Source organism: Siphateles boraxobius, unplaced genomic scaffold (assembly GCF_051911475.1).
Source record: "Siphateles boraxobius isolate OS27281-9 unplaced genomic scaffold, OSU_SipBor_1 11, whole genome shotgun sequence".
In the NCBI taxonomy this organism is placed as follows: domain Eukaryota; kingdom Metazoa; phylum Chordata; class Actinopteri; order Cypriniformes; family Leuciscidae; genus Siphateles; species Siphateles boraxobius.
Genome location: NW_027508711.1, coordinates 9,587,137 through 9,638,713, shown reverse-complemented (window position 1 = coordinate 9,638,713; position 51,577 = coordinate 9,587,137). Strand labels below are relative to the sequence as shown.

Here is a 51,577-nt window from a genome sequence, read left to right as displayed (position 1 = left end):
TAAATATTTTCATTACTACTGCAGTGGAGGCTGCTTGCTATGTTTAAATTATTATTAAACTGCAAGCACAAACTATACAAAAGCTGCACCATTCCGGTGCACCCAATGTCCGAATTCACCCCTTCAAGTGAACTATATTAGTGGACCAATGAATGTACAACAGTGAATGAGGGTATAGGGGGTGAATTTGAACACAGCCTTGGAGATTTTCCAGGTAGCCTCTCAATAATATGCGCGGATAATTTGAGCAGCCGAGAGAGAGAGAGAGAGAGAGAGAGAGAGAGAGAGAGAGAGAGAGAGAGAGAGAGAGAGAGAGACTCTCAATTGCATGTAATATGAAGTCATGTAAATCGCATGTTTAAAATGTAAAAACTTAGTTCAAAATAGTTTTAAATGGAGTGCACCATGTCAGACTGTAGGAAACTGTTTAAAATGGCATTTAAACACCTAGTGCTGTCAGTTTTTGGAAACTTTTGACCCCGATATATAATGATCTTTTTCCAAAGACCCACTTCCTAAAATATAAATGCAGCTATTTATTTGTTTATTAAATTGTAATTGTAAAGAGTAAAACATTATAAATATATTACATAATAAATAAATGTTGTTTCCAAATATTTAATTATTTGCTTTTATACGATAACTGCACGAAACTAAAATAAATGATATGCTGCACAGTATAGGCTAGGTTTTTATTTATTGCTGTTATAATATGGCCGTCACTAATCTCATAATTTCAGATCAGACATTAAGACTGTATTTCTATGGACCCTCTAGTTCTCTCTTGTGGTCACTGGGGGTCATTTTAGAGATATTCTTTTCCAATATCACTTGTTGATAATGTTGAAAATGTTGCAAAAATTTAAATAGGTGGATGCTTGAAGAAGCAGAAAATAAAAACTCTTTACAATTCCTATTTATTTTGTGTTTGTTACATTTGTAATGTCAAACATTATCACCTACCCACTTCACTCACCGTAATTTCTTTTTGTTTTTGATGTATCAGTATCCGAAATGTAATTTAGTTTAGTGGATTACAATTTTTTTAAACAAAAATACTTATACACATAATTGAATTAGAGGTCTTGCTATGTTGATATAGATATAGAACAAAAGGCTGTTGGTAATCACATTGTATCTTTTCATTTAAAACTTCATTTAATTTTAATTGTAATTCATTACACCTTCTCATTTTATGCTCATCTGTGAGAGTTGAATGTTAGTCCTAATGTTCACGTAAGGTCAGGAAAGATCCACACACAACAGTCAGCTGATATCAAGTATTCTGTTTTTGTGTTTCCTCAGATTTTATACTCAGTTCTTTATTCATCAAAAATCGTACAGATGTTGACCATGAAAACTGCAATGGCTACGATCATGATGATCAAGTCATGACGAAAGTAGAGCAATGCTCCCAGCTTCTCACCACACCATGTCCGTCCGGCTGGAATCATAGAGGACTTTTTCTTCTGCGGTTTTTATCGCATCATTCCTGCCGTCAATAGTTTGTCTTTCTTTCCTCGTGTAGTGGGTAAAAAAAGTGCTGTGGACTTGTTACATTGGTGTAGCACCAGTATACCAGCCTGCCGTCCTGGTCAACAAACCGTCTTGCATGGCTGGAAACGGAGGGATGGAGGAAGTGGAGGATTTAAGGGCTCAGAAGGAGGAAGAGGGGAGGGAAGAGAGGAAAGGACACGGCTGGCTCCTCTCAATGCTGGATCCTACGGATAGACTGGATCTGAGGGGTCTGAGCATGGCAGCCGTACTCCCTGTAGTGCCTGTACTCGCCTCCGTGGCAGTCGCACTCCATAATGTACTGGTAACCACGGTAACCAGGATACTGGTAGCATACAAAGCTAGAGAAATAGGAACACAGCATGTTACCATGGAGCATTTGAGGTCTCAAACGTTGACGAATGCAGTGACGCAAGCCCGAACCGAAACACTCGCGCTCCTTTCTCACATGCAGATCAAAAGCAACATAACAACAAAAATAATCAGACGATCAAAATCCATTGGAGCAATCGTACTCACGCGCCACTCATGACTTGGATGGAGCCGATCTCGTTGCTGCACCATCCCATAGCCTGCAGAGATGGGTAGTCACCGCACACCTCCCACTGCTTTCCACTCATGTTCTCACACTCGAAAAGCATCATACGGGAATCCTTGTGCATCTGTTTCAGAATGAAGAACCAGACTTACAACTTGAACGCACTTGTGAGCAAAATTCTGATTTGACAAAATGGGTTCACTTTCGGTCCATGACTTGGAATTTGAATTAAACTGGCAGTGGCCACGTCTCACAGGATGTTGAATTGGGATGAATGAAATTGCTAATGGAAATTGAATTTACTGCAGTGCAACTTAAAGAAATTTCACGCATCACACAACTGTGTAATACTTAAAATAAACAAGGTATTGCATTCTGGGAAATGTTCTTCCACCATGCTCCATAAAATGACCATGAAAATAAAAGTTGAAATAAATAATCATTGGCTTTTCAAACATTGATTTTTAATAAAATTGTGTATGTTATTGTTTGTGGCTTTTTTAATACATACTTCAGATTTATATTTCTAATATTCTTGATTATACGCCTTTTGTGCACGATAACATATATGTTAATTGTAAATAATTAAAATAATAATAAATGTATAAATAAAGGTGACTTTTCAAACATTCATTATTAATATATTTTACTTTTTTAATATAAATATATATATTTATAAATACAAATATTTTGGACTTATTTTTCTAATATTTTTGATCATGCACATTACATGTATATAGGTAATTCATATTGAAAAATGAAATGTAATTTTAATTATGCTTTCTGGAACCTGTGTTCTAGCTCAATTCAAATTCAATTTTTCTCAATTCAATTCTGAATGGCGCATAGTCTGATTTTTATTATCAGTATCTCTCTCATAATGCCTGCTTTTGCCGTCCTGATTTTGCATTCCTGTCCGAAAATGTAGTCCCATCCCTACCCCTAAACCGAACCCTACCCATAAGTTATCCCTAAAATCCGAGGGAAATGATAGGTTAATAACACTGATGTAGAAGAACCTAATTCTGGTTTTAAGTCTAAACTTGACATAAACTGTAAACCTGTCCCTCAAATCTGATAGGTTGATTAGAATGTTGTTCTAAAGATGGTGATCCAGAAACATGTTGCACTTGGTGAGATCAGGTTCTGCCCTGCTTTTTTAATGCCATCTTTCTACACTCACTATGACAAACAAATTTGAGAAATAGTGATGATGGAAAAGTCTATTGGTCGGTGTATTTCGTGTGTTCTGGTGCTGATGGTCTCACTCACAGCAGAACAGATGGGGCGGAAGGACATCAGCCTCTCAATGCGATAGGCATTGCTTCCACTCCAGGCCTCCCAGCATGGGTAATCTCCCTTCTCCAGGATGAACTGCTGGCCATTGAAGGTAGAGTGCTCGAAACCTATCCAGCTAGAGTCACAATAGGCAGTTAGGAGAAGGGGTTGAGAGGAAGAGAGATTTACTTCGGTAATCAAAGAAGTGTGCTTTTACTCACGCGCCACACTCCACTTTCAGGGAGCGGACGGTCTCCATTCCGAACTCCATGATGTTCTGGCAGCAAGCGGTGAATTCGCAACGCCTGCCCTGGAAATGCTCCTGGTCATAAACGGTAATCTGGGAAAGAAAGAAACAGTATCTTTAGTTCAACATGTTGAATATCATTTAATTAATGGGATAGTTCACCTAAACATGAAATCAGGTACTCTCTCTAAGGTTGTTCTAAACCTGTATGAGTTTATTTCTTCTGTTGAACACAAAGAAACATATTTTAAAGAATACTAGTAATCAAACAGTTGATGGACCCTATTGACATCCATAGTAGGAAAAAAATACTATGGAAGTCAATGGCTACTGTCAACTGTCTGGTTACCAACATTCTTTAAAATATCTTCTTTTGTGTTCAACAGAAGAATGAAACTCATTCCGGTTTGGAAAAACATGAGGGAGAGAAATTAATGACAACATTTTTATTTTTGGGTGACCTATCCCTTTAAATATCCACTTAGTTTAGAAACATTGCCCCAAATTGCCTTTTACTTAAATATTAATTAAGATAATTTTAAATTAATTAATTTAAAATAAAATAAATCACACGGGCCTACCTTCCATGGTCCCATGGGCATTGACATAGGGTTTGTCAGAGCCATTGTTTCAGATATATCAGCGCTGACTGACCTGCATGCAAGGAATCAGACAGTGACTCATGTCAGAAGTTCACAACACTGCTGAACATGTATACCCAAACACACAAAAAAATGCTTTTTTCCCCTAACGGCCAGAGCATTTTTTCAATTGGTTTCAATGGGAGAGCTTGACGAGGAGCTGAACGCTTGCCGTTTTTTCCCCGGATGCCAGAATTGAAAAAAAATGTCCAACTTTGGTTAAAACGCACATCACTGTCACTTTTCAACCAGCCGTCCAATCACAATGAAGGATGGGCAGGACAAAAACCCCCACAAAAAAACACACATTCTGCTTGTTCAACGATAACAACAAGCACATCTGTTCATCCAATACAAAAGCCAGTCAGAGCAAGTAGACCTAAGTTACATTTCAGCTTGATAAAAACGCTCTGGTGGACACACTGCCAACTTGTTTTTACTGTGAGAAAAAAAGTACAAGTGCTTGTTATAGATAATGACATGTAAAGTATTCTTAGTATGACAAGCTTGAACACTGTTGGACCAATTAAACAGAGTGGCTTATATTACTGTCTAATGGACGTCAGGTCTGCTAATGAAAACATCTTGTTCAAATCCCTGGTTGACATCTCATAAATATCTCCCCTATCAAAATGATAATTTAGCATGTCTGATTGCATCAGTGGATCATTGTTTGATCAGTCATTCTGCATAATGAATGCTCACTATGGTGTTCCAAGCTGGTTTAATCACTATCTGGTTTGGAGTTGGCAGAATTACAGGGTTTACCAGACTTACCCAACAGAATGAGCTGTGTGCGTTGAGGGGAATCCAGCACGCGGTCTCTTGCTCAGGCATCTGTGGGGCTATTTATACAGACACCGCTTCAATGGGGCTCCCTGATTCACAGACCCTGGCTGCGGTCAGCACTTTGCTTTGGAAAGACTTTTGTTTCTGTCCTGAGCTGTTGTCCTTTCTTTTGAAGGGATCTCCACCAATGAGGGGCCATGGAGACGTGTGGCAGCCGTATGGCCTGTACTCTCATGTTACTCTACCTGATGATCACTTCATTTTTACACTGCTTGAGGAAGCAATGCATGCTAATATTTCATTTTAGGTCACATTTATGTGAATTACCTATAAGGTTATATGATATGGTTATATTATAACTTGAGATTTTCTTTTCAGGCCCTTCAAATTTGCATGAAGGACAGTAGGCCTCTAAGTTCCAACGAAATTTCATTAGAAATGTTTGCAAATGATTTCTCAAAGTTAAAGTTTTGGAATGAGGAAAATATGCTGTCAGTGTATAAACTGAATGAATGTTAATACATATTTCTAAAGTAATTTGAGTCTTGAGATAACTTTAATTATGTGCTTTCAGGAATAAACAATTCACAACTAATGAAAAAATATAAATTTTAAGCAATATGTTTGAAATTGAGATTTTTTAGTTGACGAACTCAAATAATATAAGTGTGATTGACCTAGTGAAATTAAGTTGAAAAAACGTAATGTTTTTGGTGTTACCAATTGAAGTATTTTTTTTTCAAGTTGATCCAACTGTTCGCTTTTTACAGTGTATTTAGGATTGCACGGACTCTATAAGGAAAATATTATATTCAAAACAGCATAGGAATTCATAGAAATGTATTTTTTTATATGTGGTTTGTACAGCATAAAAGGTTTGAATTTGGTGATGCCTGAGGAAAAAATGATCTCAAAACAATAAAACAATAATGATTATTTATATATTTACAGTGTTTAGTCTCTAGTTTATCTGAGCGCAAACCTTAAGCCATAGTTTACAAAAGGCCTACATGTGTTTTTGGGACTTGGACAAATTAGGGAGGCGATGTCTGAGTAATGCAATGAGTAACACGGATGAGTTTCTGTCCTATAAATAGCAAAACATGGCATTTAAAATGCAAATATGAATCAGTGTGTTTTCCAAAGTAATGAAGCGGACTTTAAATCTAGACAAATGCACCATTACATCCTTAAAAATGAAGGTTCCAAAAGTGTTTTTGCCAACAATGCCAAAGAAGAAATATTTTGGTTGCCCAAAGAACCTTTGAGAGGTCAGTTCTTAAAGCAACTTTTATTTTTCTTAGTGTGAAGAACATTTTAATAATCTAAAGAGCCTTTTTACACTTAAAAAAACCCCAAACATTTTGTACAATGGAAAGATTCTGTGGATGTTAAAGGTTCTTTATGGAACCATTGCAGTTTTTATATTTAAATATCTAAAAACTATTGTTGCTTTGCAACTTATATGAAATAGGAGCAAAAGTATAAACCAGTGGACTACGTTTACATTGATAGATGAATATGTAGACTTAAACATTTCAGTCTATGAGATTTGAAATTAATTGAACAGCATCAACATTCATTGTAAATGAATAACAGCAAGTAACAGCCTTAAACTAATTTTGAAGTAAAGAAACTGAAAGTGTATTTGCTAAACTCGCAAGCTCAACTCAGGTCTCTTTGCAAAACAATGTCTGCACACAGACCACAGTCAGCACATTGTTTAGCCCACAAAATGTTCAGAGTGGAGGTGTGTGTGTGTGTGTGTGTGTGTGTGTGTGTTTCGAATGTGTATGAGGTGTGTATCTGTTAAGCCTATGTGCCCATGTGTGTAGTTCTGGTTGTGTGTAAAAATGTCTGCATGTGTGTGTGTGTGTGTGTGTGTGTGTGTGTGTATTTCTGCTGATCAGGCCAGCCACACAACGATGACAAAGAGACGAGCCAGCTCAGCAGGCCTGGGAAATGAAATGAGTGTGTTCACTCTCTCTGTCATATTAATTAACTCTCCTCTGTGTCAACATTATTGTAACAAACATGCTACTGATGAAATGTATTTTTTAAGTTATAACGGTGTGTTTCTGTCTTAGTTTTGTATATAGCACAACAATGATAGCTGTAATATAATACCAATAATCGCAATATATTGCTTAAAAAGAGAGTTATTTAAAAGGCTAGTCACAGATGGCAGGAACACATTTAATATGGAGGACATTAGGATATATATAAATTGGTGAAACCTTTTCAAGTCAACCAAAACCATGAAATTACAAGCACTTGTAGTTTATTTGCTAAATTGCTTAATTTATTTTTCTTCGTGGTGTTTGACCAGAAGTCAGTGTCTCGTTCACGGTATCAATACAATTTTGGTTATCATGTAGGCTAGTTTTACAATTGTGAGTCACAGGCCATTTTTGTTGTACTGTCTTGTGGCGTCCTCTTGTGGACTGTGATCATTAAGCTCAACAAAGTTCACTTTTAAAAATAAAGTTCATTATCTATGGTTCAACGAAGAGCCTTTAACATCCAGAGCCATTCCATTGCACACAAAGTTCTTTATAGGGATAAAATATTCTTCAGATTATTAAAATGTTGGTTATTTTAAGAGCAGTTCACCAGTGTTCCAATTGTGTCATAGCTCTTGCGGTTTCCCCCACAGAACATTACTTTTAATATAAAATTATGAAAACTATCCTTTTAACACATTCAGGGCCCCCGAGCTGAGTAGCTTCTTATGCAATCCCATAAGAAGCTACTCCAAATTAGATTTGTCCCAGTCCCGGTCCCTTGATGCTTATGTGAAGTCCGGGACCCCCCCAGCCCCCCTCAATTCGAACACTGCAGTTCACTGAAAGGATCTTTAAAGAACCGAAAATGGCTGTTCAATGGCATCATTTACTCACCCTCAAGTTGTTCCAAACCTGAATGAATTTCTTTCTTCTGCTGAACACAAAAAAATATAGTTTGAAGAATGTCAGTAACCAAATAAAAATTGATGGACCCCATTGAATTCCATAGTATTTTTTTCTATAGCCTACTATGGAAGTCAATGGGGCCCACTTTTTGGTTACCCATTCTTTTGTGTTCAGCAGAAGAAAGAAATTTATACAGGTTTGGAAAAACATGAGGGTGAGTAAATATAATAACGAAAATATAATAATGAATGCAATATTCCCTTTAAAAGAAGTGACATTTAGATTAAAAATAAACAAAAAGCCCATAGGCCTATTTACTAATCGCGTTAAAGTTTAATTTTTCTTTAAAAATAATATAATGGATAATATGCTTTACAACCTCTCACATTTACTGGGGTTTTATTTATTTGATTCGATTTGATTTGTTTATCTGAGATGCACGTTCACACAATTCACGAGTCAATTTGGGCCGTACCACACAACAAACAGGGAGATACAAAACAGCTATCCGGCGCACACGGTATGCTAGAATGAACACAATCAGTACAGGCTCGAGGACTGAATTTATCTAACATAATGTCCTCAGGAATACAATTTTATGCACTCAAAACAGTCATTTATACAAGTCAAATTAATATTATCTGTTGCTGGTGCGCCACTGAACGGCAGGCGACCCCCTCCCGCGTGCAAGTGGTACAGCTCAGCCTGAGCGCGAGAGAGATTCGGGGCGAGAGCGGAGAACGGTAGGATTTAAATACCTCTAAGCGGGCGACCTGCTCAGCCCTTCGGGTGTGGGAGGGTGACTGTTTTGTGTCTTTGCTAGACCGGGGGAGCAGGGGGTGGAGGAGGAGGAACGGATAATGAGCTATTCTTGTACCAGCACAGGCAACAGCCAGGACCCATCGAGCTCTAAGAAGTCCGGCGGCGTTAATCCCGGTAGTTGCAGCAGCAGCAGCGGAGACACCGGCAACGGCAACAACCGCCACAGCATCCGCGGCAGACAAGCGCACTCCAACCCTGATTTAACCGAGGCCATGAAAGTCAAGAAAGGCTGCAACACGACAGACGTCGGAGTCCCCGTAACCACAGAAGAGGAATTGCTCGGGAACAAAACGATCAGCCCGGAGGATGTGCTGGGATTGCAGAAGATCACTGAAAGTAAGTGAGCGAGTGGATCGGAACACACTCGGTATATATCGCCAAACATCGTACATTGTCGGGAAGACATTGAATAGGTTGCGCTTTGTATCAACGCAGGGTTTCAGTAGACTTGAGGAATCACATGCAGATCCTCTTGTTTATGAACACTTCACTATGCTGTAATCGCCATATTGTTGCAATTGTGGATCACTGGTTTCTTTAATAAAACAGAATGATTAAATAACTTGCTTGAGAAACAGATTGAGGGAAGCATTTGATTTAATACAAACCAGCAACATATTGGTGTCTAAATATTGCGTTGCAGTGCATCAGTGTAGCTCAATCTAAAGGCCTTTATAAGGGTTAACGTTACTGGTAATACTGCTGAAATTGAACTTATCAGCTAATGGATGACTTTGGAAATTGAAATAAATAAATGGCATGGGCAATGCCATTCCCCAAGGATCAACTATAATTAACCTCCTCTTGCTGTCCTAAGCATGATTAGGTAACAGGTGGCCAATAAGCCCTTCATTACTCTTTTTAAAGGCCCGTGCAATGGCTTATACAACATCCACATCCCATGAACTCTTCATGAAGAGCATGTAATCTTAACCTCTTAGAAATGGCTCCTAAAATTTGCAATCTAATCAATCAATTAATTATATTCATGCTCAATTCTAACCAGTTTGAGAATTCAGGTCTTGTAATTGATTTCTGAAATTTTCGGACCTCAATCTGTTCAGGCTCTTCCTCCTGTCTTTTGGTGCACCTCTGTGTTAGTTCACCCAAAAATGAAAATTGCCCCATACTTTACTTACCCTCAAGCCATCCTGGATGTATATGACTTTTATTCTTTCAGCCAAATACAGTCTGAGTTATATTAAAAATATATATATATATATCCTGGCTTTTCCAAGCTTTATAATGGGAGTGAATGGTAACTGAGATTTTGTAGCCCCCAAAAAATGCATCCATCCATCATAAAAGTAATCCATACAAATCCAGTGGGTTAATAAAGGCCTTATGAAGTGATGTGCCTTTGTTACATCCTTGGAGCCTATTGGATTAGTTTTATGATGGATGGATGGATGGATGCACTTTTTTGGGCTTCAAAATTTCAGTTACCATTCACTCCCATTATAAAGCTTGGAGGAGCCAGGATATAACTCCGATTGTCTTTGGCTGAAAGAAGAAAATATACACCAGGATGGCTTGGAGGGTGAGCTATAACTTTAACTGTATCTTATAGTCAAGTGCTTTAAAGACTCTTTAAACCATGCACTAAAGTTGTTTTTGTGTTCATGTTTATGATGTATAAATCTACAATAAAACGACAAGTATAGTATCGGCGGAAAAATAACAGAACCGAACAGAAAACGTTGAGATGCCATGGTTACGTCCTCCAAACACTGACTAACTTGTAATGTAACTTTATTTGGTTATGAGGATGTTATTTGAAAACAACAAATGTGTGGCATAACCTATGTAAAGTAAACCGAATACATACTTTTAAGAGCCCCTTCTCTGGACTGGATTGGTTTGAACTTGCAGCTGCTGTTTCACTTTCAGCCGTTTCTGGTGTCACCTCTGTCTCATTTTGTCCTGACCTTTCTTTTTCCTGTTTACATATGTACATCGTCTTTGCTAAATAAATTGTTGGCTACTTCCACGTCCTTCCATTGGCAGCCATTTTTTCTCAAAGTATCATTATTCCCCATGTATGAAGGACCTTTTTGAACATGCTTGTCAACCAACACCTCGGGATTGTTGCAAGCATTTATAATTTGTTTAGGAAATATATTTTAGGTGTTTTAATAAGAATTTAGTATTCCAGTTAAGTTCGAATGAAGATGATATAAATTAACTGATAATGACTAGATGCTAAATATTTAAAATTACTTTGAATAATAAAAAAAATCAAGCATTAAAAAAAAAATAGATTTTTACTTTCCCTGTCAATAGTTTTGCCATGCAAAATGATAAATTAACTATATGTTTAGTTACTATAGTGCTGGGTTAACGTCAAATACAATTTATTATCAGGCATTTCATTGACAATAATTATGTAACCCATAACAGCTATTAATAATTATTTATTTATTTATAATTAGACAACAATAATTATAATTCATAAACTCTTGCTCGAAAATTATACTATACCATGATAACCCTGATAACCAGACAATGGTAAAGTGACAAATGTAAATAAGCAGGGTCTGGGCTTTATTCCACCTTTGTAGAAAGTTTGTAATGTGCCCTATAAATGCAGTACAGGTTTTTTTTTCTAGTCACTCAAACAGCATGTTTATTTGCTCAAAGCAGTTACATAATTTCACCTGTTTGCAGTATTCGACTTCATAAGCCTCTCTGAACATCTGAAAAACTCTGCCCACTCAAAGCAACGAACCTGTGCTTTTTCTCACAGAACACAAGTCATATTTTTCTTTCCATAGATTGCTCTGACTCAAGCAATTCAAACCTCAGCTCTGATTACTGGAATTTTATTGCACAAAAATCTTTTTGATCAGTCAACATGCAAAATGGTTTCACTGTTGTCATTTTTGTTGTTATTCACTCATGCTTTAAAGACATTTTTTTAGACATGACCTTTTTTTCCAATTACAATTACTTTCTATTAATCTATTGCTAAGCCATTAACATGACAGATCTTCTCAGAGCAATTGACAGAGGGTTGGAAAAAATGTGTTTGCACCTGATTATTCTCAGAGTGACCAATATTAACACCTTCAGATAATGCATTGCTTGCTCAGTAATTGTCGAGGCATATGATGAGATTCTTACCATGGAAACCATGGTGTATGTAGGTTGAGGGTGGAGCAGGAGACCCTTATCACCTCGATAAGAGCGAGGTTCCTGGAGACCTGAAGCTTTCAAGAAGCAGTTATATGTAGAAATGTTTTCACAAATCTACCATAAGAGTAATATCATTCAAAATGATTAAAATATATTTCTTTGCATGTATGATGTAGTTATAATATTTATAATGTAGGCTTGATCTCGTAACATTGTCCTAAAGTTTAGTCCAAATTCATCAGGTTCAAACTTTTGATTATTCCAACACCTGTTGTATGTTTATTTGCTTTAACACTTGGCCTTCTATCCATTTGCATTTGATGATGCTTTTGTCTAGGGTTGGAATAATGTCGTCTCCAAATTGCCTTATATTAAGCAACATTTCCTGTCACTGCAGAGGATTTGACATATGAAAATTACTATTTCTACAGTCAGCACAAGGAAAGGGAAGTATTTGAAGGTCACAGGATGTTTGATGAGCTCATTGTTTTAACATTTTTGTAAATGTCATTCCTGAGCATGACGGTCTCAAATTTACAATATGTCGGTATCAGTCCAATAACTTTATTTCCTTTTAGGCCATTAGAAGCAAGTAGCCTGTTCTATGGATTTTTTTTTTTTTTTTTTAGCAGTTAGCTTTGCTCATGGTAATTAGTCCCGGGTAACTTATTCATATTTTGACTAATTTAGGCACTATTTCAGAAGTCTGTCCTTTAACTAAACAAATTAATCATGGCTCTTGGCGAGAAAATACCCTAATTGAATCCAAATTGAATAAATATACAGACAGTATAAATTTAACTCTGAACCTTGAAAAATATAATTATAATATTCATATATTCAGTCTGAATGACAATGATCCACATACTGCAGTCCACTGACTAAAGTCTTTGCTTTAATACCTGCACTTCATTGTCAGAATTGCTTTGAAAATCATCCTGGCTAACATGCATGTTCATGAGCTCCAAGAGGCGTATTTAAATAGAAATTAAGAAAATATTAGAAAAGTGGAAATTTAGGGCCAGATTTACTAAGAGCTTGCGCCAGTGCAATCTCCCTTTTGGTTGTATTATTAGCCTTTGTTTTAAAGGTAGGGTAGGCAATTTTCGGAGAGGCTAACAATAGAGAGGTAGCTTTGAAAGCATGAGATCCCACCCTCCCTTCAGGATAAACACGAATGAACAATAGGTGTGTTGAAAGATACAGTACAACTTACCGAAATGTTTATGCCTCATACATAATATCGATCAATCTGTGTTTTTCACCAGCGGAGAGAGGTCAATAAATCTCTGGGGAACAATGTCACATGTTACATTTGCCTCAGGAAGCCATTTGATAGCAGTTAGTTGGCTAGACAAATTATATAGAGGAGTATTTTGCTAAATATTTTTACTATATGCACTATATTAAATATTTATTATATTTTTACTTGTCAAAATATTGTAACGTTGTTATTATAGCCTAGTAAAAACCACATATTTATGTTTAATTTGAGTTGTTATTTTTAACCTTTAAAGGGTAACTAAACCCTAAAACAACTTTTTTTTAGTTAAGTTTATTAATGCTGTTCATTGATTCGAGTAAATTTTTTGACATTTGGGTATAAAGTGTTTTAATCCTACAATATATGGTGGGTATTTCTCAAAACCAAGAATGCAAAGAACGGACTTGTGTTCTTGGGGAGAACGCTCTTGCTAGTTGTTCTTGGAAGAATGAACTTACAAGGTGACGAGCGCACAGAACGCTGCTGACAGTTTGAGACGATGAGTCTGTGGGCCGGTTGGCTCGCTAGCTAACGTTACACCCGCAGGCTATCAAATATTGGCATTTTTTTTTCTTAAAAACGGTTGGCTCGCTAGCTAATGTTACACCCGCAGGATATCAAATATTGGCTTTTTTAATTTTTTCTTAAAAATAACAATATTTGATATCTACACAGTTGATTTCTCACATCAAATGTTCTCAGAAGTGAATTTAATGATGAAATAGCGTGCGAAGTTGTAGAAAAACGACTTACTGACCTTCCTCTCTCTGCTTCCCGCTCCTTCCTCGAATGCCGAAATGAATGCTGGGATATTTCTGCCGTCAAGTTCACACAAGTAACCAACCGATGCTTCCTCGGTAAAATGGGCGTGTCAAGAACACTTCCGGGATTTTTAACCGTTCTTGCCAAAATGCAAACCTGTGTATTGTGACAGTACTTGGGCCACAAAAGATGACGTTTCACGAAAACAAGTACAGACAACAACACAGATTGAGAAAGGGCCGGTGTAAAAACATCTGCCCTCTTCAGGTTGAACTGTGGCTACTGCAGTTGGATTTTCCTATTGGTTGTTGTGGTACTGTGTGATGTAAGCAAGCATCAGCTCACCATGCTCTTGCCTACAGAGAGACGCGGGTCTCAGGTGCATGCCAATCCCCCAAGCTGGGCTCTGCCCACTTTTTCCTGCATTTTTCAAATATTGCCAGTGGGAGGAGTCAGGCTCTGACCAAGGGTTGAGTTACGTTTTAATAATAATACCAGCTGACAGGATTCTCTGTATACAGCATTAGGTGAGATATCTACTGTACCCTAATTATCCAAATTAATCAAATCACAAGATTTGAATTGAAATCGTGAAATTTGTGTCAAGTTATAATAAAAACCGTAGCCTACCAGACATTGTACCATGTAAACATTGTAACATGTTGTCACTAAACTTAAATTTCTGTTTAGTTACCAAATGTTTTGACAATCACAATATACATCCTGCTTAAATGTCCTGCTTAAATGTCCCTGTTTGTCTGGACAGAATGTTGAAAATAGCAAATTTTCATGAGCATACTTGTTCTTATTTATTGTTCTTATCTATTTATGTTATACTATTGTACTATTGGGACAATAACAAGTTTGCAGTAGTGCAAAGATGTCAATTTCATTTTGTAAAAAGTATTATTTTAAATTTAAAACACTGTGCATTTAGTTGTCGTTGCTAGTTTGAGTTGAGAAACACACATTTCAGCATTATCACTAATCTGTGTGTAGATTTTCCTTGACAACCAAGCAAGTTAACTCATGAAACCATGTGTTTATTATAGCGCAATCGCAATATTGACCTCAGTAATCGCAATATGACATTTTCCCCAAATCATGCGCAGCCCTATTCAAAACACAAACACGTACAGCAGGGAGCAAACAAAAACGTCACGAGAGACGGCGTTAAACTACCTCATGTCTCAAAGCACATAACATTACAGTAAAATTGATATAAACAACTTAAAAAACACTGACCTGTAGGCTACCACCGGACTGCTGCAGATTCATTGAAACTCAAAAAGTCGAGGCAAACCGCTTAGAGTATAACGTCACAAGTTTCCATCTCTTCAAAATTACAGTAATGGCGTGAATGCAGCATAAGTTCTTTGTTTTGGTCCAGAAGGAACTGTTGAAGGTGGCTGCTGTTTCAGTTGCGATGCTCGGTGACTGAAGTCTGGCTAAGGGGCCGTTAACACAGAACAAGTTTTCCATTCCAATGCACTACTTTTCCATTGTTTTTCTATGTAAACACGCGCTATAAGGTCGTGTGCAACCTGTGCACTCGCGTCTTGCAGCGGCACTCAAGTTAAAATAAGTTAAACTTTTAAAAAACACATCACAAGACCTTGCGTTTAACCCCCATTCCATAGCCCGTGTCTCGTGTTTTTCCACCGCTAAAACGTGTTCTGTGTGAACGAGCCCTAACTCTGCATAAAATGAAACACTATTTTAAATAATAGTTATAAATAAATAGTTTATAATTATTTTATAAAATCAATCCCAGAGCACTTCAGATTCTTGAAAATCACTAAACTGCTTTAACAGTTCATTGGGCTCAATATCTTGATTCTTTGCACTTCTCTCCCTTGTTATTTGTTTTAAACAGACACCGTATCTATATAGCTATTTCACTCAGTTTTAGATGTTAGTCATCTGTAAGAAAGTGTTCTTGGTTATTGGAACTCAAAATAAAAGTACGTGAATTATGCTACTATCCACATCTGATGAAAAATAAATGCAAATGAGTGCATTTCAGGGACTTGGTGTTGTAGTACATTGACAAAATCCTTGTCCTAGCCAGTATTCATTCCCAATTTAAATGTAATATCCTGTTCCTGTTCCAACTCTATGCACACAATTATCAGAAAGTAATTTATACGAACGCTGTACTATAGCAGACCAGCGAATCAGGAAAAAGTTCATTACTCTTCCTAATTTCATCAACTACATTGTTATTCTTTAAGACTGCATTCAGTGCACACAACACTTCGGATCTTTTTGCTGCACTGTTTACGTCTCGCTTTACTCTAGGTTGGATTTACTGCTTATGTGTTTTTTCAGTTCCATGCCAATTCTGTTCTTAATTCTAAATGTGACCCAGCTTCAGTGTTAATCTATCCAGATTCTTTTGCCATATATTCAGACACTTTATAGCTTTTTGTCTTCTGCAGAAAAAAATTAAAACACTGCTATACATACATTTAGATACGCGAGAATGATTATTACCTCAACTCCCTTACCCACTTTTACAGACCTGTTACTTTACAATACGATTTTTGTTTACCTCATGAAATTAAGAGAAATGTGAGACTTAATTAGTAGTAGTGAGGTTATTCTATTGTTTGAAGGCTGTGAAGAGCAGGACGAGGTCGAGGGCCGTGGGAGGACTGCGCGAGGCCGGTGCCGTGATTACTGATGAGCGACACCTGCGCGACGCTGGCCTCGTATCTCTCACGGAGGAGCGGAAACATAAAAGGAGGAGCGACGACAGTGGAGATCGAGAGAGGCCAGGCCTAGATTTATGTTGTGTTTTGTTTGTTTTATTATATGTGACAGCAGTCGTCCGCAAGAGGCTGCTGTCATTTACGTTTCGTTTTCGTACTACATCTAACTTCGTAAAACTGGTGCTGAAACCCTGGAGGAAGGAGGAGTGCCCTCGCTGCTGAGGAGTATCGCTGTGCTGAGGAGGTCGGGCAGCACGAAGGAGCGTTGACCGCCGATGGCTGCCCGAGGCGATGGAAGAACAGGTGGGACGGAGAGTTCGCTGCCGTGCTCCTGGGTCGAGGAGGGATGGCTGCCGTCCGAGAGGGAGCGGAGGAGTTGCTCCCGTTAGCCGTGGGCCGTAGCCTGTTGCCGTCGGCAGGGAACGGGAGACTCGATGCCGGCTGTCCTCGACCGGAGGAGCCATCGCGTCTGCCTGGAGGCGGAGGAGCGTCGAGCCGTCCCCCAACGAATGTCCAGTACCATCTCATGGAACCGCGATTGAGTCTCTCAGCTGGTTGAGGACCGAGCGGCAGTGTGTACAAGATTTCTTTTTTCTTTTCTCTCTCCCCTCTGTCGCTCCTCATGCTTCCGTCTCCTTTTCTCTCACCTCGTCTGGGGGGAGTCGAGCGCAGTCTCGGGTGTACCCCCCGGCCTGCGAGGGGTGATGGGGGTATGTGGCAAGCAGGACGAGGTCGAGGGCCGTGGGAGGACGGCGTGAGGCCGGTGCCGTGATTACTGACACGGCCAGGCATGGATTTATGTTGTGTTTTGTTTGTTTTATTATATATGACAGCAGTCGTCCGCGAGGGGCTGCTGTCTTTTACTTTAATTTTGTATTGGTTTATTTGAGAATTAAAGTTTGAAGAATGTTCGCCGGCTCCCATCTCCTCCTTCCTACAACATCTAACCTCGTTACAATGGCATGAAATGAAAATATTTTATAAATGCATGTTATTGATTTTATTGTGAATGATTCATCCACTGAATTGGCTCTACCACTCTCTCTCCTCTCCACCTGTAGATGGTGTGTGGTGAGCACACTAGCGCCGTTGTACTGTGGCTGCCATCGCATCATCCAAGTGGATGCTGCACACTGGTGGTGATTGAGGAGAGATTCCATAATTGTAAAAGCGCGCGTACAGTAGAACATATGAAAGCGCTATATAAATGCCTCCATTCATTCATTCATTCATTCATTCATTCATTAGTTTCATTTTTCAAATTAAATTTGTATTTGATTTTCAATCAATGTCATAACTCAATTTTCCGGTGAAACAACAGACTTTTCTCTGGTGATGTATGCTGGACATCTCTAATCATTTTGTCCGCTGAAACCATGTCCCTTTCTTATAATCGCTGCTTTTTTTCTCTTCATTTTGATGTACACCAAAAACGGATGAAAAGATCTAACACACAAAGATCTGAGACTTAAACATTTTAAATGTTAAAAACACTGTGTCCTCAGTTCTTCAACCAGCTTGTTTTGAGCCATAAATGCCATGAGACTAGTAATCACATAAATTTAGGACTTATTAGTAACCCCCACCCCCCTCCTTTTTTTTATTTGTTAGTTTTGACTTAAAAAAGTCACTTGTCCCTTTAGTTCTGTCCACTGTCTGCTCTTACTGTCATTTCCTGTGTCTATATCTGCACCTCTAAATTCCAGATGGCTAATCTGCCAAGCTTAATGTGCTAAAAATGTACACCACTCCTTCGCAACCCATTGTCCTTAGCATGGCCTGGTGTAGTGAAAGATTCAATCCCCCTTGGACAGCAGAGCAAACCTATTCGTAATACCTGATCAGAGATGATGAAGTGGAGGATGATAAATGTGTTCCTTTTTGACAACTGCGCATTATTCGGTTTTGAATGGCATTTATGGTATTATACGGTATGTTTTATCAGATAACTTTCAATGTTTTGATATGATTTAGTATCCAAACTCTTTAGAACATGGATTATGGCCTGTTAGCTTGGCAGGCTAATCGGTTGGCATGTTAACTGAAAACACAGAGACATGTTGAATTTGACTATTTGTGGTACATATAATTTGACCATTTGTGGTACATATAATTATTTGACATTTAGGTTAAAGTTGCAGTAGTCAATTTATGAAAACACTGTTGAAAGTGAATCCAGAGCACAACAACACACTTGTTGTCAATTAGCAGTAGTATACACTCATGATGGGGAAGTAGAGAGTGAGCAAGAGGGAGATTTGAAGAATGACTGTAGAAAGAGAAATGGCTGAGAGACATTACAAAAGAGAAAAGTGGTATATCACTGGAAAAAGGTTTGTGTTCAGGCAAGAGCTTTAGGACCCCTGTTAATATTAGAAAGATTTCCAGCGCTGGAGAGACCTAAGCAGAAAGGCCTAAAAATAGACGCTGAGGTTGCATTGTTTCTACTCCATACGTGAGTAACATTGGGTTGCTATTTTCCACAGTACCAAGATATGCGGCTGCTGTAATGTTAGCTAAAGTAACAGGACAGTTTTGAGTGTCATTGAAGCATTATTTTGCTTCACTTCAGCTATGATAAAGAGACATCCACTCTTGCATTGCATGTTTGTGCATTTTGGGGGCGGAGTAATGAAGGGAGGGGTGGGTTTGATTTCAGTGTTTCTCAGAAATCACGTACTCTACCTTTACAACAATGGGTGTCATTCCCTAAGTGTGCATACACATGAATTTGTACATGAAATTCGCATATGAATGTTTTCCCAAACAAATCGGGATTGCCTACCCTACCTTTAATTTCGAAGAGGCTAGCAATAGCAAGCTAGCTTTGAAAGCATGAGATCCCACCCTTTCTTCAGTGCGTCCCCAAAGCCACGTCTCCTCAAACACATGAACATGCACAGCCAGAACAGAGTTTGTAAAGCGTCACAAGAAACGGCATTAAATTACCTCAGGTTTCAAAGCACATAACATTTCAATAATAATGAATGTAAACAACTAACAGAGCTCTTACTTGTTCCACCATTCAGACCGAATGCCACGATTGGACGAACATTTCTTGGTCCTTCCACAAGATATATGTAAAAAAAAAAAAAAAAAGAAGTTTTTTTAATATTTAGACCACTGGCACTTTTATTATTGATTGTTATCAGGATGTGAAGAGTTTCAACCAGTAAAACAAAAAGTGTTAATGAAAAACATTGCCTAACCTAACTTTAACCAATAACTTTTGTACTAACATTTATTCTAAGTTTATGGAAAAATTTAAGAATAACAAATCTCATACTCTGCCTTATGCTTAGATGAAATTCCATACACTGATATTTAATTTTAAATATTTCATATGCAGTGAAAGAGTAAGAAAAGCTGCCTTTTATCTCAAGCTGGGAGGTTTCTCTGTATAATAATAATACAGATATCAATGTATTTTTGCCTGAAATTTTTAGTATCTGCCTATAATTAGAAATTTTCATAATTTTCTTTTTCGGCAAAATTGGCCAAAAATGTCTGAATTGCTGCATCCCTAAGACAAACTGAGATGATTCAAGCAGTATTTAAGCAGTAGCTACAGTTCAGCGGAAAAAAACTTGAGAAACCAATCTTGCCATGTGAGTCTTTTGCATATATTTACATATTTGTATACTGCTAGAATCTGCAATCAGAGAACGGTTATTTAATGACACAGATTTGTTCAGTTTTGAGTGGTGATGCTTGAGGATGTGCACGCAAAGAAAGAGCGGGAGTTCACGTAATGCACTCTCAGACCGTCCAATGCCTGTGACTTCCTGTTTCCCTTTTTTACTTGTCCTGTTTTTTTTATTCTTTTTGAGCACTTTAAACTCTTCTGTCATGCCAGTATGTTGTTGGTCTTGTTTCCATGGTGTGCTCACAGCGGTCATCCTCTCACCCGGCGCTACTTGATGCTAATGCAAAATGATCCAGGGTCACGTTAAAACGGCCAAAGGCACGGCGGTCATGTCTGTGCTGACCATGAAGCGAATTTCCTGGCTGGGCATTTACAAAGCTGAGCCTGAATCTACCGGACATGTGTAATTGTGACCCCTATCAGGTTCTCTCGTCCTACAATGTGCATGTGTGTTTTTGTGAGAAGAACATGAAGTACTTTTTGAGGTTTACATCCTGTTCGTGTGCATGTGCAAACAAGTGTTGCAAGACTGTGCAAAACACTTAATTATCTTATGCTTTCAAAATTACAAATATTCTGGTCACGTTCAGAGCGGCTACTCAATGTCATCTAGATCAGTGGTTCTCAGCTGACCCTGTCAGAACAGACCTGTGACCTGTTTTAGGGTCATTACCAGTTGAGAATCAATAATCTAGATCTCTATTCTTTGAAATGTCAGTTAGTGATAGTTAACTAACTGCTAACTAGTTAAGGGTTGTTTTGTACTTGCGGTGAGGCATCTAGTTAGGGCCTGAGCACCGATGATGTGAGGACCCTATTGGAATTGCTCTGTTTATTATTATTCTAATGTTCGTTTACCTGCTCTGAACATATTTTAAAAGTTAATTTGTTCGAAAAACACTGTGTAATTTGGAATTACATGTCTGTATTAGTGATTACTGAATGGCTGTTCACTTATTTTAGTTTTGTCAGACCTAGTTTTTTTAGCAAGCCGTTTTTCAGTTTGACTGCTTTGATGTAGCAAATATCTGGTGGTTATTTTTGTGGTTGGGCTAGTATTGTTATGAACATATCCACAGCTTGTTTTAAACGAGTGGTTATGTTGCGCGTGGCTTGCGCCTGGCTTGCGCCTAAAGGTCAGAAAAGTACTGATCTTCTCATTTGAATCAGTCATGTTTCGTACACATCTCTGTATCTCTGTATTAGTGCTATAAGGGCTAATATGTATACCGGTTTAAATCTTCACAATATATGCCAGCACAAAGGTCTTTAAGCAAGCAAGATTTGTTTTGTGGGGGTTTGTTTGTTTGTTTGTTTGTTTGTTTGTTTGTTTTTCGTTTGATTTTGGAATTTATAATCTTTTGTCCCTCACAAATGAGTATTAATACCATTCATACAGTTGTTTGTTGGATACTATATTTACAAATAAATGATATCACAATATTTTCTGGGATTTTATCATTAACGATAAATTGACATTATTTTTTGCTGAGTGTGTTTATTATGTTGGTACGTTTACAGGTTAAGGACTGCAGTGGACAAATGACTCCTGAAGTTTTTGATATTCATTCTATTCTGTGTGGTGGTCAGTTCACAACAATGACCCAAATCATCTTTTCCAATAGCTTAAGTTCAAATTGACCATTTATGGCTATTTTTCCCTTTTTATAAGGGCAATGTTTTAAACCTAATTAACTGTATGCATCATCTTTTGAGTCAAATGATTACATTCAATCAATAAATTTAATTATAATAATATGAAACGATAGGGCTGTTACCAATCAAAAGGAATCGGTATCAACAAAATTAATCTTTGCAATGCAGAGGAAACACGGAAGCTGCATCTTAAAGGAGAACTTCGGTCAATTTTAACATTGAGCTCATTTTTTAGTAAATTTGGAGTGCTGTCAGTACAGAGAACAACGACAAAAATTGGTGTTGCCTACACAGTGTTATCCTTTTTTTAAAATTTGCACCCTGTTGACTTAAATGGGGCAAGTTTTAAACCTGCTTTTAGCCCCTTAACATCCTTGATGTGTCATTTCAAGTGCACAGCTATGTGAGTGATTTTATTCAGAGTGAACACGGTGAATCTGACTGCAGTAGATGTGAAAGATATGAATAAAAGTGATGTTAATTCAGCCAGCTCACATACCTGCATTTACTTCCTGTTTTCGGTCGAAGTCCACAGTAGTCGATTATCGAGTGCGCGCGATCATTGGTAACTAAGCAACAGTGGAGACTCAGACTGTCAGCCGATGACGGTGCTGTGCTGTGTGGTGTTCTGAGAAAATCAGCTCAAATGGATAGTTCATCCGAATCGGATAGTGAACACCAATGATCGCACACACGCACTCGACAATCGACTACTGTGGACTTCGACCGAAAACAGGTATGTGAGCTGGCTGAATTGACATCACTTTTATTCATATCTTTCACATCTACTGCAGTTCACCGTGTTCACTCTGAATAAAATCACTGTGACACATCAAGGATGTAAAGAGGCTAAAAGCAGGTTTAAAACTTGCCCCATTTAAGTCAACAGGGTGCAAATTTTAAAAAGAGGATAACACGGTGTAGGCAACACCGATTTTTGTCGTTGTTCTCTGTACTGACAGCACTCCAAATTTACAAAAAAATGAGCTCAATGTTAAAATTGACCGGAGTTCTCCTTTAAGTGTCATTTATATGTATTTACACTCAAAACGTTGAATATCGAGATTTTAAATGATTTAAAAAAATGAATGGATACTCTAAATGTGAAGTGAAAACCGCCAGTACGTGATATCATTTGAGTTTCAACCGATTCAAATGGCTTTTTCATTCAGGAATTCATTCAAACGATACGTTCGTTCTGTAACAAAACACCAGTGAAAGTCCCATGGCTTTGTTTGGAACTATTTTCGATGAAGAAATAGAGCAAAAACAGGCAATATTGTGTCTAAAAATGTAAGCCACTTAATATTACCTTGTCTATTTAACTGTTATATAAAATCAATATCACATTTTTACAGAGGCATCTTGCCCCCTAATCTTGAACATTGGGGGCATTCTAAATGCATTTTAACAGACTAAATCAGAAAGCGTTCATTCTAAATGCTCAAGCGCATTAGTCTAACCTACTAGACTACATCATCTAGTAGTCTATGTGTTTACTTGCTAGGTGTGCTCTTGTAAAATGAGGGACATACTCTAATGTCAGATTGCACATCGTTAAAACAACAAACACGATATTATTGTAGACTTATTGTAGACATATTATATTGCACAACCACAACCCTATGTAGGATTCAGTGTTGCACAGTGATTCAAACTATCATTGCTTGCATGAGCACCACAGCTCAATATTGAAACTCCTAGACCATGGCTCTGACAAAATGTTGGTTGCATTCTTGTATCTTACAAGAGCTGTTGAGTAAAACCCTTCCGGCACACTCTGTCTCTGCCGCCCACCGTGAGACATGTTAGTGTGACACCTGCTCATTCCCGACTCATAGACACAAACCTGCTACTCTGTGCATTACCTCACTGATCTGGGCGATGTGCCTGAGAGCGGATTACAGGTCACCTCTTATTAATGTACTGCTACACACTTTTCTAGCCACACTCACGCAGACTCCATCAGTCTCTGTATCTCTCTTGGACAAAAATCTGGCATAGATGAATAGCCAGATGGAGCGATGGAGTGGAGAGGTGATGATGTAGTGTCATTTGTAGTCAGTGAACAGAAGTCGATGTTAAATTAATTGTTGCTCTAAAGGTGTTAGTTGTTATGTAGCGGATACTGAGGAATTACATCCCTGCGTTAATCCTCATTACTATCGCTGTCATTCACTGCACAGATTATTAAATGGGTTTAAGATGAGTCAGACATTATAAAAGTCTCTGAATGAATGTAGATCACCTAGTGCAGTTGTAACCCTCCTCAAAGCAGTTTTTGAAAGTCTTATGACAGACATCAAGGATTAGATGCTGTACAAATGTTTTTTTGCCTTTCATTTGCATAAAGTTAAGCATTTCTCTGCTTTTTAATGCTCTCAGCATGTTCTCCACTCGTGCTAGAATGAATTGAAATGTAAGTCAATCAGTGGCGGCTCGTGGGTTTTAAAATGGAGGCGGCACACTAAATTGTAATGTCTGGGGATCCCCTGCCGAGGATGATGATGACTATGATGATGATTATTATTATAACTTGTTTAAAGGGCCTTTTGGTCACTTTTAGACAGAAAATTACACACATACAGCAAGATAATACAAGTATAATTTCACTCCCCTAGGCTATCACTCGAAGCAAACATCCATCCCTTAAATTTCCGTGTTAAAAGAGCGAGTTGGGCCGTTTAGTGAAGCTGATTGCTGTAGCCTATATATCCAGCTTAGGCATGGAGTCTTCCTTCATTTTTAATTTGTAGTCTAGATACTGTTTGAATGATGGCTTGGTAAATTTGTTGGCAATCAAATATTCAATATCGCTACTCTCCATAATTAATGTACTTGGTGGAACAGCGTAGCAGTTCAAACTAATCTCGCGTAATTTACGTCTTTTCGATGATATGTTGATATGCTATGTAACTTTCCTCAAGTGCTGAAGGTGAAACACTCGTTGGTGATTGGCTGGTTTTTTAACCAACTGAGGCACAAGAGGCCGGCTATGGATTTGCCTCCCCCTCCCCTTCTCTATCTCTTTGCGGTTGTAATTATGTCGGCAGATTCGGCACGTCTGCGAAAGAAAAGCGGTGCTTTCGATTTCATTAACATGTTATGGTGTTACAGGGTGAAATTACAAAGAAAAAATACACATTCTGAGCCATGAAATGCAAATGAATAACTGGGAATTTTATTAACATAAAAATTTCCTTCCATTTTCAACCTAAAATTTTGGGTAGGCTGTGCCTCCCCTGACGAGCCGCCACTGAAGTCAATAATACCTGAAAATCTTGTGTTTTGTCATTACTGTGAAATCTCATTTATACCTGCAAGTTGCATATATTCAAATTTAGTGCACGAAGTTTCACATCAGTAATGCTTGCATATCTCATAACTGATCGTAAGGGGCAAAGTGTAAAATGTCGTCATAAAAATACTAGCAACCTCCAAAATAGCAGCTTTTATGCAACGGAGCACTAAATCAGCTGACTAGCATTCGATTTTTCACATTTTCAATTCACATTTATTTGTAAATCACTTTTAACAATACTTCACAATCCTGGGTCAAAAATGGTCTTCAGTGGTGGCGGACGAACACGATCATCCTCACACACTGTACAAAGTACCCTACCCATGGGAACTGAGAGCCCAGTACTGACAATAAGTGCAAAGATATCGTTTGTAATAATCTCATCCTTTTTGTGAATTAAAGAAATAATCAATGTCAGGACAGTTCATAAAAAAAATCTGCTTAGAACTACTTTACATTTTAAATTACAAATTTGTTATATAAAGTCACTGATTTGAAAAGTGAACAACAAAGGGGCAGTTCTGTTATTTTGCACTCACATTCCAAGACTTAATGCACGGATCATTTGGCATAGAGTATCAGATTGTTTTGTTCCGTCCAATGCTGTGGTTAGCAATGTCAGATTCAGAAATCAGATTCAATCATGTATTTAAATATGTTTTTCAATCCAGAAACTTTGCAATGTGATGCTGCACATTGCAAAGTTTCTGGATTGAAAACCATATTTAAATGCATGATTGAATCTGATTTCTGAATCTGACCTTGCTAACCAAAGCATTGGACGGAACAAAACAATCTGAATGTATACTATATGGTCTACAGAAAGCGAGCAAAGATCGCTGCCATTATAATCATTGAAGCTGTCAATTACAATCCGAGTTACACAAAGTTGCACTTATGCAAAAACTCCCGTTGTAATCCATGAAACTGCAATCTATCTAGAATCTATTGTTGACGTTTATACTTTAGTTGGATATAATGACAGGATTCATGAGCGTGCAGAACTCGCGCCGGGTTTTGAGTGGTGTGGAACTGATTTTTGACTAACTTAAAAACCTCTGATTGGCCAACAGATATGCTGCCGACATATATTCTAGAGAGCTCTGTGTTTGCATTGTGGGCCAGACAGCATTCCATTCAGGTCAGAGTCTGTTTTTCGGTGCTGTGCGATTAATGCCATTACAAAACCAGATGGGAAAATGTATGATTGAGGACTGTGTTTGGTCAGTTGTAGTTACATCACAGTGTAGTGCAGCAGAGAGAGAGAGAGAGATACACAAAACCTGCCTGCCATTTAAATCTCCTGATCGCGTCCCAATCCGCCCCTGCCATGCTGAGACGCCTTAAGCTGCTTAGGGCCTAATCTGGGCCCTGGGCTCTTAGGGGAGCACATGTACAGTGTCCGTAGAGGAGGGGCTAAACTGTGGCATGTGACCAGGGAAATGCACCTTCTTTCAGGTGGGCTTATTTAGAATGTATGCTGTGTTAAATCCATTCATAGGCTGGATCTTGTTGATAACATGATGTTGTGCATGATTGTGGACAATTTTATGTGGGTTTGTCTTTAGAAAAGCAGACACATTAAATGCATTTTTCTAAATGGTATATTAGAATTAATGTGTTGCAAATAAGGTTTTGTGGTATATTAAGTATTTAGAAAATATCAGTACCTTATGAAGACAGTGTGGTTCAGGTTGCTAAAGCCAACATAAAGTGTGAGTTTTTTTGGTTTATGTCTCCAATTTAATGTCATACAAGTCTATACATTTCCTGGCAAGCTTTATTCTTCAACAGTACTCAAAAATGACGTTATATATTACTAGAAAATGCCATTACACATTATTACTCTTTCACAATTTGACTTTTTAACATTGTTTGCAATTGCATACAACAAGAAATGACCAAATTTTAATTTATTAAATGAAATTTTGAAGGAAATACATGGATGTAACATGTAAGAATAATAACACCCTAATTATTTTCAATCCTATCTTTAGTCCGGCTCTAAGTTTCTATCTGGTTATGGGCAATTAAAGTGATCCACAAAGTAAGTAAACTCCCATTTTACAAATGTAAATGTATTGCATACAGGTTGCAAAATGTGTTAGAATGGTAATGTTTATGTTTTCAAATTACCACAGTGTCTACAGTCGTTTTGGATGTCAGCCTACTAATGGTTTTCTTATGGTGTCTCTGTAACAAATACTACGTCATCCTGAGTTTTTGTAAAACGGTTATCAGTTGTTAGACAGAAGATGTTTTTCGAAACAAAGATGTGTTATTACAATGTGAGACACAATTAGAATAATAGCTGAAAACCGTTTTATTTTTAAACTTCAATAACATTAACCCTAATGTGACAGATCGCTCCCCCAGAATGTGTGCTCAGGAAATCACACACACAAAAAATCTGAATATCAAGTGCCAACAACTGCATTTTAATAGATGGCTCATTTGCAATTTAAATGCTGCTGTTGTGTAAGCCCTGATGAATTGCATGTGATGTTTTTATTCGCATTATTGTTTGTCCCTGCAAGGCTGAATGCGGTGGATAGGGTTTTTCCCTTTCCCATCTTTATATCTGTCCAGGGCTGCGTTCACCAAAAGCATCGCAAGCTTAGGTTCGTAAAGACCATTGGTGGCAATTGTTCTACGATCAACTTGGGAAACGCAGCCCAGCATGGTTCATTTGGTGTTTATTTACCAATTTACCTTTTTTTTAAAGATGATGCTTGATACTACTGTATAAATACCCTTAAGTTAGTTTGAGTGCTCTGAATAGGAAATTGTGAATCACAGCACTTGGCCTAAAATACTAATTGGTTACCATTGCTCTGTGTAAAACATAAGGGAGATGACCGAATTATTGACTTGAAATGGCTTATTTTTAATGTGGCCTCTGTTTGTCTAAGCAGGGTCTAATTTATTTGTCAAATAACATCCCACGGGAACAGTCATTCTGGCATCTCTAATGAACTGCCTAAGAATGAGTCAGAATTCCGATGTGTACAATTCATGGGTACGTCTCGCAAAACATACCCACAATGTACTACCTACAGAGCAGCAAACACTAATTGGCGCTGTCACTTCTTATGGTTGTGGGGATTAAGCAAAAATAGTGCAGACTGAGTTCATGTGTGTTTACATTGCATACTTGCAGGTTTAGTGGTAACAATGAAGGTCTGAAACAGACAGATCTTGACCGCTTTCACTGCCGCTTTGTCAAGCGCCAGGCCAGGTCATTTTTGGTTGTAGATATGACAGATGCTATGTAAAGTGAGTGATTGCATCCGCAGCATACTGCAGTGTTTTCTTATTTAGGAGTCGTGCAGTTACGTCTGCTAACGTTCGCTATCAAATGTCATCGCCGTGCTAAAAGTTCATTAGTTGTGTCCCAAATGACGCACTATGCACTTATACACTATGTATTCAACCATGTAGTTTATGAATTTTATAAGGTTATTTGGAGTCTGATACCCCTCCCCCTCCGCTACATAAATTAAAGCTGCGACAGTTGAGTGCATGGTGTCCAACATTCCACACTTTTTTTGGTTTTTTTTTGGTTAAGTGCATCCGGATATTTAAAGTACACTTTCTTTTTGGAATTCAGTGTATATTAATAATCAGGCAATTATTTCAGGCAATTATAATAATGCCTCTGAGTTTGCATCCCTGGATGTTAATTGCTTATCAAAACCCTTAAAAATCACATAATTTGTATATTATGCACATACTTAATAAGGGTATGTTCACACAACAACAATGTACTAAAAATGGAAACGTTTTTCCTTTGCGTTTTTCGTGGACAGACGACAAAGTTGTAAAAACGATCCCGTTCACACTGATCCACGAAAGCGATTAAAAACGCTGTATTCTGCTGCCTGGCCAATAGTTGGCGATGTCACTAAGTAACACTGCACACCTCTAGACTGAACACATACGTATGCGCATGTCATGATTTTCACAAATTTGCATTTTTGTAGTTCACACAGAGACAACTGTATTGTTTTCAAATATGTGCATTTAAAAACCCATTTTCAAAAGTTTTAGGCCCCCAAAACACCATTGTAAATGAACGGCCAAAACGCACAAGTTTTTAGTTGAAAATGGTGTTGTGCAAACCGGACCCTAAATAATGCAATTATAATATTTGGACAAATTTTGCTCGTTTTTTGTTTCGTTTTTGTCTGGGATAAATTTTAGCATTTTTGCTCTTTATTTTATTAGGATTTATATAAGGATTTTGGACAAACTTTATTTTTGTTTTAAGATTTTTTTTGGCTTTGCTTCCAAGTAAACTCTCTGCTGTCTTATACATCTGTGTAATACTAAATTAGGATTTTGGACATCGGACCTCATTTCCAAGTTAGCCTGGGTGTTATTTATCAGTGGAGACAGTTTTTGAAAAATTTTCATCCAGTCCTTCCAGTTGCATAGTTTGCCGGTGCTAGGCTAGCGCGAGTCAACGGTATCTGCTAGCCTGCCATTAAAAACAGTTTTACCCACTCCTCAGTACACCAAAAGCAAATAAATTATAACGCCAGACTATCGATGTAAATGTAAGTGTACAAGATTGTAGGGAACAGGAATATTAATTTGTAAATGTAGTTAATTTTTTCTTTTTTTCCCCCAACAGACTATCTGTGTAGTCCAGAAGACAACTTGTACAATATTGACTTCACACGTTTCAAGATCAGGGATATGGAGACAGCAACCATACTGTTTGAGATCACCAAACCACCAGCCACAGGTGAGTGTGAGCAGCCACTTCCAGTGGGTTACCGAATCCAGTCATGTGATCGGCAGTATGGAGAGTGTACTGGATCTTGTGGGCCTAACATCCATGTATTTGATCTACTGTATATACAGTTGACCAGTTATACAGTTAAAATACCGTGTGTGTGTGTGTGTGTGCGCGCATAAGAGCTGAACTTTTATTACTTGAGCTCACAGCCTGGCTTGATTTTGACAATTACGTCCAAGTCTTGGGCCTGTAGTTAGCAATGTTGAGTAACAAACTTGTGGGCTTCACATTTGACATGGCAAAGAAAAGTTTGAGTGTGTTGTTAAAAATAAAGTCAGTTAATAATCCGCTGCAGCAGGGAGATGTGATATGCTAATATATCAGATATATTTTGTTCCTAAAAAGGCGTTTGTTAGCACGAGGTTACATTTTAAATTATGTAGTAATTTATCAAGTCATTTGGCTTTTGACATTGTCTATTACAAATATTTTTACAGGACTTTTTATGAACACTTAAAATAATATAGCTACAAGCTGCAATTATGGGGCCAGGCACATCCTTGCAGACTGAACTGACAAATGAGCAAAAGCACAATATTAGGCAGAGCAGTTCAAAGGTTCTGAGAATTATTATTATTTTCTTTATCCAAGGTTTACATACCAAGTTTTATTTCACTAGGTAAAACTATTTCCAGAGTTATAAAGGGGTATTAATAATTTTCTGACCACTAGGTGGTACTGCAGTCACAGGAAGTTCACTGAAATGGAACAGAAGACTGAAATAGGATGTGATTCATGAAGTAAAGTGCAGGGAATGTGAATGATGTGCATTTGCTGTAGGAAAAAAAAACTGCATTCACAGCTTCAATATATAAATATATATATATATATATATATATATATATATATATAACAAAAAAGTAAAATGTCTGCTTGTCTGTACGGTCTTGATTTATTCCTTTTAACACTTGGTTACACAATGACCATATACATATTATGAACAAACACATACCTGTACATCAATTATGTTATAAATTGAATTCTCATTTGATGTTTGTCTCTTTTTTTCAGATAAAGGAGGGGATAAAAGAGATGTTGATCCAAACGCTGGGCGGTTTGTTCGTTATCAGTTTACGCCGGCTTTCTTACGGCTACGTCAAGTAGGAGCCACGTAAGTACAGTTTTTATAATTAGTCAGTGTATACACTACCATTCAAAAGTATGGGGTTAGTAAGATCGTTACAAAAATACATGGTTAGTAAGATAGTTACAAAAATACATACACCGGCCACTTTATCAGGTACACCTTGCTAGTACAATGTTGGGCTGCCTTTAATTCTCCGCGGCATAGATTCAAGAAGGTGCTGGAAACATTCCTCTGAGACTTAGGCCCCATCCACACTACTGCGTTTTCGTTTAAAAACGGAGACCTTTTGCTACGTTTGCACCTCCCGTCCACACTAAAACGGGAAAAACGAAGACCCAAAACGGAGAAGTTTAGAAACGCTGCAGCTCCGTTTTTCGTTTTGAATCTCCGGAGGGCGTTTTAGTGTAGACGGGACAAAACGGAGGAGTTTAGAAACGATGACGTAGAAGGTCACGCTCGGCTCTATGATTGGGTGTCATCACCCATGACGTATCCTTCCCTGATTCGTCAGCCACCCATCACATGTCCCGTCACCGGAAGAAAACAAACAAAAACATCCTGGACTACGTAGCTGATGTTAGTGAGTGCAACATGGATAACGAATTACAAGCGTTACTGACTTTGATGTCTTTGTTAGCAGCTGTTGTGCAAGCAATTTCTGCATTTTACAATGCTATAACTGCCTACATGCGCCGGAGGCAAACTATTATTCGAGCGATCTATGACAATTCCCGTGTGCTCCGGCGGTCCATGAAAAGAAATCTCTGGTCTTCGACATTTTCTAATCTTTGCAGAGGTAGCTAACGTTACTTGCTTCCTCATCAAATCTGAGGAATAGTCCATCCGTTTCCTGTTTACACCGGCACGCGCATGCACAGTGTTGGAGAATGGTCACGTGATCCGAGTTTTCAGTCGTTTTAATGTGGACGGAGATCAATTCTAATACGCAGCTAAAACGCTGGTGTGGACTGAGATCGTTTTCGTTTTAATTCTCCGTTTTTAAACGAAAACGCAGTAGTGTGGACGGGGCCTTAGAACACACAGTTGCTGCAGATTTGTTGGCTGCACATCCATGATACGGATCTCCTGTTCCACCACATCCCAAAGGTGATCTGGTGACTATGGAGACCATTTGAGTAAAGTGAACTCATTGGCATGTTCAAGAATCTAGTTTGAGATGATTTGATCTTTGTGTCATGGCGTGTTATCTTGGCGGACGTAGCCATCAGAGGATGTGTACGCTGGGGTCATAAATGGATGGACATGGTCAGCAACAATACTCAGGTAAGCTGTGGCGTTTAAAATATGCTCAGTTGTTTCAAAAGCCCTATTCGGACGGGAGTAACTTTACAAGGGTAGATGTAATTTTATCACAGGACTTCTGTAATATTAATGGCCAATTCGCCGTGGCGGATGCAGAACGTGACAGATGGGTGTGCCTGGATTAAGTCGAGGTGGGCCTGAATCTAGGGTTTCTAGATTTTGTATTAGCTTTACTACTAGATGGGCTATATTTATGGAGATGAGAAATAAAAACAGCACTGTACAGCTATGATCAGCTGTTCGGCCGAGCTTTCGAAGTTGTTACGGAAGGGCCGAATCTGACCGGTTGGTTTTTGTCACATGACCTGCACAGATCGATCGGTTTATGACATCAAAGTACCGCTGCTGTAGCACATCTGCTTCGAGGTTCGACATGTTGTGTGTTCAGAGATGCTCTTCTGCAGACCTCGGCTGTAACAAGTGGTTATTTGAGTTACTGTTGTTTCTATCAGCTTAAACCAGTCTGGCCATTCTCCTATGACCTCTGTCATCAGAAAAGCATTTTCACTCACAGGACTGTCACTCACTTCAGACCATTCTCTGTAAACCATTAGAGATGGTTGTGTGTTAAAATCCCAGTAAATCAGCAGTTTCTGAAATACTCAGTCCGGCACAAACAACCATGCCAATTTCAGAGTCACTTAAATCCCCTTTCTTCCCCATTCTGATGCTCAGTTTGAACTTCAGCAGATTGTCTTGACCATGTTGTCTACATGCCTAAATGCATTGAGTTGCTGCCATGTGATTGGCTGATTAGATATTTGGGTTAACGAGCAGTTGAATAGGTGTACCTAATAAAGTGTCCGGGGAGCGGGTATAGGAAAGATATGAATACTTTTATTCATCAAGGATAGTAAAGACAAGACATTTTATAATCCTTTTATGTCCTTTTGAACTGTCTCATCAAAGAATCCTGAAAAATGCATCACTGTTTTCACAAACATATTAAGAAATGTTTCTTGAGCACCAAATGAGCATATTAGAATGATTTCTATAGGAATCGCAGTAATAAGTTATAAGCAGCCTCAGTGAGCAGAAGACACTTTTCAAAAACTTTTAAAAAGTTACCAACTCCAATTACATGGTAATGTATGTTGCCCTTTAATCCACCATTTTCCTAGAAACCATCAGGTCAAGTTCAAATTCAAATGTCTGTTAAAATAAACAGGAGAGTAACGTTACTAAAAATGAACCCATGCAGAATATCATTAAATATTTGCATAATTCGATCATTACTGGAGTCCTGTCCTATAATATTGTCCTCTCTTGCAAAGATATTACACATTTAGAAAATAAACTCAGTAGCACATTAAAGGACAGACAGTTGATATTCATTAGTTGAGCGGTCTCATATTCCATTACAACAGACGCATGCTTATTAAGGTCAGACATAATAATCACAACAAAAAGAGCATAAATAATTTCCCTAATTAAACCTGTCGAATAAATCATATAATCATGCTAAAGGGCAGAATGTAGAGGTAGATGCAATAAGCTTCTCATTATAAATAATGTATCCAGTTCACGTAATACATTGAGGAAGGAATGCTGGAACAGTCGTAGGAAAGTTAATAAGTAAACAACTATCTAAATTTAAATAAAGTGAAAAACTACATATAAATGAACACTGAAAAGCCAGATCGCTGAGCTGAATATCTTGTCTACCTTGTTTCTGTGTTTTTAGTGTTGAATTCACAGTAGGGGACATCCCCATCAATAACTTCCGGATGATTGAGAGGCACTATTTCCGTGAACAGCTGCTGAAGAGCTTCGACTTTGAGTTTGGCTTCTGCATCCCCAGCAGCAAGAACACCTGTGAGCACATCTACGAGTTCCCGCCGCTCTCAGAGGATCTCAGTAAGTGCCATCAACTTTGTCAACTGAGGTTGGGGTTGCAAATGTTTTTTTGTTTTTTTTACATAAAATAAGTCTCTTATGCTCACAGAGGCTGCATTTATTTGATCAAAAAAACTGTAAAAACAGTCAATAAATATTGCTAATTCAAATGACTTTTTTTGTGCGTGTGTATGTATACATGTGTGTGTATATATATATAATATGTGTGTATATTTATGTTTATACATTTTAACGTGTATATATATATATATATATATATATATATATATATATATATGCACACACAAATACACAGTAGTCAACATTTGAAGTGGATCAAAACCTTTCATCAAAGTTTAGACAATTTAGATAAAAACAATAGGCTACCTGTTCTTGTCTTCGGACAACTTTGATGAACTTTTTTAATTCACTTTAAATGTTGACTACTATATATATATATATGTATATATATGTATATGTATGTGTGTTTATAAATTTGATTTTACAGTGAATAAATTACTATTCAAATGCATGTTCAAATTTATAAACGTGTCTTTATATATATTATTAATGTAGTATTATAATATATAATATAATATGATTGTGTGTATATGTATGTTTATACATTTTAACGTGTGTGTAATATGTATGTATATATTCATGTGTATATATATATATATATATATATATATATATATCTTAAAATTTTATATATTTGTATATGTTAATGAATGTTTATACATTTTAATATATATATATATATATATATATATGCATGTGTATGTAATTTATTTTAACTTCTTTTTTATGAAATTTAATAGAAAATGATGCGTTGCATTCTTCATTTTTATTTCATCTTTTTAATGATGTTCATTATTATATCAAAACCAATTTTTTTACTTCGAGTCATTGAATGCATTAATTGCTTTTTAAATATATTTTTGAATACATTAATAGACCCAGACAAGTAATGAACATCTTGTCATTGACCTAACAGCATCTATGAGCTTTTAAAAAAGCTTCATAATTATCACATTATCAGCATATCTCAATGGTGATTTGAGCTCTCTGATGTGTTTTCTTTTATTTCAGTACGTGAGATGATCCTCCGTCCTTACGAGACGCAGTCTGACAGCTTCTACTTTGTGGACAACAAGCTGGTCATGCACAACAAAGCAGATTACTCATACAGCGGAGGCCCGTAAGACAGCGGTGGGACGGGACTCAGGCAGAGAGTTTGACTGACAGACCTAAGAACTAATCACATGTCTTTGTCCAGCAATCACGCCCTCCTCGAATCAGTGTCATAGACGACTACCTGCAGTGCGCCATGTTTTTGAGATCTAAAGTGTCGTATCATAAGGTCTTGTCCAATGCATACATATCCTATTGTGATTTCACACTGCCATTGTTCACATCAGCAAATATAGATATTATATTATATTTTGTAACTTACCCCAAACATGAGCAAATTCACTCTAGTCCCATGTTTTTTATGGGCAAGGCACTGTAATGTGAATGGTACTTAGGTTTTACTATTCATTGTGCGCATGTGTGTGTATGAGTGGGGTTTTGATTCTATGTGTGTGTGTGTGTGTGTGTGTGTGTGTGTGTGTGTGTGTGCGTGTGAGAGAGAGTGAATGAGAGGGGGGCGTCTTAAGTGGGTCGTCCTCACAGTTTAACACAAATAAGACTATATATTGTTGATGTTGAGTATTACTTTCCCTGTCAGAATAAGCTACATCAGAATTTCATACTTGTGAACTTTTCATCCTAAATAGAATATAATATGATTTTATGGTGAGACCTTGACTTAATTGATAGATTTGTGTTGAATTAGATATATTTTGATACGTGAACAAACTTGCTTAATTTTGAGATGTTGATTATTTGTGTGGATAAAAACAAAAATCAAGCAAAAAATCAAGTCAAATCAATTCAAAAGGAGTTTATGGTGCACAACCATCATGAATATGCAGATACTAGGAACTTCTGCATCCAAATGTCTGCGTAAAGTACATAATTCACGCTGCGAACGAGAGGTTGTGTAGATAAAACAACGTTTGTGCAAAAAAAAAAAAGTCTGCCGAAAAGGGAACACTGCACACGTACAAGCCTTGACATTTCAAACGTCTGGTTCATGTGGTTTCTTTTTGTCTTTGTACAAAACAAAAGGAAAGAAATATCCGTTTTCAGCTGTCTAAAGAGAGTAGTTCAAAGAGATGGTGTCTCCTCATCTCTCCATCACACATTCCAGTGAGCCAGAGCCCTCACAGCTGTTTAGTGCACATAGCAGAGGTTAGCTTTTACGTCTTATCCAAGGATCCTTGTATTCATAGTGCAAAAAGTGCATTTAGGAGGATGATTTAAAGAAACTCTGTTTTTGGTTTATGAATAAGGGGGAGGTTTTCAAGGACTTGTGTAAGTGTATAAAATGGAGGAATAACTTGAAAAATGTTTCTAGTCAGACATGTAACAGCTTTATTTATAACTGTGATTCATTGTAAATGATTTTCAGAGGGGAGAAAAATGAAACATGTTTTGGACAAATCAAATGCCAGTGTGGAATAAAAGAGAAATAAATGTATATGTTGAATTTTTTTTGGAAATTACGGAAGTTGTCTTTATTTTCTTATAGCCTTGTTGTCTCATAAACAATTTTTCAACAAATTCTTATTTTTTAGCTCTAGCAAATTTAGATACTTTATTGCATTTGAATTCTAATATACACTAGTTAAATTTGTGGGGCTTTTTTTTATTTAACAAGGAAAATCATTTTAGAACTATCAAAGCATCTTGGGCAAAAAAGTACCACGGTTACAGCAAAAATGTTAAGCTGAACAACTGTTTTCAACATTGATAATAATAAATGAAGACTGTTTGTAATGGCTGCTGAAATTTTAGCTTTGCTATTACAGAAATAAATTACAGTTTAAAAGATTCAAATAGAAAAGTTATTTTGAATTGTAGTAATGATTTACAATATTGCTGTTTTTTCCCTGTATTTTTAAACCGCGAAATCCAGACTTAAGCGTCATCTTTGAAAAACTTAAAAAACCTAAAAGAAAAGGGATAAAACTCTGTAAAACAAAAACAGGTCCCAAGATGTACCTTGCATTTGCAATTTATAGTCCATCACTACTTAAATATACTCCCATTTATCAACAATATTTTTACAGCAGGTGCTGTGAATTAAAGTTCTCACAACTTTGCACAAAAGTTTTATTTGACAAAAAGCACATTCTAAGAAAATGCTGTGAATTTTACATTTAAGCATTATAATACATCTAATTAAGGGGCATTTCTTTAACCGCTACCTCACAAATAAAGATTTATGATTCAAATGTGTAATTAAAATGTATTAAATAGACAAAGATCCAAAAAGGGATCTAAAATATAATAGGTCTTATCCAGACCCTATAAATTAAATAAAATTTCGTGAACCAGCACAAATGGAAGAACAGAAAACCTACTTGTGAAAACCAAGGCACAAAGTATGTAGAAAAAAAGGTTCTGCATAAACCTGAACTTGAGCCACATTGCGCTACACAAAAGCGCTACATGGAGCCAACTCACACTTACAAAGTCCTCATACTTGAGTGACTTTAAATATGTAAATAAGTGATGCATAATTCTGAACACTAAATGGAGGCTGTAAATCCTTACTGGCCACTTCCTTTGGTGCTTGAAAAGATCCTTTCAAGAGGTTTTGAGAAAAATTAAGCTTGTGCTCCATAGGGCGCTGATGAGGGGACGGATGCTACACACTCTAATACTGCATACTGACACTTTTGTGCATTTGATGATGCCATTTTTTGGATTAGCTTCCTTTCTCCCCTTTCTTTCCCTTCAGTATTCTCACTAAACCAAAGAATTCGATGTGAAGACGTTCATGGTGTATGTGTGGTATTTGTGCCATTGGCCCATATGGGAAAGGTTCCTAGTTTGAACATGGCCGTTCCCCATGTGTTGATGCCGAGGTTGATGCACAGAATCCCAATGATGTTGAGAATGAAGCCCGCCTTTGCCTTCAGACAGAAGGAAAATACAATTATCCACTGATTTTTCCATATACAATGTCCCCAAAAATTTATTTTCACATTCAAATACCACTTAAGCTTTATAAAATCCAATGGAACATTGAAACCCATAAAAATGTAGTTAACCATACCATGTCTAAGACTTTGAGGTTGCCATAAGAGAAAGCGATGGCGTTGGGTGGAGTGGCTACAGGAAGCATGAATGCCAACGAAGCGCTGATCGTGCAGGGCAGCATCACATAGAGCGGATGGATTCCGATAGTTGTGGCCTGAGAACAGAGACGATGCATTATTACCACTTCCATACTTGTTAGCAAGTTAAACACTTCAGCTTCGAAATTCACGTTTAGGTCGAATAAATGTGTGTAATTTATGTTGTAGAATAGGTTTGTTAGGTTTCTGTATGCTCACCATGGAGGCAAGAATGGGCAGGAATAGCGTGGTGGTGGCCGTGTTGCTGGAACACTCTGTGAACGTTCCCACCAGCAAACACAGAATCAGGGAGATGGCGAAGGGTGGGATGCTCTGCAGAGGGGCCAGGCTTTCACCCAACCACACCGATAGTCCAGACGCCTACACAAACATCACATCAGATCACATCTTCCTCATCACTTTACATCACATCGCATCGCTCCACATCACTTCAGATCGCTTTACTTCATATTGTGTCACTCCACATCCCTTAAGATTGCTTCACTTCACATCACATCACATCACTCCACATCACATCGCATCACTCCACATCACTCCACAACACTCCACAACACTCCACATCACTCCACAACACTCCACATCACATCGCATCACTCCACATCACTCCACAACACTCCACATCACATCGCATCACATCACATCGCATCACTCCACATCACAACGCATCACTCCGCATCGCATCACTCCACATCACATCGCATCACTCCACATCACTCCACAACACTCCACATCACATCGCATCCCATCACATCGCATCACTCCACATCACATCGCATCACTCCACATCGCATCACTCCACATCACTCCACAACAATCCACATCACATCGCATCACATCACATCGCATCACTCCACATCACATCGCATCACTCCGCATCGCATCACTCCACATCACTCCACAACACTCCACATCACATCGCATCACTCCACATCACTCCACAACACTCCACATCACATCGCATCACATCGCATCACTCCACATCACATCGCATCACTCCACATCGCATCACTCCACATCACTCCACAACACTCCACACCACATCGCATCACTCCACATCACATCACATCACATCGCATCACTCCACATCACATCGCATCACTCCACATCGCATCACTCCACATCACTCCACAACACTCCACATCGCATCACTCCACATCACTCCACAACACTCCACATCACATCGCATCACATCGCATCACTCCACATCACATCGCATCACATCACATCGCATCACTCCACATCACATCGCATCACTCCACAACACTCCACATCACATCGCATCCCTCCACATCACTCCAGATCACATCGCATCACATCACATCCCATCACTCCACTTCGCATCACTCCACATCGCATCACTTCACATCACATCGCATCACTCCACATCACATCGCATCACTTCACATCACATCGCATCACTCCACATCACATCGCATCACTTCACATCACATCGCATCACTTCACATCACATCGCATCACTTCACATCGCATCACATCACATCGCATCACTCCACATCACATCGCATCACTCCACATCACATCGCATCACTCCACATCGCATCACTCCACAACACTCCACATCTCATCGCATCACTCCACATCGCATCACTCCACATCACTCCACATCACATCGCATCACTCCACATCGCATCACTCCACATCACATCGCATCACTCCACATCGCATCACTCCACATCACTCCACAACACTCCACATCACATCACATCACTCCACATCACTCCACATCACATCACATCACTCCACATCACTCCACATCACTCCACAACACTCCACATCACATCACATCACATCGCATCACTCCACATCGCATCACTCCACATCACTCCACAACACTCCACATCACATCACATCACTCCACAACACTCCACATCACATCACATCACTCCACATCACTCCACATCACTCCACAACACTCCACATCACATCACATCACTCCACATCACTCCACAACACTCCACATCACTCCACAACACTCCACATCACATCGCATCACTCCAGATCACATCACATCACTCCACATCACATCACTCCACATCACATCGCTCCACATCACTCCACATCACATCGCATTACTCCAAATCACTTCAGATCACATTGCATCGCTCCACATCACTTCAGATCACATCGCATCGCTCCACATCACTTCAGATCACATCGCATCGCTCCACATCACTTCAGATCACATCGCATGACTCCACATCACATCACATCGCATCGCTCCACATCACTTCACATCACTCCACATCACTTCACATCGCTTCACTTCACATCACTTCACATCACTCCACATCACTTCACATCGCTTCACTTCACATCACATCACTTCACATCGCTTCACTTCACATCACTTCACATCGCTTCACTTCACATCACTTCACATCGCTTCACTTCACATCAATTTTCATCACTTCACATCGCTTCACTTCACATCACATCGCTTCACTTCACATCGCTTCAATTCATATTGCTCCACTTCACATCACTCCACATCACATCACTTCACTTCACTTCACATCACTCCACATCACATCACGAAACTCCATATCCACATATTACTACTAGTGAGACACACACACACACACATATATATAGGCACGGGAGGGGTGTGGGGGCAGCTAAATGTCAACTAACTTTCAATAGAATATTAGTAGACTTAGGGTTTGGGTTAGTTGAATAAGTTGACATGTAGTTTCAAAGTTACTTACAATTAATAGAATATCTGAAGTGGATTGTCGAAACTGTTACCCATTATATTACATTACATGTATATTATTCAATTTCAGCACGTAACTTGATACATGTCACATGATAAAACACATTATTATTACACATTATTTTTTCTCAATAAAAAGACCCTAGCAACCATCCAAATCTCCCAGCTTTGTGGCTGCAGGTTGCGCATTAGAAAATGTAAAAAAAAATCTACTTTTAACTGTAATTCCATAAAAGACTAATGAATATACATAATGTACATTTACTGCTATTGCTCTTACCTCACTTCCACTTGCCAAGGCAAATCCTCCCCCCAGGAGCAGGACTATGTTCCAGGGCATGCGATCATGCACCACCTTCCAGTTCAGTAGAGTGGGCGTACCCTTCAGTTTCTTTTTCCTTTCCTGTTTTGCTCCTCCTTTATAAAACAGATAGACCAGTAGCTCTGGTTTAAGACCAGGTTTAAACTGATAAATATTCTGTGCGGATACTCTGAAAGCAGAACCACTTTACCTTCCTGCTCATTTCCTTCAGCTTCTTCATCATGTTCATCATATGAATTGATCGAATAGAGAAAGTCTATCCGAGATGGAATGAGGAAGAACATGGTTGACATGAAAATGGCCACAGTGCCATCAGTGACAAATCTTTATGGAGACAAAGAGAAAATTGGAAGAAATTCAAATGCAATGACCATAACTTTTAATTTTATTTGTTTAAAAGTAAACTATTGCTATAAGTTTTGGGGTGAAGTGTACTCACTGTCCGTTTTTGTTGAAGAGCTCGCTAGCCCAGCCTGGCATGAAGCCTGGTTCTCGTGTGAACCACAGTATCACCAGTATCACAAAGATGACAAGCACTCCGCCCTCAGCAAAACACATCGAACCCAACTTCTTATATTCATTCTTCATCACCCTGTAAGCGTCTTTGTCTCCCTCATTCTTCGAACCGCAGCCAAAAGTTTTTTTAAAACTGGGGAAAAAAATTCACCATACAAGGAATGAGAGACCTCAGATTTCTACCTTAAAAACATCAGATTAACATTAACAGGTCATTAATATTTATTTCGGTTTTTCCCCTGTAAGCTTCTTTTGAGATAACATTTCATGACCGGCTTTTTCCATTAGGAACATCTATTCAAATCAAACTTTCAAGGGTGCATCATTTGATATTATATAATTATTTAAATTAAATTTATATGGTTATAAATTAGTGCTATCAAATCGATCAATCGCGATTAATCACATCTAACATAAAAGTATGTCTGTGTGTGTATATTATCATTATATTTATATATATATATATATATATATATATATATATATATATATTGTCTGTGTGTGTATACAGTAATATAGTATATTACAGAATATAAAAGTAATATACAGAATCAGAATCTTGGTAATAAAAAGGTCTGAAATTAAACCACATTATCATAATTACAGCAGAAATGCAAGAAATACTTTTAGGTAAAATTGTTTATTTTAACAATTGTATTAAATAATAGAAACTCTTTGAGTCAAAAGAGTTGAGAACCAATGGTCTAGCTAAAAACACTCACTGTATGTCTAGGACACACTGTATTTAATGTAAAGGATGCAAGTTACTCACTTGAGACCCAAGTACATGAACTGCAGCCAGAGCCAAGACAACACAAGCATCAGCAACATGTTAGGAAAGGCAAAACCGAACCAGCTGGCAAAGTTGATCACGCCATGGTTGTCTGGAAAAATCCTGTAAAAAAGATCAAATGTGTGTGCAGTTTATAATTTGGCTCCAGTACTGTATGCACATTTTTATGTTGTAGGTCCAACAGATTGTGTGCACAACCATGCATAATCTTAAAGAGAAAAATATTTTAATAATTATAATATTTATTATTACCAAAACAATGATGGGAAAGCTTTTTTTATTTGTATTAATTCTTTTATCATTTAAGAAATGTATTTATTTTTTATACAACACAGATCAGAGTCATAGCAGGATACTTGACAAACGTACGCATCCATCTGGCCCTTGAGAATAAGATTTGGTGTGGTGCCCGTTAGGGTGGCAGTTCCTCCGATGCTGGCGGAGTAACACACACATAGACTCATTCCTTTATAGAGACGAATGTACTTCGCTTCACGTTCTTTCCTCCTGCATTCAGAGAGTGAATTGATTCTTGCCTCTAGATCTGGATTGACTGTCAAGATTAAGAACAGGTGGGATGTAAGTTTTAAGACCGTGTGTTATTACAGTACCACTGGTTGGTTAATAGTGGACAGGCTGTATAGTGTTCTGCTCATTCGTGTGACTTAAACCGGTGTTAAATTAACATGATCACATGATTAAACATGATTAAATTAACATGATCAATAAGTTATGAGAACATATGTTTTTACATTGCTCATCAAAATAAGTTAAGCAATTTTCAACTTTATACAAGTTATACAAGATTCAAGTTTGATGTAATTTATATTGAAATGATTAGACACCAGGGTTGATTGTACTTAAAAATTTAAGGCAGTGACTTTTTTTTACAGTGGTGCTGTAGTAATGGTAGGGGTAAGGTTGGGTTAGGGTTACAACAGCCATCTACGGTCACAGAATTTGGTGTAACAACAGCTGTACTGTAATTTCTCTCAAATCACACTGAGTCACTTTCTCTTGCGTCCTAGTTATCGACTGTAGTCAAAATGAGCTTTTCGAAACTCCACATCAATTAAATCAAATTCTTTGCCAAATGATTAATTCTTTCGAAGCGTTCAAAGCCTTGTAGGCTGGAAACTGCCTGTCAAAATGGTGTTAAGGCAATGAGAACACAGCCCAAACAATTGGAAATGTTTAAATAATTAAACAAACACTTAACCTACATTATAAAACTGGCCCGTAACACATGGTCGTATGACAAATCACATGATACGTTCGTAAAAGTTATGAAGCCTTGTGAGATGTTTAGGATAATGTGCAGGTTAACATTATAAGATAATAAAGTAAAGTTTAAAAGTGTCAACATGTCAGACATACCGTTGGGTTTGTCCCCAGAGACATTGTCCAAAGGTTGTTTGATGTTGACCTCGGTCAACTCAAACGCATGATTATCTTGGCCTTCCCTCAGCTCTCTCTCATCAGAATCTGCTTCTGTGGCGCTGAGCTGCTCGAGAACAGCTTGAGAAATGGGCAACATCATGGCTGTGGTGGCCGTGTTGCTGATCCACATGGAGAGGAAGGCTGTTACGATCATGAACCCCAGCATCAGCCTGTGGAAGTGAGTGTGAAAAACAGGTGAGTGTGTGATTGAGACAGAAATGAAGCGTACGATTTCATCGTGTGTGATCTTACAAAGCAGGCCGAACTCCAACTACCAGGAGGACACTCAGAGCGATGCGTTTATGGAGATTCCAGTGTTCAACAGCTATTGCCACCAGCAGACCCCCTATAAACAGCATGTTGGTGTCCTTTAGGTACTGAACACACACCTGAAACACAAAGTAACACACTTACCCCTGATTTCACAAACAAGGCTGTAAGTCCCAGGCTAAAATTCATGTTTGAGCTGTTTTAACTGAAAGCAACTTGCACTGAGATAGCTTAAAATATGTTTTGTCTCAAGATGCACACTAGAAATGTTTTTTTCTAAAGCACATTTACAAAACTAAACTAAGGCCTAATCCTGGCTTTATCTAAGCCCTGTCTGTGAAACCGGGCCTTGATGTCATATTTATTTCTGGTCAACATGGGTTTAGTTATTTTTTTTACTGTATACACAGTGTTTACAGAGCCACCAAACTGACATGCTAATAGGGAAGAAATATATTTCAATGCTTGTGTTCTGATGCAAAAACGTTTGCATTCACCCCAAAAAACTGCGTTCCCTCACAAAACTTTTGTGATAGAAATAATATGAGAAAATCTTGGTAATGCTATTTTGCTAGGACTTTAAAGTCCCCCTGTAGTCAATAATTGTATCCCGTAAAACTCATCTTTGATCACCAAAATTACATATTTTAAAGTTTTTTTCCAAGAAAAAAATGTCTTCATGTCTTAAAATAGTTTGAATGTAACTCTTCACCCTTGCCTCATTTAGTATTTTATTCAATGAATATGCAAATTATCCCTGCCTCCACTCACTCACACCAGACCAGAGATCCACTAGTTGACGATCATAAGTTGACGTGATTGGTTACAAAGTAGTTTGTAGTGTCAGAAACACCTGTGGAAGAAATTGTATATGTTCTATATGTTTGCATAACCTTTAAAACATAGAATCTTAGAAAACATGACTGGACAATGAGAAATGTGTGACTAATGTATGACTGAGACAAAGGACCTTTACTCAAGGGTAGTAGGATGCAACAATGTGTTAGTTACGGGTCATGTTGTTCATGATAACATAGAAAAAGGAGGATGCAACAATGTGTTGGTTATGGGACATGTGTTCATTTAGTCACTTGATGACATTATAGGGAGTCAACTATAAAGAAGGAAGAATGCATTCCTGTAAATTGTCAAACTCTGCAGCCATTCTGTATGAGTGTATGACCGCTGGCCTTTTCTTGCAAGAAAATAAATCCCCTTTAAGGACAATTGGTACATGTTTGTCTCTTATTCAGTGATATAAAATTGTTTACAACCGCACACCAGCGATTTCAAACCGCATTTTTGAGACTGTCTTTGGTTCACTGCAGTTTTAAGGAGAAAATACTCCGAATTATTACATGATTTGTCTTAAAGAATATTAAAAACACCACATAGACATATAAACAACATTAAAAGCTTGATTTTTTTACCACAGAGGGACTTTTAGTAACTGTAAATACATGTCAGCAACCAGTCATTATACTATTAGAAGTGCTCTTACTGCGAGAGAACACAAATGTTTGGTGAGTGAAGTGGCAAAAATTGTATGTGAAACTGTATGCATTACACAATGGTTAAATGTTTTTAAAATTAGAATCAAGTAAACCTTGTAGAAATAAGAATTTTCAATCAAATTTTGTGTAAAATGTGTTGGCAATCTGAGAAAGAGAGTCAAGATGTTCAAAACCATTCATTTGGGAGATGGAAAGTCAAGTTGAAAGCATTGCATTGTGGGATACGGTACACAGCGCGTTATGCTGTGGCTGTGTATTTCCTTATTGACAGACTCATTAGATTTTAGAGTGTCTAAAATCAGTCAAAGATGGAAAGATAATGAATATAAAGATATATTACAGTCTGGCTGGTGACATGTTCAAAGGTGTTCATAAAAACTGCTTTTATGGCCCATAAAGTTCTCAAATCTCTGATAACGCTTGTACAAATAGATCTCATGCTGATGGAGGTAAATCTCTCTGGGCATGTGATAAGTCATTACTTTCAAGTAGTTTTCCATTGCTTTTGTGCTTGTGCCTACAGTAATAAATCTGATTATCTCTTACGATAACTATATACATATTTATGAACTATTGTTATGTGAGTAGTTTGCTTGCCCATTATGTTTAGTTATATACAGTTTTTCTCAATCGCTTTGGCACATTTTTCGGAACAGTTTCAACATTCTCTAAACTGTAAGCTCAATTGTCACAACTGTTTGTTGGAACATCAGAACTTTATTGCACGTCTGCAAAATGTAGTTACTCACCTAAACATTAAATTCATGCCTCAAAACCTATTATTGTGTCAATAAATTGGCCAATGGCACCAAAATAAAAGGTGTTTTTATCATCGTGTGAGCCATGCTGGTCAAAATGTTTCTATAGCCTATTTTATTTCTCGATGGTAATATTTGTTATACACAAATGTTGTTTTTTTTGTTTTGTCTTTTTTTTACTTTTTTTGTTGACACTAACTGCTTTTATACTATACAAGAATGTCAGTTTTGTCTGTGTATCACACTGAGCTTTTTAAATACAGATTCAGACAGTGTGTAAAAATTGACTACTTATTTTACAGTATGTAAAATTTGACTAAATATCAATACTGTTGCACACAAAGTAAATGAACATTTATATTTATACAGGACATTGATTGATTTCAAGAATTTTCAGTTGACACAAAACACGTTTCTACAAAAATAAAATAAAATGTTGGTGATAAGATTGTGATTCCTATTACATTACAACATTACAAACATTACAAACATTCCATGTCATGAATATTTATGGAATATAATATGTCTGACAGATTTTGATCACTCAATTGATCATTTTGCAAGTGATGGCTCACACCATGAAAGAATGTTTAGAAGTTGTGAAGAGTTTGAGAGTTTAAAGGGGTGGTAAAATACCCTTTTCACAAGTTTTAAAATAAGTCTTTGATGTCCCCAGAGTATGTATGTGAAGTTTTGGCTCAAACATACCCCTCAGATATGTTTATATAGCATGTTAAAATTGTTACTTTTTGAGGCTGAGCAAAAACGCACCGTTTTTGTGTGCGTTCCTTTAAATGCAAATGAGGCACAGAGGGCGGAGCTTCAGCAGCTTGTGTCCTTTTACCTCACACACACATGCACTGAACATTTAAAAAACCTTTAGCCTTTTATGTTCAAACCGATTCGGACAAATATGGAGAGACTCAAAAAGAAGTGACAACATGTAGACAACGTTTCTGAATTTTTAGTTGATGAATTTATGTAGCTTGTGTAGTTATCTTCTAGTCATTGATTAGCATATTCTGTCATGATAATCTCATAGGATAATCTATAAATCGCGTTCCCGGGGGGCGGGGTTTATGTACATTTTAGGGTTGGTGATGTCACTAACCTCGTGTAGACCCTACCAGCCGTTTGTTGTAGTCCTTAAAAAGCTATTTCTTTCAAATAAAATATCTCCCTTTGCTTTGAACTATCGTAACTTTGCAGATGTTGTTTATGCTCAAACAGCAACATTACACACTAACTAAAGTTAGAAAAGTGAATTCATAATCAACCTTTACTGTAACTGAGAATCAACTCATCAGTTTTGATCAACAAGCCATGTGCATTTAGTCATTGTGCAAATTGTAGACAATTGTACTTATTACTCTTTTGCACACATGTGCCAAAAGTGTAATTTGCCTAAATCAATAATTCTAGTTCTAATCTGATGTGAACAAGAAACTAAATATTCAGAGATCAGGGGTCTTATTCCCAATTTTTTTTATCTTACCATCAAGAGTTCTCCTAAATCGGATAGATAGATAGATAGATAGATAGATAGATAGATAGATAGATAGATAGATAGATAGATAGATAGATAGATAGATAGATAGATAGATAGATAGATGGATAGAAACTTCTTAAGTATTTAAAGATTTTCTTTTAATACAAATGCTAATCATGGAATATTTTTTTGAACAATACCTTTTCAGACTCCATGATGCCCATCATGGGGAAGAGGACGACGGGCAGCAGGGCAGTGATGGCGAGAGGCATACACTCTGTGCACCAGAACAGTGCCATCAGGATGATGACATAACCACATCTCGCCTCCTGAAGAACACAATAGTCATACGTGTCAAAACGTAAGGGAATAGGCTACATCACCTGTTCACCTGTTCATGTAGCAGTAGGGCACGTTTCTGTACAAGAGAATTTTTGGATGTGAAATGCATTGCTATGGCAATCCTCTCATCTTAGCTTATCAAAGGGGAGGAAAGGGTGGAATTTGATTCTATCTCTTACATCTAGTGCAGGTTCACTACTGTATCTCTTGAAGACCAAAGTAACCCTTGAACATAAACGACTGTAAACTGTTTTTAATTCATTTATTTTTATGGATGCTTTTATTTTATGGTAGAATTTTATTACTTAAGAAAAGGCTGTATATGTTTAACCATGTAAAGTCTGAAAAATGAAATAGGTATTTTTTTAATTGAACGGAAGCTTTAGAAAAATTTGGTGCAGTTTCTGATATTTATATGGCTAAAAAGTGAGATGAATTTCTGAAAGTTTGTAATGTGTGTGTGTGTGTGTGTGTGTGTGTGTTTGGTGGACCTTTAAACATTGTAATATAAGAGTATGAACGTACTGTGGTGCATGATGGGTGTGTGTGTGTGTGTGTGTGTGTGTGTGTGTGTGTGTGTGTGTGTGTTTGGTGGACCTTTAAACATTGTAATATAAGAGTATGAACGTACTGTGGTGCATGATGGGTTTGTGTGTGTGTGTGTGTGTGTGTGTGTGTGTCTTTGGTGGACCTTTAAACATTGTAATATAAGAGTATGAACGTACTGTGGTGCATGATGGGTTTGTGTGTGTTTGTGTGTGTGTGTGTGTGTGTGTGTGTGTTTGGTGGACCTTTAGACATTGTAATATAAGAGTATGAACGTACTGTGGTGCATGATGGGTTTGTGTGTGTTTGTGTGTGTGTGTGTGTGTGTGTGTGTGTTTGGTGGACCTTTAGACATTGTAATATAAGAATATGAACGTACTGTGGTGCATGATGGGTGTGTGTGTGTGTGTGTGTGTGTGTGTGTGTGTGTGTGTGTGTGTGTGTGTGTGTGTGTGTGTGTGTGTTTGGTGGACCTTTAAACATTGTAATATAAGAGTATGAACGTACTGTGGTGCATGATGGGCCTTGTAGCTCAATTCTGTCTAGTGTAGTTTAAAAAAAAGAAATACAAGAAATAACACTATTAGTAATAGTTTAGCCACTTTAGGGGGTTTTAAATGTCTGATAAGTCTTTTTTTTATTATCCCTTAAATGCATGAATGTTTCGACAATCATCCTACATATTTGGGTGTTTAGCAACCCGGATATACATCTAACACGGATGGATCTGTCGCGATAATATAAAAACTCTCCTGATACTAAGAGTAACAATTACAGAAGAATAAAATTTAGAATATTTTGTTACCTTTTGTAGCTTGGAAGGTTTCAGATGTTTTATACCATCATCACTACCCTCGTCAGAGCTCATTTCCCAGTAAATTCAGCATCTGGCTCATTTTTGCAATCTTAAACATACGCTCAAAACTATTCATCAAATCAATATTTTGATTGCTTCACCAGATCCACCATCATGTGACAGAGACACTAATATTTGATTGCGTTCAATGTTTGCTCTGCAGTAAATCGCTGTGCCATTTCAAGTTTTGCAGATGATACTTCCTATTCTTTTGTTTTCTGCCTGCGGTAACTATGAGTGAAACGTCACTTCATCATTGTGTATCAGACATTGAGACCTTGTGGAATAAAGGTGAATTGCACTTATTCAGCCATAAAAGATTCAATTATTGTAGTGCAGAAAAAAATATATTTGCACTGTTACACACCGTTGTTTTACAAAGAATGAATAGGAAAACAGACATTCTTTTATAATTGTATTTTTTTTCTTGTTATATTGTCTATAATGAATTGATTGACGAATACTAAGAAGGTTGATGTCTAACTTTTAAAAATGGATGAGGAAGAGGGTAATGAATGACGTCCCAGGTTACTAAAGAACCGAGGTATGCGCTTAAGGGTTAACATTACCATTTCAATATTGGTTCAAATAGAGAGTAGAGTTCTGTGCTTTATTTTTTCAGCTGAAGTTCTAAGGTCAGAGTAACCCGGTCTCAAGATGTTGAGTAACAGTGGGCCACATGGCTTTACTTTCTTTGTTTGTGACTTGAGGATGACCTTCGCAAGCTGTGTAAATATAGTGTTCCACAGATCATAAATAAGAACAGTGAGGTTTTCAGCCATCATTCAGCTGCTGATGAGATTTTATTTTTAAGTGTTCTGATATCACATTGTCATATGTCAGTCATTTGGCTATTAAAAATTCACATACACAAAATGTAGATGCATAAAGAAACTATTTTGGTTGACATGTTCAATGGCTTTGAATTGATTTTACACAAAATACTCCTGCAGAAAGGCACTTACCGAAGATGGGATGACAATCGGCAGGGGCAATAATATTAAAGGGGTGATGAAGATGATCAGGTAGTTTCTGTGAAGCCATATCCAGCGTAGGATTAATGCAACATTTTCTGGAATTCCTGGAAGTCCCATGTTTTCTGGCCCTCGGCTGCAGATGTCAGGTGTGTAGTGGATGGATTGCTGATGAAGGTAGAGCTAGATCAATGTGTTTATAGGCATCGTCACATAAGAAAAATTAAACATTAACTGTGAACAAGGGGAGGGTAAATAGAGGAATGAAGGAGGGGAGGGTAAAAAGGACGGCAAACAAAAAAAGATTAACCCATTTGTTATCTTTTTCTAAAGCCGCAATTCATTGTATTGTTAAAACACTGACTAATGAATTTATTAAAAGCACATCTGAACTTTTCACACTCCTAATGTCATCATGGAAGAGCTGGAGTCACCCTGATAAGTGTCTCTTTCACACCGGAGATATGCAAAGAATGTTTCTCACTGTTCTCTTCTGAATG

General features: G+C 37.7%; 3 protein-coding genes across 4 annotated transcripts; 1 reads left to right on the top strand and 2 right to left on the bottom strand.

The window, feature by feature from the left end:
- Positions 1–1,271: 1,271 nt before the first annotated feature.
- On the bottom strand, positions 1,272–11,946 carry cryba1b (crystallin, beta A1b). Of its 2 annotated transcripts, none has more exons than XM_077195675.1 (6): positions 11,866–11,946; positions 4,160–4,232; positions 3,553–3,671; positions 3,326–3,467; positions 2,035–2,177; positions 1,272–1,856 (listed from the first exon to the last, which is right to left on the bottom strand). In XM_077195675.1, exons 2-6 carry the CDS (start codon positions 4,202–4,204, stop codon positions 1,709–1,711), a joined length of 597 nt encoding a protein of 198 aa, XP_077051790.1. In that variant the 5' UTR covers positions 4,205–4,232; positions 11,866–11,946; the 3' UTR covers positions 1,272–1,708. The 2 variants fall into 2 exon arrangements, with proteins under 2 accessions (XP_077051790.1, XP_077051797.1); XM_077195682.1 differs by lacking the exon at positions 11,866–11,946 and adding an exon at positions 4,997–5,107.
- unc119a2 (unc-119 lipid binding chaperone a2) lies at positions 8,623–36,879 on the top strand. Its single transcript, XM_077195665.1, has 5 exons — positions 8,623–9,078; positions 29,857–29,970; positions 31,036–31,135; positions 34,119–34,291; positions 35,363–36,879. Exons 1-5 carry the CDS (start codon positions 8,781–8,783, stop codon positions 35,473–35,475), a joined length of 798 nt encoding a protein of 265 aa, XP_077051780.1. The 5' UTR covers positions 8,623–8,780; the 3' UTR covers positions 35,476–36,879.
- slc13a2 (solute carrier family 13 member 2) lies at positions 36,728–51,330 on the bottom strand. Its single transcript, XM_077195651.1, has 12 exons — positions 51,069–51,330; positions 48,560–48,688; positions 44,581–44,717; positions 44,266–44,498; positions 43,258–43,441; positions 42,868–42,990; positions 42,019–42,228; positions 41,770–41,903; positions 41,538–41,674; positions 38,722–38,883; positions 38,442–38,579; positions 36,728–38,298 (listed from the first exon to the last, which is right to left on the bottom strand). The coding sequence occupies exons 1-12, from the start codon at positions 51,195–51,197 to the stop codon at positions 38,161–38,163; spliced, it is 1,854 nt and encodes a 617-aa protein (XP_077051766.1). The 5' UTR covers positions 51,198–51,330; the 3' UTR covers positions 36,728–38,160.
- Positions 51,331–51,577: the final 247 nt, after the last annotated feature.

What these genes read in the sequence shown, in the direction of transcription:
- slc13a2 (XM_077195651.1), bottom strand. Translation starts at nt 51,197, where the DNA reads ATGGGACTTCCAGGAATTCCAGAAAATGTTGCATTAATCCTACGCTGG. An exon ending in GCATCATGGAGTCTGAAAAG is followed by an intron (nt 44,718 to 48,559) that starts GTATTGTTCAAA and finishes TTTGTGTTTCAG; the next exon opens with GTGTGTGTTCAGTACCTAAA. An exon ending in ACCTCAAAGTCTTAGACATG is followed by an intron (nt 38,299 to 38,441) that starts GTATGGTTAACT and finishes TTCTGTCTGAAG; the next exon opens with GCAAAGGCGGGCTTCATTCT.
- unc119a2 (XM_077195665.1), top strand. Translation starts at nt 8,781, where the DNA reads ATGAGCTATTCTTGTACCAGCACAGGCAACAGCCAGGACCCATCGAGC. An exon ending in CACCAAACCACCAGCCACAG is followed by an intron (nt 29,971 to 31,035) that starts GTGAGTGTGAGC and finishes TCTTTTTTTCAG; the next exon opens with ATAAAGGAGGGGATAAAAGA. An exon ending in GCCGCTCTCAGAGGATCTCA is followed by an intron (nt 34,292 to 35,362) that starts GTAAGTGCCATC and finishes CTTTTATTTCAG; the next exon opens with TACGTGAGATGATCCTCCGT.
- cryba1b (XM_077195675.1), bottom strand. Translation starts at nt 4,204, where the DNA reads ATGGCTCTGACAAACCCTATGTCAATGCCCATGGGACCATGGAAG. An exon ending in TGCCCATGGGACCATGGAAG is followed by an intron (nt 3,672 to 4,159) that starts GTAGGCCCGTGT and finishes TTTCTTTCCCAG; the next exon opens with ATTACCGTTTATGACCAGGA. An exon ending in CTGAAAGTGGAGTGTGGCGC is followed by an intron (nt 3,468 to 3,552) that starts GTGAGTAAAAGC and finishes TTGTGACTCTAG; the next exon opens with CTGGATAGGTTTCGAGCACT.